The 60,948-nt window shown below is 41.4% G+C and overlaps 1 protein-coding gene across 2 annotated transcripts; it reads left to right on the top strand.

The window, feature by feature from the left end:
- Positions 1–392: 392 nt before the first annotated feature.
- On the top strand, positions 393–25,590 carry mst1ra (macrophage stimulating 1 receptor a). Of its 2 annotated transcripts, none has more exons than XM_057846876.1 (21): positions 393–448; positions 1,854–3,131; positions 12,452–12,622; positions 12,703–12,822; positions 12,901–13,071; positions 13,157–13,323; positions 14,345–14,474; positions 14,548–14,684; positions 16,035–16,226; positions 16,322–16,421; positions 19,163–19,393; positions 19,473–19,619; positions 19,777–19,939; positions 20,028–20,114; positions 20,305–20,508; positions 20,586–20,666; positions 20,737–20,918; positions 21,016–21,125; positions 22,725–22,890; positions 22,976–23,112; positions 24,543–25,590. In XM_057846876.1, the coding sequence occupies exons 2-21, from the start codon at positions 1,941–1,943 to the stop codon at positions 24,784–24,786; spliced, it is 4,131 nt and encodes a 1,376-aa protein (XP_057702859.1). In that variant the 5' UTR covers positions 393–448; positions 1,854–1,940; the 3' UTR covers positions 24,787–25,590. The 2 variants fall into 2 exon arrangements, with proteins under 2 accessions (XP_057702859.1, XP_057702858.1); XM_057846875.1 differs by having other exon boundaries at positions 20,025–20,114.
- The last annotated feature ends 35,358 nt before the right edge of the window (positions 25,591–60,948 follow it).

Genomic DNA, 60,948 nt, shown 5'->3' with positions numbered 1-60,948 from the left:
TGTTTATGAATGCTTTACTATTTTGCCATCATTGACGATAGTTTTTAAATTATGTTTTTAATTCAATTTCAACAACAATTCAATATTTCTCACTTTTTTATTTTGTAGTTTACTGTATTGTATTGTACTGTCTTGTAGTTACTTCTTTACCTTAATGATTAAAATAATAATGTATTTTTACTTATCCTGCTAAGTATTTGTACTGGAGTTGTAATTAAAAGTTTTATGTGAAATAATTATTTCATTTTGATTCATGTTTTTTCTCATTTTAAACCAAATTTAAATGAGCAGCTAGGTGTCACACTCAACTTTTGTTTTTATTTTGAAAGTGAGCAAGGTCAACTTCAGGTTTGCTTTGCTTCCACGACAGCTTGCTTGACAAATTTGGGAGTTTCATGGTAGATTGAACTCTGCTCGACTACACAGACTTCCAGTCATCGTCTGTCAGGTGAGCCTCAACTCATTCACATTTTGGCATGTTTTATTCATATACTTAATATTGAAACTAGAAAATATTTTTCATAGGTTGACGCACAAAATGTTAAGGATGACTTTCATATATATGGCAACTGATGGGATGTATACCAATGTGGCTTAATCTAGCCTAAGTGTGTTGTTACTTCTTATTACTGCCACTTCTTAACATTTAATATGCCATGAAATACAGCATTTCGACTCATTTTTTTCTGTTTGTGACTTGAAAGTCGATCTCATTGCTAAAGCAAGTCATGACTTGTCCTCAAACAATTTGGCTCCACTCATTTTCTGGCGGCTTTCGCTCCTATGCATCAGTGTATTTTTCCAGTCACTTCCAGAATAATCCCTTTACCTCAGATACATTAGATTTACAACTGTAGGAGGTTCAAGTGGCCACGACTTTCAGTTACCGTGTACATTTCAAGTGACTCATATTCTAAATGTCTGTGTTTATATTCCATAAACACATGAAATAACTTGCATGGACAGACACCCTATTCACACATATGATAAACAAGGCAGAATCACCAAACCAAACACTTCCACACCTTCATCGAAAACTACTTAAAGATCAATATCAGGATGTGACAACACAATTACAGTAACACATACTGTAAATAGTACAAATATGAGACATTACAGAGTATTTAGTTGGCTCAGGCTGACTCCTGCCACTATTGATTTTTATTCCCGTAATTTTCGGACTAGAAGGCGCACCTGACTATAGGCCGCTACCCACCAAATTTGACACGAAAATGGAATTCCTTCAAAGATAAGCTGCAGCTGTCCTCACTGTATTATGGGATAATACACCAAAAGATATTAACTGGTAACACTTTATTTGACAGCTGTGGTCATAAGACCGTCAAAATTATGACATGACACTGTTATGAGGATTAATGAATGCTTATGACAGATGTCATTTTGAGTCATCCGGAAAATTATCTCACTTTTGAATGGATGCAAAAGAGCCGAGCTGGACATAAATGGAACTAGTGATAAAATTTTAGGATGACACTTGTGTCATGTCACAATTATGATAGTCCTATGACGCAGCTGTCAAATGAAGTGTTTTCTGTAAACCCAAATAAATCAACAAATAAGCCGCACTGGACTATAAACCGCAGGATTCAAAATGATGGAAAAAAGGTAGCGCATTATAGTGCGAAAATTACTATATTTATTTGACATTCAGGTGACCACTCAAGATTATACCCTGCTTCTGTCATCTGGGATAGGCTACAAGTCACCTATCACTATTGCATTGCATTACATTTTGCAGGTTTTAAGTTTGAATGGATAGATGTTTTTCTTCATCGTACTAGAAAAAAAAAGGTGATTTTCTTTCTTTAAAATCTCAATATGTCTTCCCGCAGAGCTCCACTGCTCCTCCAGAATGGCGTCAAAGTCCAAAGGGGTGTCTTTTAGGTAGCCCGCCAACCACGAGGGGCCGTGCCGTAGAGATGCTGGCGTGGGCGGCCGCCTTGCTGACCCTATGCATGTGGATCCGGAGTGCCAATTCCCAAGGACAGCTCATGTGTCCCCACGGTCCCAGCAATCAGGCGGACTTCTCGGTTAAATACCCTTTGCCCCATTTCCAAACGGTGCATCCTATACAGAACATAGTGGCCAACCCACTCAACCAAGAGGTGTACGTTGCCTCACGGAACATAGTGGAAGCGGTGGACGACAAGCTTAACCAAGTATGGGAGGTAAAAACGGGTCCAATTGGCAGTCCGGAGTGTAAAACCTGCCACCTGTGCAACATGGAAATAGATCTCAGTGAACCGGTGGATACGGATAATGAGGTGCTGCTATTAGATCTATCTTTCCTGACCTACCTGTACATATGCGGAAGTACCCAACACGGCATCTGTTTTTTTATCGACCTCGAAGTCATGCCACCAAAGCCTCAGTGTTTGTACAAAGAAAATCATAACTCCCGCACGTACTGCCCAGACTGTCTGGCCAGTCCATTAGGCACCAAGATCACCATCGTGGAGCAGGCAGCAACATCGTACTTCTTTGTGGCGGCCTCTGTTAATGACAAGGTGGCACAGACGTTCCCCCGTAGGTCGGTGTCAGTGGTGAGGCCGCTCTCAACAGAAGATGGATTCCAAATGGTGATGGAGGGTCTTACGGTGCTACCTCACCTAAGGGACTCATACAAAATTGATTATATCTACAGCTTCTCCACTCAAGAGTTCGTATACTTCCTTTCCCTGCAGAGGGAGAACCCCTCTAAAGATGATTCAGCCTTTCAGACCCGTTTAGCACGGCTACCTGTGGGGACCCATGAGGTGTGGACCTATCGAGAGATGGTGTTGGAGTGCAGGTATGAACCTAAGAGGCGGCGAAGGGTACCTTTCAAGGATGTTGTGTACAACAGACTCATGGCGGCCCACTTTGGCCACGCGGGAAACAATCTCGCTGTAGAGCTATCGGTGGATGAGAGTGAGGACATCCTCTACGGAGTGTTTGCACGGGTTAACGCGGAGGGAGAACCCCAAAAGGATTCAGCTCTGTGTGCTTTCTCCTTGAGTGACATAAACAGCAAGATTGACACTGGAGTTGAGGATTGTTGCAGGTCCGGAAGTGAACAATTATCCAGAGGACTGTGTCATTTTCAGACATGTGAAAACTGCCCGCATGAGGTGAGTAAATCTGTGGTACAAACACCCAGACAGGAAATTACCAGTTTTCAAATGAAGTGATATAACCATGACCACTACATTTGATATACTTTCATAATGAGATCCATTGCAAGATGAAGCCACACCAACAACTTCCTGTTTTGAAATATGAGCAGAACTCCCTTTTTATGATATTCATTTCCGACATGTGCCACTTGAGAGCATTACAAATCCAGGCATAGTCATTGCAGATTCTCCATGTAAATATTTACAGCAGAACAGCAATGTTTGTTAGCACTTCTTCCTTACAGTTCCTAATTGCAGGCTCAAATCTCAGCTTCAGACTTCCTGTGAGAAGTTTGGTTGGAGAATGAGGAAACAGATGTTTCATTTGAGAAAAAAATCAGGGTCTCATGACTGTGAAGTAAGCATCGGTAGCCATTTCCAATAATATGCTATACTACAAGTATTAGCGGGTCGATATCTTCAGGGGTGAGATGTAACCAGTAAGTCTAATTTAGAATGTCAGTAGTTTTTTAGTATTGCTGTTTTAATGCTATCTTTTCCACGATATGAAACTGTTCCCAGGGGATTGATAAGAACATGTGTGACATACTTTCAACAAAATAGACCAAGGATCAGGCCCGGATCTAGGTTTACCCACCAGAGTGGACACTAAGAAATCTTGAGGGGGCACCCCCATTGCAGGCTTTTTTTTACCCTCTGCTTTTCTCCGGGCTTAGGACCGGCGCAAGTAGGACACTGGCTTGTGCCCCGTTAAGGCTGCATTAATTTTGGGGGGGTTTATTTGTTTTTTTCATTTATCTAAATATTCTCGCAGCCGGCGTGATGTCTCGATGACATCATCTCGCATAGCAACGTGTCGCCATTTTGAGATGGGGGCACGCACAGGTAAACATCCGTAGACAAACGTTCTCTGAAATTCATACATTTCAGCTGTGTTTTGCGTCTTTTTTCCATAAAAACGTCTTAAACGTGACTTATTATTATCACGAGTCACTGCCGACAGACGCGAGGAGGCGATACAACTTAAAATTAGCGTGTACTGGCCTGCAAATCTGCCCATACAAAGTCGCAGCTGATAGCTGGATAAACAATCCAAAGGAATTGCGTGCAGTGGAGTTCGGAAACATCTACAAGTACCTCATAAAGTCACCCAGTAAGTTGACCTTTATCAATTACGTGGAATATGTACTGTGTGGAACTAAGAAAACTGGTAGTATATACGGAGTGATTATTTCTGCCGTAACCGGTAATTCGCCTCCAAGCGTTATTTAGCCGTGAACACGTCATGGCAAAATATCCAATTACAACCAGGCCAATAATATATCGATTGACCGATCAGAGCAGTTCATGGCAAAAGAAAAATAACACTTTGCGGGTTGTCAGTTACAGTAATAATAACCACTGCCTAGTCTATTGAATCATAACAGCTAATTGGGGCAAAAAAATCGATTAAAGTTTACTCACCAGTAATAAAATGTCGGCTGCAACCGTAAATGTGCCTGGATTTAGGTTCCCAGTGGCGAGAATGGTCCAAGGAACCGTCTTCTTTTACTGTTCCTCGATTGATTGGTTTCAGCCATTTGTTTGTCCTTTTCTTCTCACGAGGAAGAATGAAAAACTTCAAATGCGGCTCCGAACTCTTCCTTGTGTTACAACCCGCAACAAGGCAACTTTTAGTAATTCCGCCGGAAAAAAAGACCACAAATAAGACAAAAGTTCAACGCGTTTTTACTACAATGCACGACAGAGCAACTGCTTGTGACCAGAGGTGTAGCAAGGGTCCCAGAGGGCCCCAGGCAACAAGCAACATGGGGCCCTTTGAGCGTGTGCAAGTAAGGGGGACAGTTGGACTTGGAGCAATAGCATATTTAATAAAAGTATAATAACGCCTCAGTCTCATAGAGTGCTTTTTAGGACACTCATAAGGACATAAAAATACAGTAACATAGTACACTCACCGCTGTCTTGCTTCCTTTTCTCCTCTTCTGCTTTTTTTTTCTTTCTTTTTTCATTTCCAGACGGATAACTTCTCTTCATTTTGCCAATTAAAAAAAGGCCCGATCGCTGCCCACTTTCACTCTGAGTCACGTGACACACATACATATTTGCGCAGTAAAATGAACACGAAGGTGGGTGGGGGGGGGGGGGGGTGGGGGGGGTTCGAGTGCGTGCTGCGTGCGGTCATCTTGGCCATAAATGTGGCGAAAACTAAGCACTTTACAATCATATGGATGTACAACATCATTTTAAGATGCTAAACTAACACCTTCCCTCTTAAAGCAAATGTGCAATGCGAATATAATGTAAAGAACGCTCTCCTCGACGCAGCGAGAACAAGTGGGATAAACCAGCCGACGTAACAGGAAAAACACAAAACGGTCGCGCTGATAACGGCTCTAACTTATCATAAGAACTTTATGGCATGAAGAGGAAATACTTACATTCGTTCATTGACGCACAGATTAATCCTCAAACAGGTGGGGTGGCCCCCTCTGCTCGAAATTGCGCACCTTACGCTTACGCCTATTCTCGTTCTCAGAATATGCAGCGCTTGTGACGTAGGACAATAACAGGACTGGTTGCTATGGGAATGTACGCAGCGGCATACCGCATACCCAAGGAACCTTGCTAAAAGGAGTATTAAAATTGCTAATAAAATCGTTTAGGATTATTTTAGATGCATATGTGTTATATTTTTTTATAGAGTATTCAACGAGGAATACGATAGACCCATTAATAGACTTTCTTGGAAAAATCACCATTTCTTTAAGTAGTCACATGAATAATGAGGTGGCCTGTGAAAACCAACATAAAATCATACAGCAAGGACATTTCATAAAAGTCTTAGTGAATCACTCTTTGCACATACATACAGTATCAAAACTGAATGGACTAGCTTAAACATGTACGCTAATTGGGACTGATAGCAGAAATGATAGATAATCAGCCAAATAATTCCATGGTATAAAATCACTCCCAATACTTTTAGTCACGAAAATGCGGGGAAGCTGAGTGTGCTAAATCTTTGAGTGCCAAATCTATTGGCCCTCTGGGAGCCCCTGCTGGCTGGGGACCCTAGGCAATTGCCTGCGTATGCCCAATGGGACGCGACGCCTCTGCTTGTGACTCGTGTTTTGCCCCCATTTCAATATAGCGACGCTTTGTTGTGGCTGGTGAAGTAATTAATGCCCGGATGTCCGACTGCGAGAATGTGTCTGGAGGAGAGAGAGGATGCGCGCGGATAACAAACGAGGTTGGAAAAACAGCTTGTTTCGGTGATTGCTTGTTCGGCGTGGTTGCGGCTAACAGTAACCATTAATCCTGCAATAAAAAAGTAGGTGAGATCAACTCGGTCTCTATATCCAGTGCGACGCTAGAATAGATATTCCCTACATTTTGATTGGGTGGGCACGACTCTCGTCTGGGTGGGCCATGCCCACCCCAGCCCCCCCATACATCCGGCCCCACCAAGGATTAAAAAAAATAATAATCAGTCTATTTGAAAGGGCAGTGTTATCCCATTTAAATGATCCCCTGCTCATTCAACTACTTCAGGCTGTCCCAAACTAAATGGGAATTTTCTCAACATAATGATTAGTGTTGGGGCTACTGAGCATTCAGCAAAATAGTGAGAATGAAACTCGACCCTCCAAAATACCTTGAAAGCATGGGTTGTATTTGCACCCGTTGAGGCAGCACTTCATCACTAGGCAACCAAATGTTCTAGTCAATCAGTATAGTGTAACATATGAAACATGTATCACTGGCTACCCTATCCTAACCTGAACTAGCACATTGACAATGTCCAACTGTCAAGTAGACGTCGCTTATCATAAACTAATGGTAATTTGTGCTTCAAACAAAGCAGCTCTGCTAAACCTTTTGCTCAGACATGATAGTTATTAAGTTCAGTCCACCTGTCACTTAAAAAAACTTAATCAAACCTAGAGGATGAAGAACTCAATGTGGGGGCAGTACAGTGTCGAGTAGCCGAGCTGTTTTGTCACATTTAAGGAAAATTCTGAATGAATCACTCACGCTTATTTTTAGAAATAGCTTGGTTGTGTAATGACCCACTTGACAGGGAAAAAGGCGATGTAGAGACCAGAAATTTGTATATGGCGGAAAACACTGACAAGACTGAAAAAGCAGTTTCTGCTTTTGCACTCTTTTAAAGAATCTGCTGTATTTTAAGCCAAAACAACGTTGTGTTTGATAGACCTATATGTCTATATGCTGCCATAGCAGATTCATGGCACATTAAGCCCCAAAACTATTTTTAATTTGTTCGTTTTACCCCACAAACCCCCGTTTACAGACATCGTGCAACCGCTTTTGTTTCAAACCAGCCATAAAACGAAGGTAATTAATTATATCTGTTATTCAAAATGTCTGTCATTTTTAGCTTTGAATCATTAATTGATGTATAGTATTTCGTTTTAAAAAAACTTTTAACAAATGACGTCACAATGAAAAAAAATGGTGTCTGTAAAAAAGTCACGGATATCTACCTCATAATTATCGCTTAATCATATTTTTTATGTTAGTGTCGCATTTTCTCCGAAATGTTAGATGATAAATAATCGATTCAAACAAAGAAAAATTGAAAAAAAAATGTTTAAAAGGGTAAATATATGAAAAAGAAAATCTTGACCACTCCTTGATGTCTGCGATTTCTGCGTCGCGACCCTTGTTATATTACCATGTTTCACCCATAAAATCCCCCAAAAATCCAGCTGTGGCCATTCACAGCTGTGTCTTGACACTCAGTGATACATGCTACATGGAGTTTTTGGATTGAAACATGGTAAGTACGCGATAATATCTCGTTAAAGTCATGGCGTCTGTAATTCTGCTCTCGCGTGCTGTCACCTCCAGATAGGGTTTTGCTGTATAAAAAACTTTTTTTTTTTTTTAAATGTTCAAAATGTTTCTTTCCCCAGAAAATTGAGATTTTAAGCTTTCCAATGACGTATCACACATGCATATCGGACAATTTTGAGATTTGGCCAAATTGGGGGTCTTAGAGCGGAACTTCGAGTCACTTGAGTGTTTTCCGCCATATATTCAATTAAAAAGTCAGCCTGCTGTAACATGTCCCCTTTAAAAACATGCTTATTATTTCTACAGTAATAAACATCATGAAACAAAGTTGTAGCCAGTGAGTGTAGCCAGTACCTCTCAAAGAAAAATGAAGGTGTGTGAACGAGCACAGGGCAAATGACAAGCTTGGGAGGGGTGAATGAGTCAGTTGTTCACATTACCGTGTTCTGGCTTTCCTCAACAACCGACCGGTTTTCAGTGGATAGGACAGACAGATACAAAAAAGTTTGTTATAAATTTACGTGGGTATAGGCCAAGTAAAGCCAACAGCTTGGCTTCTTATCTCAGGTGTCATTTAAAGGTGTGGCTTTTCCTTTTTTATGGTTTTCAAATCGTGTTCTTTGAGCAGCCGTGTGTACATGCTTGCCAACAAATGCGCAATAAATCCTACTGATAAAAGGTGGAATTTCACTGGGGGAGGGACTGTTTCTCGAAAAGGAAATTGGAGAATGATGGAAAATATGCAGGGATATATGAGCTGTTCAAATCCAGAAATCCAGTTCGTTCTACTTAATCCACTGAAATGTTAGCACAGTGGAGTGCACCTTGGGACCATCGAAAGGGTTGCCTGCTAGAACTTGTGGATGGCTTCAAAGGGGAATGTTTCCACGTGTTCCTAACAGTCATTCTTTATCATTAACTGCCATGCCTCTTACTCAGTGTTTATGTGTGAGCGCTTCAAAAGGTCCACTTAAAATTGCTAGAAGGCACAAAGTCAACATATGGAAGCTGTCCCTGTGGTTTTTATGGCGCATTTGTTCTTTTGACTGCAGACATGTTGGAAAACTTCCTCTTTAGGTACGTTTAAATACTGATGCAGATTGAGGGAAACATAAACCAAAGTAAAAGTGTGAACATACTACCGCGGTTGTGAAGTGGACCATAAGTCACTTAAAGGGCAAGGGACGATTGGCAGGAAATGGACTCTTACTGAAGGTTGGGAGGAAGGCCCAATCTGTGAATAAACACAACAGACAAGAATAATATACTGTATACAAATTTTACACATGAAAAACTCCCAAAATCATTAACTACACTCTAAAAAAAATCCACTGGCTCTACTTAAAAAAATTGTTGTAACAATTTGCATTTAATTTTTTAAGTAAATTCAACTAAGCCATGATTAAGTACTTCCCTTATAAATTTTATAACTGGACTAACTCAGTTGGTATAGTTGAACCATCATTATTTATTGTCCTCCACAAGCTTTATTGTGTAGAACCAACACAATTTTTAAGTCCAAGTTTTAGCATTAATAAGAGGTAAAATTACTTCATTTAGGTTGCTATAACTCCATTTTAATTTCTCAACTCAAAAGTTGATGCAAAATGGTACATAAATTTATTGAGTAAGAATAACTTATTTTTCTAAAATAAATTGGACATGGATAGGCTCCAGCACCTCCGCGACCCTTGTGAGGAATAAGCGGCATGGAAAATGAATGAATGAAAAAAATTGGACATGGCAACTCCAGTTTTATTTGGAAAAAGATATATATTTCAAAACTCAAAAGAATGGACAAAATAAATGTGCAGAGCAAAACCAATATAAACATCCTAAACATTGTCAACAGTTCACTTCAGGTGCAGGTATAAACGAAAAGTGTACTTTCAGTACTTTGATACACAGATATGGCACAACAACACACAGTGCAAAACAAGTGTACAACAAAATGTTTGCAAATGTACAAATAATATAGGGTGATTGAAAAGTAACTCCTGTTTTAAGATAATTTATTTAAATGTTGTAAACATTTTTGTAATTTTTTGAGTATGCTGCTTGATGTATGGCAATGAAATCTGTTTTCATTTTCTTTCTGATTGCAAATATTGTAAGGATGTTTCAAACCAGTTCAGCAGTTTCTGCAAAAGAAAAAAACGTTAGTCCACTTATATGATGCAAATAGATAGTTGACCAACAGTTAGAAGAAAAACAAGCTATCACAGGTGGGCAGCTATGTCTAGTGCAGCAGTCTTATAGTGATAACTTACTGTCTAAAACTTTCTGAACAGTTGATTGCAAATATTGCCAGGTTGTTTCAAACCAGTTCAGCTGTTTCTGCAAAAGAAGGGGAAAAAAGTTAGTCCCTCTATATGATGCAAATAGATTGTTGACCAACAGTTAAGAGGAAAAACAGGCGATCACTGCAGAATCAGCAGTTGCTCTAGTTATATTTGCAGAAAATATTAACTGTTCAACTTTTACCGTAGTCTGGAGGTTGTCCGTAACCTACTACACAGTACACACTGTGGTAAAGAACTGCTACACACTGCCACCACTGAGCAGAGAGCCGGAAAACATGGATGAATAACAGACAATTATTGCAAAAGGTTGGAACCCCCCCCCCCCCCTCCACCCCAATTTTTTTTTTAAATTGCAAAGCACTCCTTTCTCATCTATACAAATCTTTAAACAAAGTGGCTTTATTATTTTCAAACAACTTTGCATACCCTTTATTTACATCACTCAAACACTGTTTGACTCACTTAATAAGGTAAGATCAATAATGGAGAACCCTTTTTGGACATTGCTTTCACAAACAACTCGCACAAACAAAAAATATGAACATTGACATTCTTTGTAATACTAGATAAATTCATTTGAACACCGAATTTCTGGATAAAAAAACAAACAAACAAACGGATAGCCAATTTTGCCTACTCCATTAATTTTATTGTCAGGGGTAACTTATTCAGTGTGGTGTTGTGATGTCTGAAGTCGAGGATTATACGACTTAAACTTGCCAATTTAACAAAGAATATCTTTACGCACACACAAAACGACAATGCTCGCTTATGTGCTAGTGGACTGATGGTTACTGTTGTACATAAAGTTCAGAAAATAAATTAAAAATATATTTACTCACCGATAGAAGTTTATCCAAGGGTGAATTTGAGGTTCGTCCTAATTGCCGTTTTCTTCCACCTGTTGGCTGGCGCAAGCTCGAGGCAGAAAATGGCCCATTCTTTTCCCGTGGTAATATGCACATGTGATGGGAATTTAGGAAGTTGCACCAACTTAATAATGGAATAAAAATTGAATTTCACTTACTTAATATTTCCCTTTGTTACGTGAAAGCAGAAAAGCTTATTCAAAAACAATATACTTTTAAGTTAATACGTCTTTCTTAATATTTAATTTTGATTAACTCCATAAAAGAAGTTACCAACTTAATAAAACAATGAATAGTAAAAAAAAAAAGTCATTTTTATGTTGAAAAAGTTCATGTTTTCAAGTCATACCAACTAGCCTCATGAATCATTTTTTAGAGTGTAGGTGTGTCAAACTCACCTTGGTCATGGGCCACATTGTCAATATGGTTTCCTTCAGGGGGCAATTATGTCAACCAACCCATATAAATATTTAACCTATTGGCTGCCACTGATGCGCTAGACATCAAATGTTTCTTAACCCAGCTAGAATGGATTGGATGTGTAGTGCTATCAATGACAATGAAACAAGGGCTGCCACTATTAATCAAAAAGGAATCGGCAATCAAATGATTCGTCAACTATTTTGAGTTGTATAGGTGATAAAATCTCAGAAACACTATTGACTTCAAAATTGTCCAAAAACTCTTGATTGAGCCTCTCACATATAGAAAATGTTTTCTGATTTATGTTTGTTTGTTTTTTAATTAAAAAAAAAATGCGGAAAACAGTACGTTTTTTTCAATATACATCTTTATTTTATCATTTTTAAATAAGACAAAACCCCAGGAAAAATATGTAAATATTCTCTGATTTCTTAAAATGTTTGTATCCATTTGATTTTAGCAAGAATCGTGCAACTAATGCACATGATTTAATTTTGTGGACCACACAAAATGATGTGGTGGGCCAGGATTGGCTTGCGCGCCACGAGTTTGATAGCTGTGAACTACAGTAAAAACGTTGGAGTTTAACGGAGGCCTGCTTCTTAACAGAGAGATTCTGGGTTCTTATCTAGTTTTGCATATTTTCTTGCTGCTTGAGTTGGTTCTCTCCAGTTTCCTCTCACACCCCAAAACATATATAAGTGCATCTGAAAAAAAGTTGAACTGCGTGGAAATTTTTTCAACTAGTCCCATTCATTGCACCTACTGTATGATATAGAAAAATATAATCAAACATGTTGAATCACCTGTTATACCCAATAGGAAGGCCAATGGACGATAAGGAATATAAACAAATAATAATTTAATCGATTGGTCGTTTTTGTGTTTGTTCCAGTCAGGCAATGACACATGCACTGCCAAACCCACACTTGTTTCAAAAACGTACTACAGAGGAGACATATTTAACCAAAAGATGAAGAATGTCCTCTTCACGTCCATCCTAGTTACCGTTCATGGCAGACAAACTCTGGGCCACTTTGGGACCTCAGATGGAAGAATCCTGCAGGTAGCTAATCTCAGTCCTGACTGTGACTGCATCTGTATCATTATGCTGCTTGGTTCAAAACTATTTCGTTGTGATTTTAGGTCATTCTTACATTGGACACACCCTTTATTTTTGCCAACTATTCTCTTGGAGAAATGCCAATATCTAGAACAGCAACTATTTTTAATGATGAATCACTACTTTTTGTGGCTGGAAATCAGGTAATATTTTTGCACCACGTTTCATGAATGATAATTGTAGCATCTCCTCACTCCCATCTCCCTCCGTCTTTGATCCAGTTGTTTAGAGTGCCTACTATAGGACCGGGCTGTACGCATTTTGTCACGTGCCACATGTGTTTGACGGCTCCCCACTTCATGAACTGTGGCTGGTGCTCGGGAATGTGCTCAAGGCAAGATGAGTGCACTTCGCTGTGGAACAAACATTCTTGTGCGCCAGTCATAACAGAGGTAGAGCTCGAGCCAGCTCAAATCAATGAGAGAGTTGACATGACTTATAGTAATGGTAATGAGATTTGATTGATTGCTTTTGCAGTTTTACCCCAAAACGGCACCATCGGGTGGGGAAACTGAGCTGACACTTTGTGGGAGGGAGTTTCGATCTCCTTGGGGACCGCCCATCATCAATGATGTGACCCATTCAGTCACTGTGGGCTCAGGGACTTTGTGTACTGTCCTACCCGACAAAAGCAGAAGTCAAGTGTGAGTAGCATACGAGCAAAAGATGACACCAAGCATGTCATTTTTCTTCATTCTTAATTTTGATAACAACCAAGACAGCCTGGTCAGGAAGGCAGCCCTAGAACATAACCAAGATCAACAGCACGAATAATGTTCAAAGCTAAAAAAAAATTATTACCTCAGAATATTCAGCAGTTGTTTACAAACTATGAAAAATCTTACATTTTACGGGGATATTGGGATTTCGAAGAAACCAGATTTCGGACAACAAGAAAAAGTTTTTGCTTATCAGTATGTGGGGTAAGATTACTGAAGAAATTTAGTGTGGGTTTAAAAGAACGTACAAATATGGGACAATTTAAGAAACTGTATGAAGGTATGATTTTCAAAAAAATATAAGGATGAGGGAGATGTGGATTATAACTACGTGTGTTGTGACAATTGTGACACATACTGTGATATCGGACATTCGGGTTATTTATTTTTTTATTTATGTTTTTCCGGGTCTGATTCATATGACTAGGCTTTTGCGACATTAGTGTAAAGGTAATATGTAGAGTTATAGTATATGGTGGAATTTTATATGTGTTACATAAAAATGTATTTGTTTAAATATATGGACGGAAACTGACACGTCAGAACATAAGGACAAGGGTTGGGAGTAAATAAGTTTTATTTCTCACTCCTTTTCGAATACTCATATTTTGTTTTCTTTCCCTTATATCTGATTATTGTTACTGATTATTGGTACCGTACTTATGAATTGAATATTTGAAATAAACATGTTCAAACAAACAAACAAAATCAAAGGTAACACATTTCACTTGAATGCTTTGATTTTCTTGAAATTTCACTCTAAGCTGTATTAACACAAGCAAAAGCATGGACAGTATCTTCACTTATGGGGGCAGCACTTCATAGCAAAGCATACCATGGTTTGACTTCCTCCTCAGTTGTCCAATTTTACAAAACACTGTCAGATGCTGGACTTTTTTTTTTCCCTTAGGTTTAATAAGGTCATACTTTAATTCTCTTTTTGCAGCCTCGTATGTAAACTGAAGGACGAAGTGTCAAACCCCAATCTGACTATCACTCTGGAAGTGCATGAAGGGAAAGCAAGGGCTGAGTACTCCATTGAAGGAAGAGCTCGGGTGTCTGGCTTCTCTGTTGTGGTGAGATGACTACATGTTATAAAATATAAAGCTTGTTATTTTGTTACAATGAATTATGTATGTGTATAAGCAGGAGCCCAGCATAATAAAAATAACACCCGAGCATGGTCCTGTTTTTGGCGGAACACTAGTCACACTGACGGGCCACAACCTTGATTCTGGGATGCAGAGGGAAGCCTTTATTGCAGACCTAACATGTCACATGCAAGAGTGAGTAACATATAGGGATGTGACAATATATCAATATGATGAGATATCGCGATATTTCGTATCCCAAAAGGTTTTCGATATGCTCCCTACAAGAATTGATGAATAGTTTAAAAAAAGATATCTTTGTTTAATCAAGGACCCAACAGGTTTGCTGGAGTACATGTATGTCTATGTTAAGTCACTGGCTGCCACTAAGGGCGCTAGACGGCCAATTCATTTTGACTGGGAGGGACGAATGAACGAATGTTATTTTCCTCTCATTTTCACCAAAACAGCAAAAGGATCATAAGTGGCGAGATTGCTGAAATATTTGATTTGATGATTGTGCACTGCAAAAACACACCTCATTAAAACTAGTTAAATTCCTTGTTTTCAGTGTTATTCTGTTAGAAGTAGGTGAAATTATCTGCCTGTGCTTCAAGTAAATTTTACTCATATTTCTTGAAATAAGAAAAATAGCTAGGCTTTCATTAAGCTGAAAATAAGCTTAATAGACTTTTTTCAAGCAATAAACTTGTATATTTAATCTTATAAAAAAAAAAAAAGCTTTAAACACTCATTTCAGTGCCATTTTTTGTATAATTAGGAAAAACACATATTCTCAGCAGCAAAGTAAGGAAATTAAATCTAAAAAAAAAAAAAAAAAAAAAAAAAACACTATCACATACGTATATCAAGCAACAAACAACTTCATTCAATCTATAGAAAAAGCATAAAACACTCAAAGCAAAATGTTGCTTGGAACAAGCAAGACAAAAAGCCTAATTCTAAGCAATAATTCTAAGAAATTAAACCTTAAAATTGCTAAAATCTCTCATTCTAAGCAACAGAACTCCATTAAATCGTGAAATATACTTGTATTGAAACACTTGTTTAGCAAGATCAAAATGTCTTATTTTTTTGTTAATTGTTTTAAACATTAAAAATATCAATAGGCCTACTGTTCAGACGTTTGAGATGAACTCTGTCAATAGAAGTGATTTGTCAAGTTACAGTATATTGGAGTGTTTCTTATTTTAAGGGAGGAGGGCGTAAATGTGTCAGAAATGTTTAAAAATTCATTTAAATTGTTTTTATTTAAAAATAGATAAGAAGATGTTTTATAATGACAAGATAAGATGGTAAGAATGATAAGAATAATGTTTTGAACAACATTATTTGAAAGCATTTTTTTCTTCATTTAGGTGAAAAAAATTACCAACTTTTAGGTGTATGCGCTTAATAATAGCAAATAGTAATATTCACTTAGTATAAAATCTTACAAATTAATCTTTTAACTAGTCTTTAATACTCAAAACAAGATTGAGAAAACTATTTGACTAGATTTATGAAAAATGATCTTATTTGCAGTGTGTCTAGTACTTCTCTGGAAGAAAGTGGATCTTTATCATCAATTGTCTGCCTCACCCCGGCTGCTCTAAACATTGGGAGTGTTCCTGTAAAACTGGTCATCGACAACCTTGAGGTCACCACCACGAAAACGTTCCACTACAAGAAAAACCCTGTTATAACTTCTGTGCATCCTCATTGCAGTTTCAGCAGGTATGACAGAATGAACTGACAAAAAGTTATACATTAAGTATCTACTCCACATAGTGTGAACGTTTTGTTGATTGTCTTCTTATGCTGACATTCAGTGGCTCCAAGTTGATGATTGAGGGTCAGAGTCTTGACTCTGCACACAAAACTGTGCTCCAGTATACTTCAAGAAGCTCCCCTTTGCAACCCCGACAACTGGTAAATCTAACACAACTCTAGACAAAAATATTCACAGATGTTGGGACCTCTTGACAAGCTGAAAAGCTAAGCACTAGAACACCAAGCTACCCATAGGATTTATTGACTGTTTGTTTGTTTGTTTAGTTTATTTAGCTGAAACAAGCTATCTGCTGGCAACTACCGTATTTTTCGGACTATAAGTCGCGTTTTTTTTTATTTATTTATTTATTTATTTTTTTTCATTTTTTGGCTGAGGAAGTGACTTATACTCAGGAGTGACTTATGTGTGAAATTATTAACACATTATGATATCATTTCACATGTTATTTTGGTGTTTTGGAGTGACACCGATGGTTTGGTAAACTTATTAGCTTGTTGTTTATGCTATAGTTATCTGAATAACTCTTAATAGCTATGGCCACGTTCACGTTCTGCCTTTGGCAATGTGTGTTCAATTGTATTATTGACTTTTTTATATTGAAATGCATGCTATTAGTTTGTGGCGCTTTCACGCCCACGTGGGGGTGCACTCGCACTTGTTTATGCGAAGAAGAGCGCTCACACGTCAGAAGAAGACGGTCAGCTACACAGCGTCTGAGAGTGAGAGAGAGGGAGAGAGAGAGAGAGAGAGAGAGAGAGAGAGAGAGCTGCGAACCTACGTTCATTGTTTATGCTGTAAAATATCTCTACAGAGTAAGCCTGTCGTAATATGCAATAATTCCATTTAACGCACGATAAATAAAAATGAAGGCGGTAATTTTTCCGCTGCGATTTATTGTCTCACGTGTGTGCGCGCGTGCGACAGACATGCTGTTAAAAGTTCGGATTCCTTGTTACCAACTGCGCAAAATGCATCTTCATTCCAGGTCCGGCAAAAAATAGCGCCGGAGCCAATCATTCCCATTATATCCTATTGTTCAACGTATACCGGCCACGTCAGTGCTCTGGATTGACTGCGGACCATCTCCGCCGTGCCAGTGTTGTTGACGTATGGGCGCTGCTGTCAGGGGTGACATTTCATGAAGGGCGGCTATTTTTCGGCACAACACCGGATATTTACAACGAAGTCCGCCAAAACATTGCTACCGACTTGGCTGCTACGAACAACCACGCTTTGACAACGGACATGATGAACATTGAGTGGCAAATTAAGAGCGCTGTGCTTCAAACTCGTCCTGTTCATGAAAGTCGATTGTCATATGCTGGTGTTGTGCAGTAACGAGCAGACATGATTTTTTTAATGCGCGCACACACTAGATATCTTGAAATAGCAAACTAGATGTGCTACGTCCCATGCCATTGGCTACTTGAGCCCAGAGTGATTATGGGACACATAGTCCATATAGTACATAAATGAATTATAAACTGCCATGACTGAATGGAAGTTAAGAAGGCCAAATCAATCCATACCAGTGACTATAGATAATGCTTCAAATATTGTTAATTCAGTACGTGAAACAGATGGATTCGGAAATAGAATGTCTTGCTCATAATAATAATAATAATACATTTTATTCTTCAGATCAGTAAAAAGTAAGCACATAGATATTATGCACTGAAATGCGTGCTTATATGATGGCAATTTAATTTTTGCTCGTTAGCAAAAAAAAAAAAAAAACCCGAAACAAAAAATACAATTGTTATTTTCTTTTGAGAGCATTACATGTATTGAATCGAATTGAATATCGTGTTCTCCGTATCGAAAATCATACCGAACCGGGACTTAACTGTATCATTGCATCCGTATGGAACACCATAGCAGAAGCTATGAGGGGAAAAGTTTTCATTTGCCTAAATGCTTAAGTTATTAAGTGCAAGTTTATTTATTTTTCTTGAAAAACACATTTAATTTATTCTGTGTTTCTGTGCGGTATTAATATTGTTGTCTTTTACATAAGAGGCATGGTCTATTGTTTTTAGTTGTGATTTCTTAAAAAGTATTTTTGAATTTAAGAGTAAATATTTATCGCGTTTAAATGGGTGAACTTGATCTATTAATATATACTGTATTTTCACTGTGTTATTGTAAACTGGTTTAATAAAAATTGGGGAGGGGCGCAATAATATCGCATATCGCGATAAATTATTGCACACTAAGATTTGTTATCGCGACAGGCCTGCTACAGAGGCAACGCCTGTGTGTATCATCTTTTCTGTTGTTGTTGTGTGTTTTCCACCCGCGATCGGACACTTAGAGCCAGTTGTGTGGTTGTTTGAACGATGTGCTAATGCTAGCGAATGCATGCTAACCGTTTGTGTCACTGCTGTAATTGCACCTAATTATCATTTATTTACGTTGATGCGAACCTGTTTGGTATCGAGGACCAAATTGATTCAGCAAATTATAAGGACGTGCAGCATCTTCATTTGGGAGTTTAGCTCGCTGTATAGCCAGGACTGAGCCGTAGCGTCCTGGTGAGGACATTTTCGCATTTTGTTGTTCATGCACTGTACACTGTACACTTATTCAGCATGTTGTTCTCTATTGTATTTTTATATTAAATTACCTTTCCAGATCACATATCTGTTCTATGTGTTGGATTTTATCAAGTAAATTTTCCCAAAAAATGCGACTTATACTCCGGTGCAACTTATACATGTTTTTTTTCTCTTCGTTGGGCATTTTATGGCTTGTGCGACTTATACTCAGGTGCGACTTGTAGTCCGAAAAATACGGTACATTAAAATTACATTGGAAATTCCGCTTTTTTTTCTTTCATTGTGGCTCATGTCTCTCAAATGTGATCATTTCCTTTCAGGAATGTAACAGCACAGGAAATGCCACACACATGATCTGCCAAGCCCCCGTTTTCCTGTTGGATATGTCGGAAGAAAGGTCAGATGTCGGGGAGCTCTCCATTCACATGGACAGCATGAGAGATGTGTGGAGGAGACGTTTTGACTACCACCCTGACGCCAAAGTTATCCCATTTGAAAATGAAGACAATGTGTTAATCCTTAAACCGGGACAGACCGAAGTTTCGCTGCATGTATGTTTGTACAGTTATTTTAACCCAAACAGCTCTCAGTAGTGACTAATAATAACCTATAAATATCATTTTAATACAGCATCAAAAACTGAACACGGTAAACCTGTGTATGAAGATCAACATGACAATTGGAGATGTGGATTGTAACGCCAAGGTTCTGATGAATGAGCTGACTTGCAGGATTCCCAAGAACCAAGCGATCCCCAGCGAGGGATTGCCTGTCAGGGTAAGATTATCAAGGACATTTCCTTGGAAATAAATTAAACATCCACAAAACTCAATACATAATCCAATTCATATTAACTATCTCATTGAGAGGGGGAAAGTACAGCAAAATGTACATAATGTTATGTTTAATGACTCTACACCGTCTACTACTCTAGGTCACTGTGAATGGTGAATCCCACGATGTGGGCACTGTCCTCTATGAGGACTATAATCACGACGCAATTATCGCTGCCATTGTCTTGGGTATCATCTTTGCCTCGATGGCAGGCGCCGGAATCGCCTTAGTTGTGATGATTCATTTGAGGAAGAAGAAGCGAGGTGAGGCATCGGAGTGTAGTACGCACTTGGCACAATTTCTGCTTTGGTGACGTTTCACTGCCCCTTTTTATATTTGCGCTTTCAGCAGTCATCGAGAATCGTTTAAGTGCCAGGCTTTCGATGAACCGCATGGGCAGCCAAAGTGAAATGTCGCCGACGGGTGACTATAGGCAGGGTGAGACACTGGCTACACGGATATGAGAAAAACTAACAGAAATGTGACTGAGTGGATTGAACCTTGGCTCTGGTCTTCCTGTGTGGAATTTGCTTTATTTCCCCATGTTGTGAGGAATACAAAAGGAGAAAGGTTTCAACTTACCCTGGAAAACTTCCTAAAGTCCATCTGTGTGCGTGTGTTCCAAAAGGTTCCAGCCAAACATCTGCTTCAGGAGGCATTGCCTTTCAAGGTCCGCTGTATGCCGCCAGTTACGACCACCTTGTCGTCCCGTTGATCCCTCAGGACAGCGTCTCAATGATCAGCCTCAATTCGGACCTGCTTGAGGAGGTCAAAGACGTCCTCATCCCTGCAGAGATGCTCAGAATTGAAACAAGCAAGAGCATTGGGCAAGGTAATGCATCTGGGTCTCTAGAAAGGGAACAAAATGAGAAGCTACTCACATTCCATATCATTTTTCTTCTCATGCAGGTCACTTTGGGACCGTATACCATGGATATCTGAAGGACAGCAAAAAGCAAGAGATGCACTGTGCTGTTAAATCGCTGAATCGTATGTAAACAGTTTTATAATCATGAATTTTTAAACTTGTTTCTTAACTCAGGCCTTAATGTGTCAACAGGTATCACAGATTTAAAGGAAGTGGATCAGTTTCTCAGGGAGGGAATCATAATGAAGGGCTTTCACCATCCCAACATTCTGTCACTTCTCGGCATCATGCTACCCAAAGAAGGGCTCCCTCTGGTGGTCCTCCCGTACATGAAGCACGGCGACGTGCGGCATTTTATCCGCTCGCCGCAGAGGGTAATGTTTCACAATCAAACTTCCTGTGACCTTTTAACTGTCAGTGTTTGCTCAGCAAAAATAAGAATGTGCGTGTGTGTGTGTTTCTTACACACAGAATCCAACTGTAAAAGACCTAATAGGCTTTGGACTGCAGGTTGCCAAGGGGATGCAGTATTTAGCAAAGAAGAAATTTGTGCACAGAGACCTAGCAGCTCGCAATTGCATGTAAGTGTAAAATTTACTTCACATACTGGATACAATACAGAAGATAGTTATTTGTCTTTACTCAAAAAGTGAACAAATCTCTATGTTAGCTGTCTAGAAATAATATTAATATACAAAAGACCCCAGTGTAAATGTCAACTAATACATAAGATAGAAGAAACAGCAAGCAGCAGTTTTCGCAGGTTTTCTATTGGGTTCAGGTCTGGAGATTGAATAGGCTGATTCTTTCTGTATTTTGATTCAGCCTGTTCAACTACTTTAATTGTTGATGCATGTCTTTGGGTCACTGTCATGCTGGAAGACCCTTTTCAGTTCTGGTGCTGAGAAAAAGAGGTGTTCATCCAAGTTTTGACCATACATGGCTTTCTAATAGTGTGAGGTTAGCCTGTTCCTATTTCAGAAAAACAACATGTTTCTATTAGGGCTGTCAAATGATTTAAATTTTTAATCGAGTTAATCACAGCTTAAAAATTAATTATTCGTAATTAATCGCAATTCAAACCATCTGTAAAATATGCCATATTTTTCTGTAAATTATTGTTGGAATGGAAAGATGTGACACAAGATGGATATATACATTCAACATACTGTACATAAGTACTGTATTTGTTTATTATAACAATGAATCAACAAGATGGCATTGACATTAACATTGTGTTAAACAGATCCATAGATAGAAAGACTTGTAGTTCTTAAAAGATAAATGTTAGTACAAGTTATAGAAATTTTATATTAAAACCCCTCTTAATGTTTTCGTTTTAATAAAATTCATAACATTTTAAATCAAAAAATAAACTAGTAGCTCGCCATTGTTGATGTAAATAATTACACAATGCTCATGTGCTTAAACCCATAAAATCAGTCGCACCAAAGCGCCAGCAGAGGGAGACAAAAAACACAAGGGACAAGTGGACATGACACTGCTGTCATTTTAATCTGTTTGAGCGGGGCATGTGCGTTAATTGCGTCAAATATTTTAACGTGATTAATTTAAAAAAACAATTACCGCCCGTTAATGCGATAATTTTGACAGCCCTAGTTTCTATTGGTGGGATGGGTTTTTGTAGGTCATGCTTTTGTCTTAAACCTCCAAACATAGCGTGTCAAGTTTCATTGGACCACAGCACTTTTCCCATAACCTTCTCTCATCTTAAGGAGTCCAAATTGTGTTATGATCATTGGAAAGTTTCCGCCTCACTTAGCATTTTCATGATCATCCTTAGTCTATGGACAAGATCTTGCAGTAAGCTCAAGAATGGTCATTTTGTGGGTCTTTAACTCCTAATAGTTGTCATCTTTTGCATCCCACCCCAACTAAAGTCTTCAATCCTGCCTTGACATATTCTGATAGCCTTTCCTTTTGTGATAAAAGGATAGGAAAGGAAGTGATGGCTTAATTTATACACACAACGAGTTAAGTGGAAAAAGCATTGGTCATTGTTTGGGTGTGCACAGTTGTGTACAAAATTGTAACTCACCAATATGTGGGACAGAGAATTCAGGCTAATATGTAGGAAATCAGACACCTTTTAACTTTGTGAGATTAAAAACCTTTAAAAACTTATCATGTTTCTCATGTGGTCTTCATTCACTTTTGAGGTTGGATGAGACCTTCACCGTCAAGGTGGCAGACTTCGGCATGGCACGTGACATTTATGACAAGGAGTACTATAGTATTCAAGACCACAGGAGGGCCAAGTTACCCGTCAAGTGGATGGCTATTGAAAGCTTACAGACACAGAAGTTCACGACCAAATCTGACGTAGTGAGTAGATCATTTGAACACATCTTGTTTCAAAAATACATTGAAAGTGCTTACAGTGATGTTGTATTTTATGACATTCTCACAGTGGTCCTATGGTGTGTTGATGTGGGAGCTTATGACCAGAGGGGCCAGTCCATACCCAGAAGTAGACCCTTATGACATCACGCACTACTTACTGAGGGGCCGTCGGCTACCTCAGCCACAGTATTGCCCTGATAGGCTGTAAGACGCTCCTCCTATAACCTCTAAATCATGATTTTGTCTTGTTTGTAAGCCTGTTGCGATATGCAATAAGTCAATTTATCACACGTTAAATAAAAATACGGGTGGTAACTTTCTCAGCTGCGATTTATCACCGTGTGCTTGCGTGCATACATTTGTGCATGCGTGTTGATTGCATATGAGACTGCACAGATATTTATTGGTCATCAACATGCCATAGAATTAAAGTTCAGTCCTACAAAATAAGGAAACACATTTATATTTTGGGTGTCAAACGATTAAAATTTTTAATCGAGTTAATTACAGCTTAAAAATAAATTAATCGTAATTAATCGCAATTAATCGCAATTCAAAGCTTCTATAAAATATGCCATATTTTTCTGTAAATTATTGTTGGAATGGAAAGATATATACATTCAACATACGGTACATAAGTACTGTATTTCTTTATTATAACAATAAATCAACAAGATGGCATTACCATTATTAACATTCTGTTAAAGCGATCCATGGATAGAAAGACTTGTAGTTCTTAAAAGATAAATGTTAGTACAAGTTATAGAAATTTTATATTAAAACCCCTCTTCATGTTTTCGTTTTAATAAAATTTGTAAAATTTTCAATCAAAAAATAAACTAGTAGCCCGCTATTGTTGATGTCAATAATTACTTACACAATGCTCATGGGTGCTGAAACCTATAAAATCAGTCGCACCCAAGCGCCAGCAGAGGGTGGCAAAACTCCGAAAAGCACAACAAGTACACCTTTCACTCTGCTGTTATTTTAATCTGTTTGAGCGGGGCATTTGTGCGTTAATTGCGTCAAATACGGGATTAATTAAAAAAATTAATTACCGCTCGTTAACACGATAATTTTGACAGCCCTAATTTATATTAAACATTGTTAAACATTAGCATTGCTAAATTGAGGCTAATGGAAAAAAGACAACGTACTAATCACTTTATCCTGCTATAAAATATTGGCAGTCTTTTCAAAAACCCAAAATTGTGGTTAAAAGGTGACACTTCAAATATGAAAACTCTCTGGACTTCAACATTTGCTATTTTTACTTTTTTTTTTTTTTTTTTTTTTTTTAACGGCATGTAAAGCTTACTGTTGGCATTGGGTTTCTCCCCTATTTCATATTCTGCACTTAGCTAGCTTTCAAATGACTCGTTATGCATTGTTTTTTCAATATTTATTATTTTTAATATAGTCTGCGTTTTATTTATGAATAACAATTTATGGCATCTGAATGGGTGATTTATTAGGATGTATACTACATTAGTGGTTGAATTGGTAAAAAAAAAAAATAACAATAATATTGAATATTGGCAATAATTTCTGAGACGATATATCTCCTACTAAAATTTGTTATCGCGACAGGCCTACTTCTTTGCGCAATCACCTCTCACACATTCATTCCACAGGTATTCCATCATGTTGGCATGTTGGAACCCGGAGCCCGAACATAGACCAACGTTCAACAACTTGGTCGCAGACGTGCAGAACATCCTGTCCTGTCTCACCGGAGAGCACTACATCAACTTGAAGGTCAACTATGTCAACTTAGACCAGGCCAGGGCTTACCCCTCACTGACTGCATCTGCAGACGAAGCCGAGGGCTCAGAGTCGGACACAAGCGGTCAAGATGGGAACAGGGAAAACCTCTAAAAGCTATGAAAATGATACGATTCAGCTCCTCAGAGTTACAAAGAGAGACTTACTGGGAGTTCTTTTATTTATTGTGTGCTTTTTGGACTGAAATACACTGTAAACTATGTACTATTTGACTAAGGGTGGATTTACACTGCAAGGTTTAAGAGACACAATTGTGAAACGTGGATAAAAGTATAAAATATGCAGGGAAAAAGAAAAGGGACGTCAGCCCAGGCAGATTAAACACAAACAAGCATATACATATTTGTTAAAATGCATCATTGTTTACTTCCACATTCACTCTCGAAAGATTATTTACATGCTAATCTGTCTCTAAAATGTACAGAAATGAAAATTTAGATTTCACAATTAAATTTGAATTAGCTACTTGGACCTCTACTGTGAATCCAGTCTATAATTGGTAGGACAGTGTGATTTCATCCTGTTACAACAAATAATTTTGAGTAAGATAAAGCTTGAAATTTACACACTCATAAAACAGAGGAAAATATAACTGATGCCAAATGAATGTTAACTTTAGTGTTGGTGTAGATTTTTAGTCTGTTTTTGCTGTTTACGCTGGCATTATATGTTAACTTATGCTCAGGGGACAACTTTTGTGTATGCAATGAATAATTTCTCTGAACATGTGAAACTAGTGCACTGGATAAAGATGAACTCATCGTCTTTTTGTAGTATGGCTTTTACATTACCAGGCTGAAGGATTCTCAAAAGGGGGCCACGGGTGAGGACACTCAGTTATTTCAAGTAGTAGCTTTGGGGTCTGTAAAATATTTTGGAATAAAGTACATAATATCATTTAAGTGCACAGCTACATATCGACCCTTTCTGAAAATAATCGCCTGTCTTTTTTTTTTTTTTTTTTCGATTGCTGCTAAGTCAGCCCTTTCAGTCAAAATGGATTTGAAATATGGATGATGGATGAAGGATGATGTTAGTCCGTAGCAGTTAATTTCTCCCATAGATTTTTCACAATGTTTCATGGTCCAAAAAATGTAATAATTACATTGAATTCTCAAACAAATCTCTCCTGAGACAATCCTTCCTGTCGATATGCGGGACAGCTTTCTTACTTTTATCAACTAAATCCGGAGTTATATATGCTGCGTGCATGTGTTTGTGAATAGCTCCTCTTGATGTGGCGGCCCACTGCTTCTAGGGGAGGTGCAGTATGTGCCCGATGTGACCTGTCAATACCATTATGAAGTCTATGGCAAGTCCTTCCAGTCTAAATGAATTGGACGTCTATCATTGGCAAGTGCAGGCATATAGAATATATATATATATATATATATATATATATATATATATATATATATATATATATATATGTATATATAGTAGGGCTGTCAAAATTATCACGTTAACGGGCATTGATTAATTTTTTAAATTAATCACGTTAAAATTTTTGACGCAATTAACGCACTCCCCCCGCTCAGACAGATTTAAATGACAGTACAGTGAACAGCTTGTTAATTGTGTTTTATGGAGTTTTGCCGCCCTCTGCTGGTGCTTGGGTGCGACTGATTTTATAGGCTTCAGCACCCATGAGCATTGTGTAAGTAATTATTGACATCAACAATGGCGGGCTACTAGTTTATTTTTTGATAGAAAATTTTACAAATTTTATTAAAACGAAAACTTTAAGAGGGGTTTTAATATAAAATTTCTATAACTTGTACTAACATTTTTCTTTTAAGAACTACAAGTCTTTCTATCCATGGATCGCTTTAACAGAATGTTAGTAATGTTAATGCCATCTTGTTGATTTATTGTTATAATAAACAAATAGTCCTTATGTACTGTATTTTGAATGTATATATCCATCTTGTGTCTTATCTTAAATATGGCATATTTTATAGATGGTTTGAATTGCGACTAATTGCGATTAATTACGATTAATTAATTTTTAAGCTGTAATTAACTCGATTAAAAATTTTAATCGTTTGACAGCCCTAATATATATATATATATATATATATATATATAATGTCCAAACTGAGTACTGCTTGTCATTTTCCCTCCAAAATGTCATGTGACTTGTTAAAGGAGTGCTGTCAGCATTGCTGCAGAGATTGAAGAGGTGGGGGGGGTCAGCCTGTTAGTGGTCAGACCATAAATCGCACTCTACATCAAATTGGTGTGATTGGCTGTCACCCCAGGAGAAAGTCTCTTCTGAAGATGGTATACAAGAAAGCCTGCAAACAGTTTGCTGAAGACATGTCAACAAAGCACATGGATTACTGGAACCATGTCCTAAAAAATTGATTCTGTGATTAAGCGCGATATTACGTCGAGTAAATTGTGATAGGAATTGTATCGCCAGATATGAAGCAATGCACACCCCTAATGTAGATGATTTTTTTTTGTTTTTTAATTTTCTATATATACTGTTATTTCTTATTGTATTTTATCTTAGTTTTTATTTTAGAATTTTCACATTTTCAGCTGCATTTTTTCCGAATAAATTTTCTATACATATTTAGTACTTTTATATAATACTATTTTTTGGGGATATCCCAATCCGATCGCATATTAAGTCCGAGTCACCTGATTTTGAGAATCTGCCGATACCTAGTCCCGAGGAAAGAAAAAACGTCTTTAAAATTGATTTTTTTTTTTTTTTTAACTGAAGTTCCAAACATGTTACAGTACTGTACTGTTTAAAGTACTCCCCTTTCCACTTTTTCCGGGAGTGTTGCGGAGTACAAAACATATATTTTTGTTTCTTTTGGTAATGCCATTGTATTTCTGGATTATTCTGCTACTTTTTAGCCCTGTTTTTTTTATTTTTTTTATTTTTTTTTTAATTAAAAACCTGAATCTTTTCACCCAATTCCGATCCTCTGAAAAATGGCCCGATTTCCGGTCACATTATCGGATCAGGGACATTCCTACTATTTTTATGTACTTATGCATTCCTCCAATGTTTTTATATAGATTTGTTAAATGTAAATCCAGGCGTCGACGGTCCAACTTGGGCTTGTGCATGGTTTGTGAAGTTTTGGCAGTTCCATTTATCAGAGCTAGAAGGCACCCTAGTACTTCCATGGATGTTACTACAGTTATGCTGCCGCAGTGTTGCGCCTCACTACGTCAAACATACAGTAAAGGTGTTACACAAACACCTCTAAGAATCCCTAATTTGTTAAAACGCTCAAACAACTGACCTTTAGGTCTATATATTGTTGTGATTACTTTAAATGCTAATTTTATTATTGTGATTTTTTTTTTCAAAGCTAATTCAACAAAAATAGGCTTTATTTTTCCCCAGCAGTACTTTTTGCTGCCCTGGCTGCATTGACTCTGTTCTATAAATCATGTTTTTAACTGTCACACCTCATGTGTAATTAGTATTTCTGCACATTTCTTTAAGACTGTTTTCTCCCTAATATTTGCATCCTCTCATAAATCTTGAATAAAGTGGAAAACCTGCAGCTCCAAGTTGAAGACGAGATAATAAATGTATTTTGATAGTGAAGATAAAAATAAATAGAAAGACGTCAGCAGCTCCAAATAAAGTGAATGCTCAAGTATGATGGCACAGGTCAACGATGGGACCTTTTGTCCTGGTGGAACCACAGTGAAAAACAACATGCTTTGGATTAACATGTGTATGGAGGATTTGTTGGCCCCTCTATGAATAATTGACGTATCTAAAAATAGTTTTCTATGTACGTATACAGAATATACTGCATATGCCTTGCCTCCAGGAATTGGTACTGGTTTTGTTTTCAGGGTGGAGCAGGTTGTATAAATATTGCGATACTTCTTCTAAATAATTGATTACAGGGAATGATGGTGAACAAATGGTTGGGATGTTGGGTCCCACAAGTTTGAGATTCAGGGGCTGAATTTCATGCCTTGCTATGTTAAATTTGAATCTATTCTCAGTACTTTGACTTCCGCGCACATTCCAAAAACAGGCATGTAAGACCCTCAGTTGTCCATATGTGTGAATGACAGCTTGAAATTCTTTTTATCAATGCGCACTGTCATCGAAAGACATTTGCATTTCCATTAACTCGTTGGATGAAACGTGACCATTCGTGCCAATTTTCCAAATTACAGTAAATGGATTGGATGTCTATCATTGCCAATGGTAAGCAATGAGGTAAAAAAAAAAAAAAAAAAAAAAATCACAGGTCTTTTGCCAGTAGTAATAGATTTGTTAACAACTTTAAACTGGTGGAGCTGGGGTGTTTATTATGTATTTATTGTTTTAAATTGTATTGTTTTTTTGTTCAATCATTACATTTATATGTTTGTAATATATTTTTTTATTTTTGTATCATATAATAATAATTGATTAATAATACTGGACAACGATAATTGCATTAGTTTTTTTTTTTTTTTTTCTTTTCTATAGATGTATATGTTTCTTTTGGTCGCTAATTACAAATTTGCCAACTGATTTTCTCTGTATGTTTTGGTGCTCAATTAAATGGGCAGTTTTTCAGTAATGTACTAATGGTTTGAAGCGATTCTTCTCATATTTTCACCCAATACCAGGGTGCGGCGGGGGTGCTGGGGGTGGTCTTGGGTGGGGGTTGGTCAGGGCCCTGGTGCTTCTCTCGCCCTGCGGCTGGTGGTTCTGCCTCTTAACTCGCGCACTCTTCCCTTTGGACTGTAAACATCTTTCAACCTGGCACCTACTGCACATACTCATTCATGCCTCCGGGAAAGGTCAGAACACGGCCGTACAGTCCCGAGCTGGCTCCCCCTTGATTTACATGCATCACACACCGAGGTTGTGGGATGGATGGGATTTGATTTGTTACATCACGGTTGCCTCCTCATGGCAGGCCCCACCATTCCTGCACCTCTTTTAACGCACCTAACATCATAACGCATAACATCATATTCTGGGTAGGCTGGGTAGAACTTGCGACAGTCCCACTGCCCTAAGGTGGGCTCTCCTATTTTAATGCATACACTGCACTACCCTCCCCACACAATCCCATCACGGTGCTTGGTAATGGCTGCTCGGGGACCTGGCAGCCACAGTAACAGGGGCGGTAGGTGGGTCCCACACTTTTTCTATATGGCGTGGCTCCCGGGGTGGGGCCTCCTCTTTGCCTGGGCTGTCGGCTGCAGGGATCGGGACTCCGATCCCGCACTGCCTCTGGGTGGGAATCCTGCCCTGCCCTGGGCTTGGTGGGCCTTTGGGGGTCCCGCGGCACGCCGTGCCGGTTGGGGGGCGTGGATGGCCTGGGGGATCACCCTGGATCCCGGGGGATGACTGCGGCCTCCTTGCTGGGCTGCAGGGAGGAGGGATGGGCTGAGCTGGCTCGCCCCCCCAATTGGCTGGGGAAGGACCGTGGCCCTGGGGCGGCTCCTGCGCAGCATTTCCACTAGTCTGCAGAACTATCACATGTGCAATTAGACACACTCAAGTGGAAAAAGTCAGTGTCAGGAATAGCGATCAGACAGCATAGAACAGGATGCCAACATACTCTTACTCACAAGGGATTCACACAAATACTTGGTTCTACACGACGCATGGCGGATTCCACCCCTCCCAATCACTTTTCTTTCAGACCCCCCCCCTCCCACCACCACCTTCTCCTTGGTCATCAGGTCGCCCACACAGTGTCAAACGGAAATACAACTAGCTAACGATATCACCAACATATTCATAGTTTGTGTAGGCATTCAATGTATTTCTTGTTGTTGTTTGTGTGCTTTTTCTGTCTCCATCTTCTTCTTTTCTTCTGTCCCCCCATAAACCCTTCCTGTTCGCTGCTTTCTCCTAATAAATGAGGCACAATGAATGATCACAATGGGAGGACATACTTCCATGTTATACGTACATCAAAACTGTTGAGACCAATCGGACACTCAAATTTCCATTCTCTGTGTCAAGCAGGCACAGGTTTAAAAAATTATAGAAAAATAAAAATAAAATTTTAAACAACATTAATTAATTATGTTTTTAGAATTACTTCTAACATGGCTCTCAATGGTTGAACTGAGATTTTCCCATTTTTAAAGTCACTTGTGAGCATGTAAAAGTTGTTATTGTTGTTAAAGTTGTTATTGTGCTTCAAGATAATCCGCCACTAGCGACTAGAACTCAGATGAAAAGGACATTATGTGATCGCTCTGTTTCAGAGTACAAACAGATAATTCAGCCTATATTTGCATCCATGTCATCTAATTATGAAGGAATAATGTCCGGCCTTGCTGTTAATGACGAGTTTGTTGATCGTGTTATGTTTACGCTTTGTACAACCCTCGATGTCGTCGCTCCCCCCAAATTAAAGTTTGTCAAGCCGAGACGAGCCTCTCCCTGGTATAATGCTGAAACACACTCTCTTAAACAATCGACACGTAAATTAGAAAGACTTTGGCGCCGTTCCAACACAGAGCACACTCTCTCTGCCTGGAAACACATTTTAGTGACATATAAGCAGGCTTTGCGTACGGCTAAAACCAGATATAACTCATCCTTAATAGATGAAAACAAAAATAATCCTAGGTTTCTGTTCAGCACTGTAGCAAGGCTGACAAACAGTCACAGCTCAATAGAACCTTATATCCCAACCACCCTTAGCTGTGATGACTTCCTAAAAATTTTTAACAATAAAATCGCAACTATTAGAAATAAAATAAATGAATCACTTCCAGTTATTAGGTCTGATAAAGTGCAGACAAAGAATTCAGAATCTCCTTTAAACCCCTCTAAAATATTAAATAACTTTACCACTGTAGACCAAATTGTTGTAATTTCAATTATAATGTCCTCCAAACCATCAACGTGCCTCCTAGACCCAATCCCAACCAAACTTTTTAAAGAGACCCTGCCTCTAACTATTGACATTATCTTAAATATAATAAATACCTCATTAGTTACTGGCTACGTGCCACAGTCCTTTAAATATGCAGTTATTAAACCGCTCTTGAAAAAACCTACTCTTGATCCTGATATTTTGGCCAATTATAGACCTATTTGTAACTTACCATTTCTCTCCAAAGTCCTTGAAAGAGTGGTAAGTAAACAGCTCTGTCAGCACCTACAGGACAATAGTTTATTTGAACATTTCCAGTCTGGCTTTCGAGCTCATCATAGCACTGAAACTGCATTAATTAAAATAACTAATGACTTGTTACTTGCCGCTGACGTTGAATTAGTCTCGATCCTGGTTCTGTTGGACCTGAGTGCAGCCTTTGACACAATCGACCATAATATCTTATTGCAGAGACTAGAATGTGACATAGGCATTAGAGGAGCAGCCCTCTGCTGGTTTAAATCATATTTATCTAATAGGTACCAGTTTGTCAATGTAAACCAGCAATCATCATCGTACTCTAGAGTTAGTTATGGTGTGCCGCAAGGATCGATCCTCGGGCCCATCTTGTTTACGCTGTATATGCTTCCTCTAGGTAATATCATCAGAAAACATAGCATTAACTTTCATTGTTACGCTGACGACACACAACTGTATTTATCAATTAAACCTGAGCAGGTCAGGCAAGTGGAAAAACTAAGCACCTGCGTCCGAGATATAAATACCTGGATGAGCACTAACTATCTTCTACTTAACCCTGAAAAGACAGAAGTCCTTATAATAGGCCCGAAAAGTGTGAGAGACTCTTTAGCTGCCCAGATAGTCACTCTGGACAATGTAAGTGTAGCCTCCAGCACCACAGTTAAAAACCTAGGAGTTTTATTTGACCCTGACTTATCGTTTAAAGCACACATTAAACAAACCTGTTGAACGGCTTTCTTTCACCTGCGCAACATCGCCAAAATTAGAAATATTTTATCTAAAAGCGATGCAGAAAAATTCATTCACGCGTTCGTTACATCGAGATTGGATTACTGTAACTCCCTACTTGCAGCTTGTCCTAAAAGTTCTCTAAAAGGTCTTCAGCTAGTCCAAAACGCAGCAGCAAGACTTTTAACAGGAACCAATAGAAGAGAGCACATCACCCCTGTGCTCCAGGCACTTCACTGGCTTCCAGTCGAGTTTAGAATTAAATTTAAAATACTCCTTCTTACATTTAAGACCATTAATGGGTTGGGGCCATCTTATCTCACCGATGCTCTGGTTCCATACCGCCCCAACAGAACACTCCGATCTCAGAATGCAGGTCTACTGGTAGTTCCCAGGGTTTATAAAAGTACTGTCGGAGCTAGAGCCTTTAGCCACCAAGCCCCTGTTTTATGGAATCAGCTTCCAGCTAGTATTAAAGAAGCCGAGACAGTCTGCACATTTATGATTAGATTAAAAACGTTCCTATTCGACAAAGCTTATGGTTAGGCTAGTTGAAGTCGGAGTAGACTCACAGTTTAGTCTAAGTTGCACAAGAAGCTATAATGCTGGGGGAAGTACAGCCGCTGAGTTCTATCTTCTTTTCTTACTCTACCTACCACTTGCCTTACTTTATTTCTATTTTCCAATGTTAATATCTAGTTGTCTAGTCTCTTCATCACTAGTCACCCGGTGTCCCCTTTCCCCCCCTCCTCTCTGGGGAGGGGCTATTTTTCAGCTGCAGCCTCCTGACTGTCCGGACCCCTGGCTGGATAGACGTCCTCGCTGCTACCCCCGTCTCATCTGGCTAGATGGACCTCTTCTTGCTCCTTTACTCCACTGCATTTTTACGGACCGTAATTTCGCCTGCTAATTCCCATTAGCAGTTCTGGGGTTCCTGTCTATCCGTCCTGGGAGTGGATCTCTCCTGACTGTGGTACTCCCTGAGGTTTCTTATTTTTCTCCCAATTGACTCTGGAGTTTTTGGAGTTTTTCCTTGCTGGCATGGAGGGTCTTAAGGATAGGGGATACCCAGGACTTGAACTGTATCTATTCATCTTTGTTGCTTCATTTCTAATTGTGTATCATATTGCCTCTGTAAAGTCCTTTGAGACATCTGTTGTGATTGAGGGCTATACAAATAAAATTGAATTGAATTATTGTTTTGATTCTATGTTTACAACAGATACCCTGCTGTCCACCTATTAGCTAAATAAGAGATAGGCTCTTTGTCTTTGTCCAGGTTTCCTGCACTATGTACACTCCGTAAACTAAGGTTGCAGAAATAAGACAAGGATATGCATAGGCCTATACGTTGTGCACTTGTGCCAACAGTACGTTTGCTAATAGTACAAGAATGTGGCGCTACTTACTTTTACTCAACTTTAGTTACTTGTACTACAATTACGTGCACTCGTGCTTACCCGTACTGTACTACAAGAATGTGTACTTGTATTACAAGTACGTGTACTTGTGTGTACCTGTACTGTACAACAAGAATGTGTACTTGTACTACATGTACATGTACTTGCGTGTACTACAAGAACTTGTACCTTGAGTTGACATTAACACAGAATAAATGCAGGCAGCATTGCACTTAATGATATCACCACAAGCAATCTAAACCACTTGACACACACACGCACACAAGTGGCCAGCCCAGTATGAGCAATAGCTGAAAAGGCTGAGGGCAGACCCCTAAAGCCTCTTCAAATATTAATTTTGTTGTCTTTGTGTGTCCATGTTGATAAATATTTTACACTAGCACACAACAGCTAAGCTACACACAGCAGTGATTTTTGTTGTTGTTGTTGTTTTTTTAAATATAATTCATACAAAAATGTGGGCAATCCCCTACTCCTTCAGACTGTTAACTCATTGGCTGCCATTGACAGCAATAGATGTCCAAGTTTGAAGCTTCTTTGAATTACCGAAAATAGTAACTTATCCTAGTATATAGGTTTACCAACTCTATGAAATTTGGGAAAGATGATTAAAATTGTCAATGTTATAAAATAAGGCTTCCAAATTGCAAAATGCAGCAACTGTTTGTTGACTTTTGCACTGAATATGTTTATGCCAGCTATCAGTATAGGTAGATGGATCCAATGGATTTTAATGGCGACATCCTATCCAGTTTTATTATATCTCTAGAGTAAACTGGCAGACTGGTGTGTAACAAGGCACAGGCCAGAATGTTGCTGTTGATAAATGACTTATTTCTGTGCGGCCCGTTAGCAAATGCGTCACGGACCGGTACCGGTCCCCAGCCCGGTGGTTGGGTACCACTGTGTTAACCCACTTAAAACTGCACAATCAAACAATGTACAGTTATGAAGGTTGGCTAGATATTGTCACGCCAACCAGATACGTGTTTTCTGCGGGAAATATTTTTCTCTCTTTAGCAAAACACTTTAAACTTGGATAATGGCTTTTTCGTGGTCAGGTTGTTACTGCTGAGGATTCAAAGCTTGGATTTTTCATTCATAATTTTTAAGATTTTATAATTATTTTTTTTTTTTTTTTTTTTTTAATGAACTGAGTGTACCGTTACACCCTTACTAGATGGGGATATTAAAGTGTACTCATCGGTGAAATCAAAAATAATTCTCTAACACTGCTCATGTTCCACTGGCATGGGCGTTTATATTTGTCAACTGGAATTCAGCCGTTTAATCCCACCAACAAATTAATTCAAGACTTGTCCAGCTGTTTTCTGGAATTCAAATTTGTTAAGCACGACTGCTGGATTTCCAGCAGATCGTGGTTACAGCACTATAACAACATTTTTCGACATACGAATCTATCGTGACAGCTGTTGACTAAACATAATTTTTTAATGCTTGCCCCACTACATTTCCCACCATGTTTATCCTTATTTATGGCTGTTTTAAACCAAATTCCACAGAGACGTCAAAAGAAAGAACATGTCGCTTGGGATCACGCCACCTACAAACAAGCAGTGTGCAAGGTCATGTTTGCACGCTTTAAGGAACTGGACTGACCTCAGGCAAACACGTGGAAGAAAACCTGCTCCCTCGCCACCATTCCATCGGGCATTGTGAACACATTCTCTAGAATATATGGAAAAAGCGATGGCAGTTGTACCAGTGGAGTTCATGCAGGTGTCAAACTTGTAATAACGAAATACCCACACGGTTAAAGAGCATACGACAGGAGAAAAAAAGTCTTAAATGGCATTATTATGTGAATTAGAATCATATTTTGAGACGATTCGACTATATACAACAATTTAGCAAAGCGCAGATGACGAGAAATTAGTCTTTTAATCTGCCATTTAGCAACGCCTACCTTTATAGGGCTTTAGCGTCCCCAACAGGTGGATGACGTCAGTGGTAGACTGGGCTCATCGGTTTTACTATTCAGCCCATTGAGGGGGAATTATTCAGAACGAGGAAAACGCGACGAAGAGAGCCGCAAAAATGTCATTGTTTCAGTCTCTGTACTCCAATATTTTTACAGGATATTCTTTTTATCCAAGTATTTTTCCCCAATATCTATATAAATGGCATGAGAAGGACCAGTCAGCCCATTGAGGGGGAATTATTCAGAACGAGGAAAACGCGACGAAGAGAGCTGCAAAATGTCATTGTTTCTGTCTCTTCAATATTTTTACAGGATATTCTTTTTATCCAAGTATTTTCCCCAATTGCTAAATAAATGGCATGGTCATGACAAATAACGGTCTTGTGCTAAATGGAATATGAAATAATAAAAATGCATTTATTCAGGACGACATGGCAAAATTACTCCATAAAGGTCAAAACTGTCGACTTCACTATTACTGTCGCACCTCCCGAACGATATTTTATGACACCTAAATCGGACATATATCATTTCCATTCCCCGGCTTCGGAGAATGTAAACAAACCAAAAGGCGTGACCGCTAGCCGACATGCTAACCCGAACCGAGTGATGTTTCAAAGTCTTCGAAGCGGAAGATCACACTAACTAGCCTCAATTATTTGACATGACGACTGGGTTGTCAATTGTCTTCGCGGATCGGCAAACCGCCCGGCGGAGAGCAATTTAAGGTTCGTTCCCCAGAGGAGGGTGGCTGCAGTTGTTGTGCAGCTAACGTGCTGCTAATTTACATGAGGAGAGCTTTTTACATGCCTATCAATGATCAAACGTAAGTAGTCCTTTATTTAAAGAAAGTTTGTAGTGTTTACTTTGTAATCGCTGTATTCGTATTTGACATAATACAAAACCTGATGTTTACTCACTTCCTCGTAAGTCAAATGGTCCCACAGTAAATATCCACAGTGAATGGGAACCTTTTGAAACTCCAAAAAGGCGCATACGCCTCTCCCTCATACAGAATGATTTTTCTGCAGCCGTTTGGCTGGCGTGATGTGAAAAATAAACGTATTAATCCGCAAAATCAGCTGAATCCTTCGTCCTCATACACAACAGTACGCTGTATAGTGAAGAGGACGTCTTCTACCGTACACGTCACAGCGTCCTCCTCCTCAATGCAAGACCGAAGCCGGAAGTCACTCATTTTCATGGCGCGGGATTAAAAAAAGTAAATAAATATAGGGATCGCTTCCACACACATCCAAGCGGTCCATATCATTCAGGAGCATAAAATACCGCATGTATTATGAAATAAACATGCTTTTTCGTGTCACATGCACTTTAAAGTTTGTTCTAAAGCTTCAGTTTTTCTTGTATTTCCTTTCATCATTCTTTTTGTGTGGCTACAGTATTATAAACACCTTTTTTTAATACATAAAAAAGTGAACTCTACTTTTGTGCGTGTTTTCTCGGGTGGATTTAGTAGACTAAACTTTCAGTGACCAGTATGAGCGACTGTGAGTGCTGCATTACACATTTGAACACACCTGCTCCCTATGCACACCTGGACCTAGTAACACTAATGAGTCACGTGACATTTTGGAGGGAAAATAACAAGCAGTACTCAATTTGGACATTTAGGGATGTAGTTTCTATGGGGTGTACTCACTTTTGTTGCCAGGGGTTTAGATATTAATGGTTATATTTTGAGTTATTTTGAGGGGAAAATAAATTAACTCTATTATATTAGCTGCACACAGACTACTTTTCATTGTGTCAAAGTGTCATTTTGTTAGTGTTGTCCCATGAAAAGATATACTTAAATATCTGCAGAAAAGTGAGGGGTGTACTTAGTTTTGTGACACACTGTACGTACGTAAACAGTACATGAAATGTGAAATAGTATTTTACATCAAGCGAAAAAATTCTTAGGAGGTTGAAAAAAAACAGTGAATTGTTTTCTACTGATGATAATCATAAAGCCAGCATAGAAGACAGTATAGTTGTTGATGGAGTGGCAGAAAGTCCAACTAAATTTAAAATGGCGCCGATTTGCGCTTCAACACGAAATTGCAAAGCTGTGCTGCATTTATGCATGAAAATATAGTCCAATATCTCCATAACTGTTCTCTGCATGTTTTCAGCAATCATCTAGTCAGAAACAAATCTTTGATTTAACTTTATAGCGACTTTTTAATACTGAACACACGTTGATGAGAATATACTGTAAATGGGCGTTATATCACAAATGAAATGACTTGTTTCTGTTTTAGAGAGAAGTTTTAATCACAGCTGCATCCATTGCTGAACAGCAATATCTGTGACAGTCCCCCCCCCTTTCTGAATCAAATGAGCTATCCTTGAGCTCGCCTACTGCTGGCACATACCTGAATAGCGAGGCAATCTTCCTCGCTCTCTGTCACACTCCTCCATTGTTGCACTCACATTCACAGAGTGGATGGAGGAGCTGAGAGGTCACAGATGGAGAGAAGTGTTATGTTTGTTCCTGTCTCTCTTGCTTCTCACGCACGCTCTCTCTCTCTCTCTCTCTCTCTCTCTCTCTGTCTCTCTCTCTCTCTCTCTCTCTCTCTCTCTCTTGCTTACACAGTCTCTGAGTGAATATCTTCACAGATGGAGAGTATGCTGAGAGAAAAATGTGCAGAGCAATGAAAGCGCTTTAGACGTCACGAGGGCATACTGCTCGCTAACTGTACTTGTTAATCACCATCCATCTTGTTATCAGAATACCAGCAGACTGTGAAGACTTATATGGGCACAAGATACAGTGTGTAAAAATGGGTACACACACACACACCCTCAACAATCAGGCCTAATTTCAGTAATACCACTCCTTTTTGATTTTGACTTTTTTAATTTAGCAAAGGCTTGATTATTTGATATCGCTAAGAGATTGTCCTGGCCAATTTTCCCGCAACATGGGTTGTGTTGATAGTTAGCTTATATCCAGTGCTTAATTTGTAAATCATAAGGTGTCGGAACACAAAGTACATATGACAGCGCAGGGATGACGAGACGGGCACAGGTCCCGGAACATTCGCAGAAAATGGTGCTGAAAATAACACACAAATGCCCACTTGCCATGCTGTGGGACTTACAAGCCTCAATTTCAGATAATATCCATGGTATAAATGTTATGAAAACAATTTACAACTATTTAGGCCATACTCTGCACAGCACGGGCAATTGCCCAAATAACCCCAGGTGGGACTTACAGTACACAGTCAGCAATTCGTTTCTCAACAGGTCTCACTTGTAGAACATAATTAAAAAAAAATCTGAGCTAACAATAAATAACACAACTCTCACATTATTATTATCTATTAAAATAATGTGTGGGTTTGAGGAAGCTCTCTGATTGGTCAGTTGCCGTGCATTAATCATGATATAACATGCCTAGATGATTAATACATGGCTAGGGCCTCATCACCAAATGTATCACTACGTCGTTATATTCGTGCTTTGAGTCTGTAGTTTACAAACATATTTATCCGTCAATTAATTATACTTCTATAATAATGTATTCCAATAATACAGTTGTAATTATTGTATAGGCCCATGTAAGCAAATAAATTGAAAATAATTCAAAACGGTGTCACCTACTTTATTGCATTAACGTAACATTTGACAGCAAATTAGCTCATATTATGAACACATTTTATGGTGACTTTATTGTAGTGGTCCGTTATATAATCACAAAAGTACACTTGATGCTGTTGCTTAACGTCATTGGTGGTACTCGAGTACAGCGTACGCAGCACTCCTGTACCACAAATGACGTTAAAGAGTATGAAAACACCTGGGGAAATGCTAATATTCCATCATTTATCCATAAACGCATGCCTTTTGGATTCATATAATGCCACTTCGTGTAATTACACACATCGCAACACCAAGAAAATGATAGAAATTTGGACCGATTGTCAAGCTAAAACGACCGGCACCCGAGATCCCAGAAATCTAGCATATTGTGTGCATGACGTCACAACTAGGAAACACCCGGCTCAGTGCTTAGTAGTGAATGGCGGCGATGATGGCGGACAATTTTGTCTCTAGTTGCAGCGACGAATTCGACGTAACTAACTTTCTTCTAATGGTGACGAGGAGAGTTATGAACCTTTCTTTGGTGTTTTGGGTTATCAATTTGAGGCCAAACGAAAGCCAATGCAGCCTAATGAAACGATCATTTAGGGGAGCAATCACACTGATGAAACACCGGCAACAGATCGTGTGGGAAACACCGAATGGTTTGTTTTGCATTTCTTTTTGTGAAGCTGATACACTGTGACCGCAAAATAATGTATAGAATAATTATCATTTAGTGTGCTATCATAGGTTTTCATCAGCCAACAGACACAAATATGAATGGGATTAGAGGATTTGTTGTATATATTTAACGAGCGATAATTTATACATGTGTCCAGTCCTACATCCAATGCGTGATATGTTTTTTATTATAAAAGAGTACTCACTCTGGCCATTTCAAGATTGGCTGCTCCCCTCCTTTGCTTAGCCTGGGGTAGTGGGGTGGTCTCATCAGTGCCAGTCATCGTCCTCTTTCTTGATATCTCGGGACATTTAGGTGGCTGCGCGTGTATGGTGGGCCCCGCATCTGCTTTCAGCAGCCATTTCTTAGAAAAACCTGATTTCATCTGTCCATAGTTCGAATAGCTTTCAGGTGTAAAATGCGCACCACACAAAACCGTGCCGGAGGCTTGGTCTGCAAAATTAGCCCTCTTTGCACGGACGAACTTTAGTCATTGTCGGCGTAGTCCAGCTCTTTTTATCGCGTTCGGGAACTCATGAGTACTACATTGCGACAAATGGCTATTTGTACACCACAAAGCAGGACAGGTTTGAACCATTTTAGCGATTTTTTGATAACACACAAAAGCAACTCTCTCGTCGATAAACAACAATGACACCTGCCTCGACCTTTTGTTTCCTGGCTGTGACGTCAAAGCCCCATTCGGCTGTTCCCGGAATACTTTTGGAAATGTTTATTAATATTATATACTTATTATACTTATATACTTATATATATTACACTTATTATTTTATACTTATTAATACTTTATTAATATTTCTTATCTTGCCACATAATGGTTCTATTGATATCTCACAGCCCCTTAGTATTATCATTCTCTTTAAACAACAGCATCTCATGTACTATTGCTTAAAAGATTGGCACGACGGCTTATTAAGTATGCTGACCATATTTAGTTGTCCAAAACATTCCACACCGTGAGCATGTCCAGATTCTCCACCCCCTCGCTGTCTCGGGTTTTACTGGGTATGTCAGTGGCAGTTCTGTGTCCTATGGCCACCCAAGACCTCACGTACGGGACTGGATTGAATTTAGCCAGTGGAGGTCCAACAAGATTTAGGAAGAGTACAGATGATATGGTAGATGTGAGCAGAGACACACGGTTGGGAGTGCAAATCAAGTTCATTTGAGAAAATGTGACCAGCTGCTGCCACGTTAGCAGTCTCCTGCCCCGGCTAGGCTGGCTGTCCATAAACTTGGCTAGCTGCTGGGGCGCTAGCCTCCTGCATGATCGCTGCAGCTGCCCTCATTGCCGTTTTTTGCTTTTCTGACTCATTTTGAACCATCTTCCTTCTTTTTGAAATGTTGAAATACCGTTTGATCCTGGCTGGTTTTTATATTATTATTATTTTCCTATACACGAGAGGTGCCAGATCTGGTCAAATAAGTCCCGGAACACAGGGAGGCCAAAATCAAGAGCTGCCAGTGTCAGGGAATGCTGGACAGGCAGGTGTGTGTGGACCCAAACGCAGGAAACAAAATGCAAGGCAGGAGGCAGAAGGCAATGAACTCAAAAAACGTTTTAATTATAACTAACAAAAACACAAAGTACAAACAAAACCACTGGGGATCAAAGGGCAAGATTAAAACAAAACTTACTTAAATCAGAGGGACTGGTACACGAGGGCTTGGAACGGACTTGAAGTTTGGCAGAGACGGACATAGACATAGACAATGACGCAGCAAGGAGTGAACAGAAAATGGGAGCATATATACACAAGCAGACAAGGGATAACGAGACAAGGAACAGCTGGGTAACACAGGTGGATGCAGATTGCCGAATACACTGGGAAAACACACACAGGTGAGAGCAATGGGTAATCACAGGACAAGTCACACAAGGAGAAACCAAACACAAAACCTAACAGTACCCCCCCCTCAAGGGACGGATCCCAGACGTCCCGAGGAAACAAAAAGTCAGAAGGTTGCTCGGAGGAGGGAGCAACACCAGCCCGTCACGGCCAGTCAGGCGGGCGTCCAGGACGCCAGACGTGGGCCGATCGCACGGGTCGATCGGGAGGGCGCCCGGGGCGCCAGACATTGGGCGACCGCACAGGCAGATCAGGCGGGCGTCCCCGACGAGGTAGTGCTCGGTTGTCCATACCGCCACGTTTTGGCAGGAAACGGGGAGCAGCATCATCGGGGCGAGGGTCAGGAACAGAGTCGGAGTCGTCGTGCGGACCAGGAACGGAGTCGGAGTCGGAGTCGTCGTGCGGACCAGGAACGGAGTCGGAGTCGGAGTCGTCGTGCGGACCAGGAACGGAGTCGGATTCGGAGTCGTCGTGCGGACCAGGAACAGAGTCGGATTCGGAGTCGTCGTGCGGACCAGGAACAGAGTCGGAGTCGGAGTCGTCGTGCGGACCAGGAACAGAGTCGGAGTCGGAGTCGTCGTGCGGACCAGGAACAGAGTCGGAGTCGGAGTCGTCGTGCGGACCAGGAACAGAGTCGGAGTCGGAGTCGTCGTGCGGACCAGGAACAGAGTCGGAGTCGGAGTCGTCGTGCGGACCAGGAACAGAGTCGGAGTCGGAGTCGTCGTGCGGACCAGGAACAGAGTCGGAGTCGGAGTCGTCGTGCGGACCAGGAACAGAGTCGGAGTCGGAGTCGTCGTGCGGACCAGGAACAGAGTCGGAGTCGGAGTCGTCGTCGTCGTCGTCTGCTGGCGGGACAGCAGCGGTGTCGTCTGCTGGCGGGACAGCAGCGGTGTCGTCTGCTGGCGGGACAGCAGCGGTGTCGTCTGCTGGCGGGACAGCAGCGGTGTCGTCTGCTGGCGGGACAGCAGCGGTGTCGTCTGCTGGCGGGACAGCAGCGGTGTCGTCTGCTGGCGGGACAGCAGCGGTGTCGTCTGCTGGCGGGACAGCAGCGGCGTCGCAGGAGGCTGCTGGCGGAACAGCAGCGGCGTCGCAGGAGGCTGCTGGCGGAACAGCAGCGGCGTCGCAGGAGGCTGCTGGCGGAACAGCAGCGGCGTCGCAGGAGGCTGCTGGCGGAACAGCAGCGGAGTCGCAGGAGGCTGCTGGCGGAACAGCAGCGGAGTCGCAGGAGACTGCTGGCGGGAGAACAAGACTGCGGAGAGTCGGCGCGGGAGCCACTTGACTGCGGGGAGTCGGCGCGGGAGCCACTTGACTGCGGGGAGTCGGCGCGGGAGCCACTTGACTGCGGGGAGTCGGCGCGGGAGCCACTTGACTGCGGGGAGTCGGCGCGGGAGCCACTTGACTGCGGGGAGTCGGCGCGGGAGCCACTTGACTGCGGGGAGTCGGCGCGGGAGCCACTTGACTGCGGGGAGTCGGCGCGGGAGCCACTTGACTGCGGGGAGTCGGCGCGGGAGCCACTTGACTGCGGGGAGTCGGCGCGGGAGCCACTTGACTGCGGGGAGTCGGCGCGGGAGCCACTTGACTGCGGAGAGTCGGCGCGGGAGCCACTTGACTGCGGAGAGTCGGCGCGGGAGCCACTTGACTGCGGAGAGTCGGCGCGGGAGCCACTTGACTGCGGAGAGTCGGCGCGGGAGCCACTTGACTGCGGAGAGTCGGCGCGGGAGCCACTTGACTGCGGAGAGTCGGCGCGGGAGCCACTTGACTGCGGAGAGTCGGCGCGGGAGCCACTTGACTGCGGAGAGTCGGCGCGGGAGCCACTTGACTGCGGAGAGTCGGCACGGGAGCCACTTGACTGCGGGGAGCCGGCGCGGAAGCTTCGGGAACCCACGACGTCAGCACTGCCGCGCGCCGTCGGCGTTGACGGCCACGCCGAGGCTTTTGCTGAGTGCCTTCAGGTGGCAGGGGCGGCAGAATAGCCCCATTAGGCCGCAGTGAGCCTGGGCGTCCCCGCAGACCACCCCGGGGGGGTCCCCGATAGATGGCCCAACGGGATCCCAGGTAGGAGTCTTTGGCCAAGATTTCAGAACGGGACACCAAGTGCGACGGGTGGAAAGAAAAATTACCAGGGGAAACAGAGGGCGTGAAATCAAAATCCAGGTCGGAGTCAGAATCAGAGTCCAAAAATATATGCCGAGGGAACACAAAATCGGGGGAACGGGCAGAAAGCCGTCGGCGAGCATGCCGGTGCCGGTTGTTTCCCGCTGGGTCCACTAGTGGCTGCGTCATTCTGTCAGGGAATGCTGGACAGGCAGGTGTGTGTGGACCCAAACGCAGGAAACAAAATGCAAGGCAGGAGGCAGAAGGCAATGAACTCAAAAAACGTTTTAATTATAACTAACAAAAACACAAAGTACAAACAAAACCACTGGGGATCAAAGGGCAAGATTAAAACAAAACTTACTTAAATCAGAGGGACTGGTACACGAGGGCTTGGAACGGACTTGAAGTTTGGCAGAGACGGACATAGACATAGACAATGACGCAGCAAGGAGTGAACAGAAAATGGGAGCATATATACACAAGCAGACAAGGGATAACGAGACAAGGAACAGCTGGGTAACACAGGTGGATGCAGATTGCCGAATACACTGGGAAAACACACACAGGTGAGAGCAATGGGTAATCACAGGACAAGTCACACAAGGAGAAACCAAACACAAAACCTAACAGCCAGATCCTGTTCCGGCAGGATCCGGCACAAATTAACCCCTGCTTATATCCCCAATCATGTCAGAAAACAGACCTCTGCATCTGAGGATGTAGTCTGATGTTAAATGCATATTTTCAAAACTAATACCTGTAAATCAAGTCAGGTCTTATTTTAACCCTTGTTGTCGACATGAATCTGTCGGGGCTGTGTGAATGTGCGTGCGTGTCTGTGCGTCGGGGGGTCAGGTTATCAGCCAATCAAACGTGCGTTTGAGGGGAAATGGGTAAATGTAAGTCTGAACATGTGAGCAAAAAAAACCCCAAAAAATTCACATAGTAATGGTAGGGTCTATTCTATCCTTACAACATTTGGGAAGACAATCTACCTATATATCTGAACCCATTATTTAATGCAAATAAGTTTGCTTAAAAGTTGGTGGGAACAATTTGACATCCTGGAAACTTGGCAGTGGTATCTCCCTACCAACCTTAAGCAAACCTATGCCCATGACTTTGAGTGCCATTGACGGCGTTAGACGTCCAATCTAATTTGACAGTCAAAATGGAATGGACAACTAGCGCCATCATTGGAAGCCAATGACTTAAATGAGTAATGGGTTCAAAGTACAGGATTTTCTAAACAAAGCTTCATTTTGCATATGTTAAAATAAACAAATGACTACTCTCAAAACTATACTTTCATGGTTGTTGAAACCATTTTGTTGAGTTATTTAAACTCCAGCTTCCATCATTGGAGGCAGCTGAGCATGTGATGGGTTTCATTTCTCGGTGAATGGACTGAATAATAGAATTCAGCATTTCCTTTTGAGAGAGGGCAGAACACCATTTATAAGATACACAAACAATTCAAAAGTTAAATCGCGTAAACTTTGGACTTGGATCAGGTAGTTCGCATTATAGCCAATGCAAATCTAACTTGTTATCTTGATTTTAAAAAGGTAAAGACTGAAAATAGGAATGAGACTTTCTCCAGTGTTGATTTGTATTTGTCCTCCAAAAGCCATGTTGTGGCTTGTGCGCTTGTTTCTATGGCAACCATCATTTGATACCAGAGGTGTGTAGGAAGGCGGAAAAACATGGTTAAAAATTAGCAAACTGCCTTATGCACAATCTATCATATATCCGCTTTGATTTGTATGTATGTGTCAGAAAGATGAGTGTGTAAATACATTGCACATCTTAAAACAAAACATCCATTCATGTACAGTACTGTATTTGCGAAGCCATGCGGCAAAATACTCACACTCAGGGTTAATAGTCAGGGTTACAGACTGCAACCAAATGGTCGCATTTTGCGACTAAAATTAAAAGCAGTACAGGTATTCATTTCATCACACGTACCACACTCTGCCTGTGCGTCATCGCTGGTCTCTGATTAGCTATGAATTTGGAGGGCATTTTAAAATTTCTAGTCTTTTCTGAGCGCCAACAACTTCCCATACAGCTGCTTTTTTATTTATGTCCCGGAAATTATGCCGAGAGGATTCATAAAGTACTGTACACGTGCTGGTCGCACACTGATAAAATGATACACTCCTCCATGTTGACAAAGTGTGGTGTGTGGATGTCAATTTCCAGGTTGGCCAGTTTCCTCGCAGGTAATTTTTCGATAAATAAATCCATTGCTGATTGGCTGTAGTGCCAGGTGAAAGCGACAGAAATAGAACAAAATTCCCATGTTAACCTTATTTCTAAGCAGCATACTGGTTGATGTCAAAATTGATCATGAATAAAATATAGATTCATAAATTTGTAGTTTTATGCATTTATTGTGAAAGTATTTATTTGTTAACAGTGACAATTAGAGGAAAACATTACATGTCAATTTACAGTTGCACCCCTGAATCTTCTGCTTCCGCCCCTAAAATTTTTAAGTTAGGGGCCACTATGCTCCTGGCATAAAATGTTAGTCTGGAACTCTGACAGTGCAAAAATCTCAAGGCGAATACAGTTGTGCCTTGACATACAAGTTTCACAGCTTGAAGCTTTACTTTTTTCTAATAAATTTTCTCACTATCTGCCAAACTTCTCACTGAGTTGACTTGAGTTCAGTGAAGTTTGTAAGTAAGTAAGTCAAAGCAACAAAAAGTGATTCGAACACCTGTCACGTAATGTCAAGTGACTGATTTGTCAAGGCACGTATTAAAAATAGCTTGTCCTTCAATAACTTCAGGTTTTGCGCATTCCATTTGGGTAAAACATCTAAAACACCAGAATTGGGTTAAGTTTACTACCACATTTAGCACTTGTATCTCAAATTCTTGCGCACAAATTTAACCCCTTCAGACCTGATCATGCTGCTGAAGGACATGATGCGTCTCCAAACCAATCAATACACTCAATTGAGTTGCTATTGCCAGTTCTTTACCCATCGAAATCAAATCATGAGGTTTAGTAGTACACCCTCCTTGCTATTTTTGGCTCTTTGAAAATGGCCGAGACAAAACACAACTTCCAAAAGGCAAAAATAAGTGCTCATTTCTTATGAAAAACATATGAACATTTACATTAAAAATAACCAATAAGAGCATGAGATATCCCTGACCAAAAAATTGCACTGTGTTCTGGTGTTTGAGTAAGTATAAGCGAAGATTTTTTTGTTTTTTTTTGCCCAGCAGAAAAATGCGGTTCTGAAGGGGTAGGAGCAAAAAATGGGTTGGGACAGTTAACATCTAGAAACATACACACACATAAGTTGTCATTGTTTATGCTGCCTTTTAGTAAAATTGTTTATTAGGCAAAAATTGCTTCAAAAAAGTCCATGCTGACCACTGTTGTAGTTTCATTTTGTCAACAAAAGTTAAACAGTTCACACACAAGTTAAAAATCACAATAACAAACATTTAAATGGGATAATTTACTCAGAATACTCTACGCGTGAAACTTTACAAAGACGAACACTTATTCCCAGCAATAACTGCAGCTCATTTGAAGCCTGTTTCATTGTTCAATAAAGCATTTAACCGGCGGTACAGAGACGGGCAGCCCTTATAAACTCTGTATTAGCTCAGGAGAACGCAGAAATAAATTCCATTTATAGGCAGGGATTAAGTAATCACGAGGATATGAAACTTGGGGTTCAGTCAGGGGAGGATGAACGAAAAATCAAATTAAAGTGCAGATTTTTACCAATGATTTGCGAGGCTCGTGTTTCAAAGTTTAGCTCTGAAGTTGCAGAAGTGCATATCTCATGTCTTATGAGCTCTTTTTTCTCATTCAGTGATGCACACGATGAAACAGAGTGGTTGCTTTGACAACAGAAATCATAGATGCACTCTGATCATCACTATGGACATCCGGCCTCGCAATGTTGTGGTAACTATGGTTACCTCAAAGAGCACCAAATGTTCTACTCCAAAGTGTGAGGGTATCATCTGTGACACTGTGCAGAAGCACAACGCTCCAATTGCAAGTCACTTCCAGAATAAGTACGGGTACTGGATGGATTCTGTGGTTTATTTGTTTGTTTTTCAAACTTTAAAATAGCAGCGATTACTTTTTTGAGTAGTTTTTTTAGCCTGGGGGCTTTTTCGTGCTACCCAAATAAGCCTGATCCGACCCCCCCTCCCTAGGAGGTTTACGTTGAGTAAAGCTTACACTGCCGTGACACCCAGAGTTGTAACTACTTGTTGATTCCCCAGAGTCTAGGAAAGTGAGTTTCAACTGGGTATGAGCACCCATAAAGACAGTAAATCCATAGATAGTCGGGCTAAGACTGAATATGTGTTAGGAATCTCGGAATGGAGGGGATCTTTATGCAGACACAGGCATGGTGTGGCAATGAATAAAAGTGCTTTATTGTGTCCAACACCAAAAACAGTGGAACTTCCTGATCGGGGTAGTCGAGTGGGCGTGAGGCGATGAAGCTCGGGAAGGAGGCAGGCGTGAAATCCGACAAGGGGCGCGCAAAAAACAGGACCTGGGACAAGAGCAAAAAATGTCGTGAGCCGGTGAGCAGAGAAATAAGTAAAGAATGCGAGATACAACTGACTTAGCAAACAGACACGTTGATCGGGCGACGAGGTGGCGGCGTCCACTGCTTTTAAAGAGGGCTGATTATCATCACCATCACCTGTGGCCGCTCACCCAGTCTCGTGCAATCTGTAATCAAAATAAAAACAGGCACACCTGCAGGAGGTGGGCCAGGGCTCAGGAGGGAGGAGCAGGAGCCCTAACAGGACCCCCCCTCCTACGGGCGCCACCTGGCGCCCGACGAAGACTTCCAGGATGGGTGCGGTGGAAATCACGGATTAGCTCGCGGGACAACACCCACCGGGCTGGAATCCAGGATCGCTCTTCCGGGCCATAACCCTCCCAGTCCACCAGATACTGGAGCCCCCGGCCACGACGGCGGACATCGAGAAGCCGCTCCACACGGTAGGCAGGACCCCCATCGACCGAGAGAGGTGGCGGAGGCGGCTGAACAGGGGGGGCCAAGGGACTCGTGGAAACCGGCTTGACTTGGGAGACGTGGAAGGTAGGGTGGACTCTGAAATGGGCAGGGAGCTTAAGGCGCACAGCACTAGGGTTCACCAACTTTGTGATCTCAAAGGGGCCAACAAACCGGGGGGAAAGCTTAACCGACTCAGTTTTCAGTGGCAGGGACTTTGAAGACAGCCACACTTTTTGGCCGACGGCGTAGCTGGGTGCAGGTGTGCGGCGACGGTCAGCCTGGGCACGGGATTTCTCCGAGGCGCGGAGGAGTGCAGCGCGCGCTTGCTCCCAGACCCTGGAACAACGATCTATGTGTCCTTGGACCGATGGGACGGCGAGGTCACGTTCCTGTGAGGGGAACAACGGGGGTTGGTAACCCAAGGAACACAAGAATGGTGACATACCCGAGGAGGCATTTGGCAGGGAGTTGTGCGCGTATTCGACCCAGGGCAATTGATCGCTCCAGGTGCTGGGGTGAGCCTGAGTAGTGCAACGGAGGGCCGCTTCGAGCTGTTGGTTAGTCCGTTCGCACTGGCCATTGGTCTGTGGGTGGTAACCCGAGGAGAGGCTCACGCTCACGCCCAGGGCCGCACAGAAAGCCTTCCAAACTTGTGAGGTGAATTGTGGTCCGCGGTCAGAGACTATATCTGCCGGAATGCCGTGCAAACGGAATACATGGTCAGTGAGCAGGGTTGTGGTTTCTGTGGCTGACGGGAGCTTGCGAAGGGGGATGAAATGGGCGGCTTTGGAGAACCTGTCCACGACGGTGAGTATCACTGTGTGACCCTTGGAAGGAGGCAGACCGGTGACGAAATCTAGCGCTATATGAGACCAAGGGCGGCTCGGAATGGGTAACGGGCGGAGAAGTCCAGAGCTGGGCTTGGTGGTAGTTTTGCTGCGGGCGCAGACTGTACATGCCAAAACAAAGGATCTGGTGTCCTCCGACATTGACGGCCACCAGAACCGCTGGCGCAGCACAGCCATCGTTCTACGTATGCCGGGGTGGCAGAACAGCCGGGAGGAGTGAGCCCACTCCAGCACCTGGGAACGGAGAGCTTGGGGCACAAACAGGTCAGGTTGCGGGCCAGTTCGGGGGTCTGGGTGCTCACCATGGGAGTCCTTCACCTTCCGCTCAATCTCCCACTCCATTGAGGCGAGGAAGCAGGTTGGTGGAAGAATGGGGGCAGGTTCCTCCTTGGGTTCGGTGGTCTGGAACTGGCGTGACAGGGCGTCTGGTTTGGCGTTTTTGGAACCTGGAATGTATGAAAGGGTGAAGTCAAAGCGGCAGAAAAACATGGCCCACCTGGCTTGTCGTGGATTCAGTCTCCGGGCGGACTTGAGGTACTCCAGGTTTTTGTGGTCGGTGAGCACGACAAATGGCTGGGATGCCCCTTCCAGGAGGTGGCGCCATTCTTCCAAGGCCAGTTTTACCGCCAAGAGTTCCCTGTCCCCGATGCTATAATTGCGTTCAGCGGGAGAGAGCCTGCGGGAGAAAAAGGCACATGGATGTATCTTGCCGTCGGCGGGCTGGCGTTGGGATAGCACAGCACCCACGCCTATCTCCGAGGCGTCGACCTCTACCATGAACTGCAGCGACTGGTTGGGATGAGCTAGCACCGGGGCAGAGGTGAAACGGCTCTTGAGGTCGCTGAAGGCGGAGTCTGCAGTCTTGGACCAAAGAAACGGCTTGGCAGTGGAAGTGAGGGCCGTGAGTGGAGCCGCAATCCGGCTGTAATTACGGATAAAGCGACGGTAAAAATTGGCAAAACCGAGAAACCGCTGTAGCTGCTTTCGGTCAGAGGGGCGAGGCCAGTTCAGAACTGCAGTGACTTTTGCCGGGTCCATGCGTAGCTCCCCCTGCCCTACGACGTAGCCGAGAAACGTGGTCTCCGGGACATGAAACTCGCACTTTTCTGCCTTGACGTACAGTCGGTTCTCAAGGAGCCGCTGGAGCACTTGACGGACGTGGTTCTCGTGCTCTTGAGGTGTGCGGGAGAACACAAGGATGTCATCCAAGTAGACCACCACAAATTTGTTAATCATGTCCCCCAGGACGTCGTTAATGAGGTTCTGGAAAACCGCTGGAGCGTTTGTGAGTCCAAATGGCATTACTAAGTACTCATAATGGCCCATGGGTGTATTAAAGGCGGTCTTCCACTCGTCGCCCTGCCTAATACGGACAAGGTGGTAGGCGCTACGTAGGTCGAGTTTCGTGAAAATAGCAGCACCTTGGAGGGGGGTGAACGCGGAATCAAGAAGGGGAAGAGGGTACTTGTTTTTTACTGTTATCTCGTTCAGGCCTCGAAAGTCTATGCAGGGTCTCAGGCCACCGTCCTTCTTGCCTATGAAAAAGAATCCCGCACCTACAGGGGAAGACGACGGGCGAATGGCACCAGTTGCTAAGGACTCTGTAATGTATTTTTTCATCGCCTCCCTTTCTGGTAGTGAGATGTTAAAGAGGCGACCTTTGGGAAGAGCCGCGCCAGGAAGGAGGTCGATAGCACAATCATAAGGACGGTGCGGGGGGAGCGATGCTGCGCGGTCTTCATCGAACACCTGCCCCAGGTCGTGGTAGCATTTTGGTACCGCGGACAGGTCAGGTTGTCCCATGCTCTGGACAGGACGAGCAGGCACTAAAGTGGATTTCAAACAGTTAGCATGGCAGAAGTCACTCCACGCAGTTAGCTTGGGGTGTGTCCAGTCTATGGCAGGGTTGTGTGTTTTTAGCCATGGCAGGCCGAGGACCAACGGTGTGCCGGGACTATGGAAAACTAGAAAGGAGCTCACCTCTCTGTGGTTTCCGGACAAGATGACGTCGACGGCTTCTGTTTTATGACTCACACTAAAAAGGAGACGCCCATCGAGTGCTGTGGTTTTTAACGGGGCAGGAAGCGGATGCGTAACCAGCCCCAACTGCTCCACGAGGCCACGATCCATGAAGTTATCGTCAGAACCACAATCCACAAGGGCGGTCACTGTGCGGGACTGGTCCTTCCAGGTGAGTGTGGCTGTGAGCTGGAGCCGGCTTGAGGAATGATTGGACATGTGGCTCACGAGTAGTCCCCCTTTTCTGGGTGAGCCCAGACGCAGCGGGCAGCTGCAAATAAAGTGCCCACCTTGACCACAGTAAATACATAATTGTGCAAGATACCTGCGTGTACGCTCCTCCTGCGACAGCCTGGTGTGGCCAAACTGCATTGGCGCGGTCCTTTCAGCAGGGGGTGATGTCGTTGGCGCCGTGTCAGTGGCCAGGACAGGAAGCGGGGATGGACGCGGGAAGACTGTGAGGGGCAAATGCGGGTCGTCCGGCCGCACCCTGCGTTGTCTCTGGCGTTCACGCAGGCGATTGTCAATTTTGATAGAAAGGCTGATGAGATTGTCCAGGGAATCTGGCTCGTCCCGGGTGGCCAATTCGTCCTTGAGAGGCTCGTTCAATGCGCGGAGGAATACCTCTTGTAGGGCCGCGTCGTTAAAACGACTCTCAGCGGCCAACGTCCGGAACTCCACTGAGAATTCGGCGACGCTCCGAGACCCTTGGCGAGCCGACATGAGCCGTTTGGCTGCCTCTTTGCCGCGGACTGGGTGGTCAAATATTTTGCGCATTTCCTCTGTGAAGGACGCGTACGAGCGACACACGGGGGATCCCTGCTCCCAGACTGATGACGCCCAATCGAGAGCCACCCCGCTTAGGCAGCTAATAAGGTAGGCAATTTTCGCTCTATCTTCGTGGTATGTGTGTGGCTGTAGCTCGAAAACTATGCTACATTGCAACAGAAAGGCGCGACAAGTGCCGAGGTTGCCATTGTACGGCGCCGGAGCGGGGACATGAGGCTCTCGGCCCGTAGCAAATGACGCCGGGTTACTTGCTGGAACGCGGCTTGGTGAGGCGGCGGCGTGGCGAAGAGGTGACGGGGCTAGTTGTGCTTGTATGGCCCGGAGTGAGTGGGAAATGGCCGTTACCTTATGGAAGAGGAAGTCAATGGCTTGGTGTTGGTCCCGGAGTGACCTGGGAGAGCCGGAAGGATTGTCTGCTAGATCCATCGTGGCCCGATCAAACTGTTAGGAATCTCGGAATGGAGGGGATCTTTATGCAGACACAGGCATGGTGTGGCAATGAATAAAAGTGCTTTATTGTGTCCAACACCAAAAACAGTGGAACTTCCTGATCGGGGTAGTCGAGTGGGCGTGAGGCGATGAAGCTCGGGAAGGAGGCAGGCGTGAAATCCGACAAGGGGCGCGCAAAAAACAGGACCTGGGACAAGAGCAAAAAATGTCGTGAGCCGGTGAGCAGAGAAATAAGTAAAGAATGCGAGATACAACTGACTTAGCAAACAGACACGTTGATCGGGCGACGAGGTGGCGGCGTCCACTGCTTTTAAAGAGGGCTGATTATCATCACCATCACCTGTGGCCGCTCACCCAGTCTCGTGCAATCTGTAATCAAAATAAAAACAGGCACACCTGCAGGAGGTGGGCCAGGGCTCAGGAGGGAGGAGCAGGAGCCCTAACAATATGACTTTCGTTGCCATGACGACGGGGGGTCAGAGCTAAGGTGTTGCAACGAGTTGAGCGGCTACTTCATGCAGAAGGGAAGTGGCAACCCAGAATTAAATGAAAAAAGCAAGATCCTACAGTAAAAGCAAAGGTTATGTTTTCTCTTCTTGACCAAGCCTCCAGAATATATTTAGTTTTTTGTGATGTCGCAATCTGTCAAAAATCAGGATATTTCTCCTTCATGTTCTATACCACTTGTCCTCACGAGGTTGATGGTAGATCCTTTGCTCGCCACATGCACATGAGTTTGTTTTGTTACGTGACCATGTTTATTACTCCATACACTTGCATCTGAAATCCTCCTTCCTGATTAAAATGAACAGAAATTGCCTTTATCAGTATGAGCCCTTTTCACTGCAAAAAAGTCGTTTAATCAGGGTAGACAGCACTCCATACAAACAAAATAAGAAAACAAACCAAAAAATACTGTAATAGAATTGTAATAAAAAGAAGGCAAAGCATTTAACTTTTTGTAAATTATGAGACAACCTTTTATAGATTTATCAGAGCAAAAGGACCGGAAGTACCCTGTCCACCAGTGCTGGGGTGTGCCGCCCGCAGCACACACATCCAGCAGATGCTAGAGTTACCAACTGTCAATTGAAAAACGGGATCGACCCGTATTCAGAAACAAAAGTACGTGTCCTGTATTAAACATGCAAGGGACGCGCTCTGTCCTGTATTGTCATTAAAAAATCGAAAATAGTGTTTAATTTGTTGAACGAATGAATACTGGTATGGTGCTTTTCAAGAATATGTAGGGAAACGCATTTCCCCGCCTCTCCTGTTTTCTGGCCAATGAGCTGACAGAATGATGACAATTCTGCTGATCTCATTGGTTGAGGTACTGTGGGTTGTCATTATGGTTCTGGAAGACAACATAGAGTGTGGGAGATAAGTTTGAGTCAAGATTGAGTAAAAAGCTTGTTCGAAATGATGATCATTTGTTTTCTTGTTCATCTCTGTGTACTTTATTTTCACTAATCGTATTATACTTTTATGTTCAGTTAATTTCGTATGTATTTTCACATTATATTTGGAGTGATCATTTGCGAAACTGTTATTGCTGATGGGACTAAACGCACCTCAGTTTATGTTTGCACTTTTAAACAAGTATTAAAAATACATTGCCAATAATTATTGTTTTCCTATGTGCTTATATCACTCAATTATACAACAATTTCTGTATTAATTAAAAAACAAAAATTACTTTTCAGATACAACAAAAATAATCAAAAGGACAGTTATCAAACCGGCCGGCCGGCTCTACCAATGGTGTACCCCTCATTTTTATATTCAGGCAGTTGGCCACAATAGCAGCTGTTAGTGTTACTGTTTACACCAGGGGTGTCCAAACTTTTTGCAAAGAGGGCCAGATTTGGTGTGGCAAAAATTTGGGGGGCCGACCTTGGCCGACGTCCTTTATGTCGAACAATATATTTAAGCAAATTTTAGCAATCCATTGTGTGTCACATTTGCTTTATTATTTTTTTTAATTAATAATTTCAACAATCTCGCAACTAACTTTTGTGGCGTTCTCTTTCGACTCTCGGGCTCTTGCGAAATACTGCCACTGTGAAATTAAACTAGCTTCAAGTTGCTTCAATTTCTCGCTACGGATCTCCCCTGTAATCTTGTCGTACATGTCAGCGTATCTTGTTTGGTAATATCGCCTCACATTGAACTCTTTAAAAACAGCAACTGTCTTTTTGTAAATGAGGCAGACAGTTGTTGCGTATTTTAGTGAAGAAACAGTCTAATTTCCACCTATCTTTGAAGCGTCGGCCGTCGCAGTCAACGTTCTTTTTTTTTGTTGTTGATTGTCGCCATTTTAAAAAATTTGGAGTAATGGTTACACAGGGTAATGTTGCTTAAAGTGCTGCTGCCTTTTCGTGGGTAAATGAGGAGCAGCATTTAGTGTGTAAGATATTTCATATGCTGGTAGCAGTACTGCTGACCAATTTTATTAAGTCTGTGTGTGGGCCAGACTTTATTGATTTTGTGACAGATGCTGGGGGCCGGATGAAATTTGTCCACGGGCCGCATTTGGCCCCCGGGCCAGACTTTGGACATGCCTGGTTTACACTGACGCTGGGCTGCTACTGAGGTATTTTAAAGCCCCAGAAATGGCGGCCACCACTAGAGAGCGATGTCCACAAATCTCTACTCGGATTAGTCTATCAGGCAAGTGACTAGCTTTGGTCATTTAAAAAAAACATTCTTGTTTAATAACATTTGCCCCTCAAGTGTGGGTCCAAATTGTGATATTTTTATGACATGATGTTTTTTTTTTTTTTTAAATATTGTATTATATTTTTTATTATTAAAGGTGCTATATGGAGTTTGTCACTTTTTTTTTTTTTTTTTTTTTACTTGCGACTGCCACCTTCGGCCTTAGGTGCAACTGCAGCATGTCTTAAGATTGTGCATGTCACGCATGCTTTTACCAGCACACACATATAAAACAACAAGTGTTTGGCCCATCAAATGATCATTAGAATAATAAAAACAGTAAACATGATTATTTACTGTTATTAGTAACTCTGAAGTGGGTACGCAAAGCGGGTTAGAAGAGTTTTTTTCGTCAAGTGGAGACTAGGCGGCAGCTCAGTGAAACAGTGCTGCTGCCGCGGGGATGCACATGGGCGTGCAAAGGCGTATATTCGCCCAGAGTGTTCGACCCAAACACTCTTTATTGAAGGGAAGAAAAAGGGCTTATTGGGACAGTCTATGTTAAAATGACAGGGATTTGTTGACTCATCAGGGTATTGGTATGCAAGCATGGAGTAGAAAAGTATTATAAATTAACACAAACAAATCTTTATAGTGTCTTTAAAATGATAATTTAGTAAAATAAAAATAACAACAGAAATACACTCTGGTTATGGCTCCCAATAACACCCTAAAGTTATATATTTATTTTATTTCATTGTATTTAACTCATTGTTTTCCATCAACAATGATAGACTGTGAGTGCTCATATTTCAAAGGCATTGAAGGCATAAAACGTCCAATCTATTTGACTAGGCGCTTTCAGCACCTCCCAGTCAAAATGGATTGGATGTCTAACACGGCAGCCAATGAGTAAAATGAGTGTCCTATAATGTGGTAATGCTAAAATCTAATTCACTATGCTGCATCTCATGGCCAATGGGAGACAGTATAATACTACATTCATGCGGATACAGAAGAAAAATAGCACTTCTACTACTGTAACTCAATGCTATAACTTAGTTGGGATAAAGAATATATGCCTGTTAGTATCATCCTGGTCATGATTCTGATAAAATCTTTGTCTTTTGCTCCCAAACTCACAAATTTTCTGAAAACAATCTCTCTCTCTTAAACACACTTCAAAGTGGAAGGATGGCAAAACAGCTCATGTCACAAAATTTGGTGCAAGAAAAAACTCAGGGAACAATAAAATAAATTTTAAAAAAATAGCTGAAAGTCAGTCACGTTGGTTAGAAGCAGACATTTGAGTTACTGTAATTCCAGGACTTGAACTCCCAATAGGGACTTCACCCGAATGAGCTCTAGACAGACTCAGGTATTTGAACAGATGTGCAACGTGATTTTGCGAATATTTTTTTGCCAACACCATTTCATGTAAGTAGAGCATGGTGTTAAAGATTGATGATTATTTCCAGAAATGGCCATGAACAATTACATTCCTCATTGCTTGCACTTTTTCTTTGATTATAACTGCACTGCATCATCTCCAGAGATGATTCCAAAATATTTTTATTTCCTGTTGCTATATAAGGGAAGCACTGCCAATGAATTGAATCAGCTCTCAGTATGACGCAGTAGTAGTACAATACCTCTCTGTTATGTAAAACTGGCAGAATTTGTTTTGTGTCTGACTTGATGATTGCGGTTGAATCCGCTCAAGAAGCCTTAGCCACTTCTTCTCCATCATTGAGGCTGCAGTCTCTTGTAAGAGCAGTTTCATATTTCTTCCAAAATAAATAAATAAATAAATAAAAGAAGAAGAAAAAAAAGGGGGGGGGGGAGATCCACTGCTGCAAAAAAGCTGTCAAGGTCTTTCGCTGATGCTTGTGAGAATAAAACATTGAGCTCTTCAGTGGATTTCATTGCGGACCTGCTCGCATGCTTTCGGTTACCATGACAACAAAGTTGAACTATACATTCATATACATACAGTCATTTGGAGGAAAGAGAAAATTGACTTCCGAGTTCTATAATCACATGCCTGGTAATAATTACCTGGCGCAATGTTTGACAATTTAATACAAAAACACACTACTGTGATCAACTCGGACTGAAGTCAGATTTTTTTTTATTTTTAATTGCTGAACAGACTTTTATTTAATTGCCGAACAGACTGTTTGAGATTAGCTAGTGCAAAATTAGTGTCAAACAATAGCCAAGTCCTTTGCTGTTGCTATGACAACATAAATCACACATTAGTGGCTGTGTCACCCCTCATTGAAGTACAGTTAAAGGAAGGTAATCACCAAATGAAAAGGAGTAGTCAGGAAGTTGATTGATCATAATGAGCTCCACAATAGCACTGAAACGTGCAAAGAGTTGATCTCATGTTATATGATTTTTCATCTGAGGTGCTGGTCTTTTATTTACGCTTTTTATCTCAAATAATAAACTCCTCAAGAGTCTGAATTTATTTTCATTTGCAGGTGTACTTCCTTCCTAAAATACTCTTACAGAAAATAGAATTTACACCTGACTCACTGATTGACTCCTACCTACCGCATAAGGGATTCTAATCTGTCTTTTTCTATAAAATCAAATCTGATATAAGGGATTCTATCTTGCGCTTGCTATACTGATACTAAGCATGGTCCTAGAAAGCACTGGGAGTTAGAAAAAGGGAGAGTAGGTGGATTTGCAAATGGGTGAGGAGCAGGTGAAAGATGCTTCAAATCTCCGTGCTGTTTTACCTGTAATGTATACAGCCCTTTACGCAGCATTACTCATTTGAGGACAGATACAGGTGCACTCATGTTACATAAAACAGAGTTTAAAAGTCTGCCTACCATCTAAAAATCCCTGCAGATCTTTCCATTAGTTTACATAGCGCTTATTAGAGTCACGACTGATTCATATTCGCTTCTATGGACAATTTAGTGTCATCAATTAGTTTTTGAGCTGGGATTCGAACCCAGAATCTTTAAGTTTTGATGCAGAGGAACTGACCACTCTGACTAATAGCACTGTACTAGTATCATTCACTGCCAACTCTCTACTTTAAATGGATTAGACATCTATCCTGATCAATGACAGGCAATGAGTTAATACTCTTTGATGTAAATTTAGACATAGGAAAAATACTTGAATAATGATTGCGAATGTATTATATAAAATAAATACAAATTGTATAATAATACATGTTTGAAAACGAATCATTCTAAATCAGGGTTCACTAAATCCGGACCTCGGTGCCACTTTTCCTGTCGTGTTTTTCACGTCTCTCTCCCCTAACACACCTGAATCAAATGATTATGTCATCAGCAACCTCTCCAGAAGCTTGATAATGATCCTGATTATTTTGATTCAGGTGTGTTGGAGGAGGGAGACATGGAAAACACAACAGGAAAAGTGGCACTGAGGTCTGAATTTAGTGAACCCTGTTCTAAATTATTACAGTTTTTCTTAATTGCTTTGGTACATTTCTCAGATCAGACTTCTCAAAACTACTTGTTCAATCCTCACAACATCGCATCACTAGTGAGCATCAAAAAAGCCGTTTCTCATTCCTTTGAGCAATTTGCAGATGTTTTTGTGCATCCACGCAAATGAGTTTGTACAATTGTTTGCTGTTTCCTACATTATCAGTTGCATCTGCTATGATGGTTAAAATGGATTATCATTGGTCTCTATTGAATAGTCTCACCACCCACAATATCTAGTAATTACTTCATTGCATAAGCCTTTACATGCAAAGTGGATGAACATGTTGTCAGAATATGTCAACACGTGTGTGCTTATTTCTGAGCATTTTCACTACTTTTTTTTTTTACGTAACTTATTTTAACCTGCCAAAATTTGTAATAGTTTGGGACAATGTTGGTTTCCACCACACCAACATAATCAGCAAATGGTTTGCAACCCACAACAGAATGATAATGAAGTTCCTACCACTCTACTCCCCATTCCTCAATCACATAGAAGAATTTTTCTCCACATGGAGTTGATAAGTGTATGATCGTCAGCTTCACAATCAGATTACTCTGCTGGATGCCATGAATGCAGCATGCAGTGACATTACAGCAGATGCCTGCAGAGGCATGGTAAAGCATTCAAGAAGATTCTCTCCACGCTGTATAGCAAGAGAGGACATCCACTGTGACGTGGATGATAGATAATTTGTGGCCAAACAGAGGAACGTCAAGATGTGTAGAAAGAATGGGTGAATAATCCTGAATTAATTTGAAGTTTAGTTGTGCCGACTGTCTTATGTTCACATTTGTAATTTTGCTTTTTTTCATATTTCTTTGTGATACTCAGTGCTGTCTTTTGCTTTCTGTTTTGCAAGGACATGGTCTGTCAAGACATTATAAAAACAGCAAAAGTCTAAACTGAATCTTGTCCAGTCTCTTGCAATCAGTCTCCCACACACAAAGGTGTAACTTTTTTTTCATCAAAACTTACGTACACCATCTTCAGCATCAGAGCCTTCCACCTGAGTAACTGTTCAAATGAGAGCATGACTAAGCAATTTGAGTCCCTTGTCTGTACACAATAAAACAAGGACTTGTCATTCTGATAGCACTGACATGTTAATTGACCCAGAAACTTAATTTTGAGCGATAGACAAAGTATTTTGCACAGAAAAACTGGCTTTTTCAGGTAATCCATGTTGTTTTGCTACTTGTGCGACATGTTGTGAGGATTGAGCAAGAAGTTTTGAAAATTTCAATTTTGATCTGAGAAACGTACCAGGGAAATTGAGAAAAACTGTACTGCAAATTTAATTAAGTTAAAAGTATCACATAATTCAGCTACTGCCAGCTCTGCTAGTCAAACTGGATTGGGCATCTAGCACCATCAATGGCAGCCAACAAATTAATTCACAAAATAAAAGTAAAGTAGTTATAACAATAATTATTCAATAATTACTTTTTAACTAATATCTCGTTATGGTCCAACTTCTAATATCCGATACCGATATCAAACGATACCAATATATATGCGATCGTGGACTTAACATATTATAACTAAT

This window comes from Corythoichthys intestinalis, chromosome 9 (assembly GCF_030265065.1).
Source record: "Corythoichthys intestinalis isolate RoL2023-P3 chromosome 9, ASM3026506v1, whole genome shotgun sequence".
Lineage (NCBI taxonomy): Eukaryota > Metazoa > Chordata > Actinopteri > Syngnathiformes > Syngnathidae > Corythoichthys > Corythoichthys intestinalis.
Note: the sequence above shows the minus strand (reverse complement) of the source record. Positions and strands in the feature narration are given on the sequence as shown.

Excerpts from the sequence above, each read along its gene's own strand:
- mst1ra (XM_057846875.1), top strand. The coding sequence starts at position 1,941 with ATGCTGGCGTGGGCGGCCGCCTTGCTGACCCTATGCATGTGGATCCGG. Across the intron at positions 19,620-19,776 it reads GCGAGGGATTGCCTGTCAGG|GTCACTGTGAATGGTGAATC; the intron begins GTAAGATTATCA and ends CTACTACTCTAG. Across the intron at positions 20,667-20,736 it reads TGCTGTTAAATCGCTGAATC|GTATCACAGATTTAAAGGAA; the intron begins GTATGTAAACAG and ends ATGTGTCAACAG.